Genomic DNA, 72,089 nt, shown 5'->3' on the forward strand with positions numbered 1-72,089 from the left:
AACAGGCAGGGGCTCAGGCCGATGGTGGCACTGGCCACGTGGAGCACAGACTCATTGACAGAGGTGTCTGAGCAGGACAGTTTCAGGAGCAGTGGGATGTCACAGAGAAAGTGGCTGATCTGGTTGGGTCCACACAGAGTGAGTGTGGCTGTCAGTGCCGTGTGAGTCACAGAATTCACCAAGCCACACAGCCAGGACCCGGCCACCAAGCTGACACAGAACTTCACACTCATGAGAATGGGATACTGAAGAGGGCGGCAAATGGCCACATAGCGGTCATAAGCCATGGCAGCCAACAGGACACCCTCTGTGCCAGCACATGTCACAAAGAAGAAGATCTGGGAGAGGCAGCCCTCATAGGAGATGGTCTTCTTCTCCCTGAAGAAGTTTACCAGCATGACTGGAATGGTGGTGGACGTGTAGCAGATGTCCAGGAAGCTCAAGTTGCTGAGAAAATAGTACATTGGAGTGTGGAGAGCAGGGCTGACCCTGGCGGCCATCATTATGAGTGCGTTCCCCAGGAGAGTTGTCAGGTAAATAGCCAGGAAGACCAGGAAGAAGATGCCCTGTAGTCTGGGGTGGTTAGAAAATCCCAGGAAGATGAATTCTGTGACCTGCGTTCGATTGCTCATTTCAAATGGAGTCATTGCTACCAACAGAGAGTAAAGGACTCAGTGTAAATATGTATTCAAGACACTGTCAAATAGGTTTTTAAAGTGCCAGAGCCATCTCCAATAAGGACGCATAGCAGAGTCTGGATGGTGGTTGCCTGTGGGCCTAGTCTTAAAGTGACTGTTATAATAAGCTATTTCTAACCCCAGAGTTTCCCACAAACTTGCATGGCTGGTGAGGGATGGGAATAAATGGAAACATACTTACAGTCAACACTAATCCCTCTGTGGTTTCATTGTTGTCAGCTCATTGTCTCCAGGTCTAATACCATCCCTCTGTTAGTATTCTTTTTTTGTAAGCATCTAGTTTTTCTCTAAAAGATATGTTTTCATTCCAAAAAACTAAAGGAAATTGCGTGATTTCAGTCGACCAGAAAGTGTTCTCCTCAGTGCCTTGCACTGTAGTAGGGTCTTTTTTTCTACTTACACATAGTGTGTGTGTGTGTGTGTGTGTGTGTGTGTGTGTGTGTGTGTGTGTGTGTGTGTGTACTTACAGTGCATGTACATAGAAGCCACGGGTCAATCATAAGTGTAGTTTCTTTGGAACGACTAACCTTGCTTTTTGAGGCAGGGTCTTTCACTGGGATCTTGGGTTGGCCCATTAGGCTAGGCTGGCTGTTCCATGAGCTCTAAGGAGTTTCCTGAGTCTCTTTACCCCTAACTGGGAATACATGTGCCTGCCAACAGTATCCGACTTTTTATTTGTGTGTGGGGATTGAACTCAGGCTCTCACACTTGCATAGCGAACACTATACTTCTGAGTTACTTACCCAACCTTCATTTAATGTCTTGATTACAACTTGAAACTGTAAAACACTAACAGCACAGCTTTTCAAAGTGGAGAAGATGAGATCAAAGTATCTCTAATCACAGATTATATGATTTTATGTATAGAAAGTCCCTAGCAATTCACCAGAGGATTGCAAAAACCACACAGTTACAGCCTACACATTTTCACTGACAACCTAGGAAGTATATTTAAGAAATCAATTCCTGCTAAGCCCAATAATCATTTATAACCACCTTCCAAAGAAAATAAGTGTCTGTAGCCCAAGAGAGCAAACAGAAACCTGCCCAACCCCCTGAGAGGAACTGCGGTATCTTTCTCTTAAGGTTTCTTCAGGCTGATTTTGGGCAAATAATACCTTTGAAGGGGCCCAAGGTCTTAGATAGAGAGAAAACTAGGTTGGACTTAGAGACATCTCTCTTTTCCTTTATCTTTCCTTCATAGGTAAGGAGATAGGAGCTGAAAAGAAAAAAGGGAATATAGAAATATTGAGGGAGGATAGAACAAAATGTAGATTATTGAATCTACTCCTCAACTCAAGGCCTTAATTGTTCCTCACAAATAAGGTTATTTTTAATTCATTGGTATAGAATTTTGTATATTGATGCTAATCATGGTCATGTCAAAAACTAGTTTAATTTTATCACAAGAAAATAATTCCTAGGTCTAGCAGATAGATATGATTCTATAAATAGATAAGGTAAAATAGTTAAATAAGGTCTTCAAAAGCCTCAGAGACCTATAGAATATGGCATTTAAAGATGTTTTCATTATTCTAAAGATTATTTGACAACAAGACAAGTTATCTCCTGGCAACACCCAGCCTACCTCAAAGAAGATGATCAACATCAAAGAACCTCCTTATGCAGATGGCTTCAAATGTGGCAAACCAGTCACTGGACAAAATGTCCTCGTCTCTGCCACAGACAGAACTCTGCCTAAGAATGGGCAAGCTTAGGTGCAGGCAGAGGTTGATGGCCAAACTCTGCCAAGACAGAGTAAACAAGTCCTCAATAGTTCCTGCCTTGAAACTATGTCTGTCAGAGGTATTGGGCTACAAGGCTGGAGATGATGCTCCATTGATAGAGGGAACAGAGAGTGGACCCAGCAGCCTCCTGCCACCCTGAGTGCTGCCAGGGACAAGAAGGTCATCATTATGAAGGTTTTGGGAACAGTAAAATGGTTCCACATAAGGACTAGATACGATTTCATCAACAGGAATGACACCAAGGAAGACATAGTTGTACACCAGACTGCCGTAAAGAATAACCCAGCAAGCACCTGCACAGTGTAGGAGATGGACAGACTGTGGAGTCTGATGTTGTTGAAGGAGAAAAGGGTGCAGAGGCAGCAAATGTTACAGAGCCTGGTGGAGTTCCAGCTCCCGGCAGTAAATAGGCTCCCGAGGCTGAGCAGGGCGGGGCTGACGAAATGCGGCTCACCAATTCTACCATCATCCTGTTTGGTCATCCAACAAGAAGAAATGAGCCTGAAATTCCAGCAATAAAAAGAAATGAACCATCCCAGTGGATGGTCCCACACCCAGCAGTATATGCTCATCACAAATTGGGCTTTGTAGGTTGTTCAGAAAGGAGGACGTGAAGTTGGGAGGGGTGAGGAAGGTAGGGGATGCATCTGGGATGAGTTAGGGGATGTGTAGGTGAAAAATACATTGCATAAAAGCTTCAACAAATTAATAAAATGTTATATTAAAAAGACAACAAAATGATAAGCCATAGAATGGACCTGACAACTAATTATTATCCATTATGTATATAGAGGATGGCTACATCTTCCAATATGTCCAATGTTTGGGTGGTTAGTATTAAGCCAGTTTCCATTGTCTGTTCAACTTACATAGTGCGCAATAACCTATTGTGTGTTATTTAAATTTTTTTTTTGTTTCCAAATAGGCAAATTTATTCTGTGATGATAAGTGAACGTACCATCTTCTCTTTGGATGGCATGGTTTGAAAGGCACACTGGAAGGGTTTCTGAAATGATTGGAAAGTTCTGTGTCTTGGTTTGCATAGCAATTCCATGGATTCAGACCCTTGCAAAACATTGCTGGCTTGTGCACTTAGGGCCTTTGCATACTGTCAAGTATGGCAATACAAACCTCTAATCCTCACACTTGGGCAGAGCCAGGGAGATCATGGGTGTGAAGCCACTTTGTGATTCACAGGGAGAGAGTTCTCTTTCCTCCCTCTGTGTCCCTCTCTCCACTTTCTCTCAGAAAAGACTGTACAGAGTCAGGGAAAAATCTCTACCAGCTAAACTTCAGGCCGAGTTAATATCTAGAATATATAAAGGACTGAAAAAAAAAAAACCCCAAAGACCAAAAATGAGAACAAAAGCAAACTTCCAATCAACTAGCCAACAAACTGAACAGACAATTCCCAAAAGGAGAAATACAAACGGCCCATAAATATTTTTAAAGCAGTCAACGTCTTTAGCCATCATTCAAATGTAAGTTTCCATCTAACCCTGTCTGTCAGTAAGGAAAACACAAGCACGCTGAGGAAGAGATGACGGACTGTTGACACACTTCATTTACCAACCTCAAAGACGTAACATATTCTTAGAATAAACCTAGCCAAGGAGGTGAAAGACCTCTTCAGTGAAAACTTTAAGTCTCTGAAGAAAGAACTTGAGAAGTCACTAAAAATGAAAAGGAACCCCATGCTTGTGGACTGGTAGAATGATTGTGAAAATGACCATTACACCACAAGCAATTTACAGATTGTGCTGGCTGGTTTTATGTTAACTCAGCACGAGCTATGGTCATCCAGAGGAAGGAACCTCAACTGAGAAAATGACTTCATAAGCTCTGGCTGTGGATGAGCTTGTATGGCATTTTCGTAATTAGTGATTGATGTGGGAGGGCCTAGCTCATTGTGGGTGGTGCCACTCCCGGGGCCAGTGATCTTGGATTCCTTAAGAAAATAAGTAGGCTGAGGAAAGCATTAGCAGCCAGCCAGTCAGCAGCACTCCTCCATGGCCTCGCATCAGCTCCTGCTTCCAGGTTCCTGCCCTGATCGAGTCCTGTCTGTCTTAAATGATGGACTGTAATATGGATGTGTAAAAGAAAGAAACTCTTTTCTCTCCACGTTGCTTTTGGTCATGGTGTTTCATCACGATAGAAACCCAACTAAGACAAGACAATTCCAATAAAAATCTCTACAATGTTCTTCACAGAAAAAAAAAAAAATAACCCACAATTTAAAACTCATATGGGAACCACCAAAGGCCCCAGATAGCCAAAGCAACCTGAGCAAAAGAACAATTGCTGGAAAGATTCGTAATCCAAATTTCAAGATTTATTACAGAGCTATAGTAATGAAAATGGAACGGTTTTGGCACAAAAACAGATATGTAGCCCAGTACATTCTAAATACTTACACCCACAGATAAGTGTAGCTCTCACTCATCATCAGATTAACTCCATTTTTTTGCAACAGATGGTAATTATTACAGAAAACTGCAAATGGTCAAAATGCAGCAAACAAGCAACTCATGGTGGGGTGCCCATCCCCAAGTGACACATCTACCACACATCCCCTACCACCTAAGACTCAGGGAACCATGAGGAAAAGGGGCACAAAGAAATGGAGGAGTAGGACACCTGCTTTGAGGGGAACTGCGCTCACAAAATCTCAACAACATGTTCTTCTAAACAAGACCTGGGCCATGATAACAGCAGATGATATGCCTGCACTGATGAAAGAATTCTCACCAGGCCCCACTCCTAGATGAAGAGCTACAGACATTTGTGGACTGCTGAGAGAATCAGTCTTCTCCATGGACGAACTTCCGACTGGCTATCCAACGCCAAGTGGTCAGCTGTAAAAGCATAAATATAAACAACGACACTAAAAGATGCAGGGTGGAGGTGACACACACCTTCAGTCCAGTACCTAGAAGTAAGAGGCAAGTGGATCTCTGAGTTTGAGGCCAGCCTGGTCTACAGAGTGAGTTCCAGAACAGCCAGGAGTCCACAGAGAAACCCTGCCTCAAACAACAGCACCCCCAAAAAAAAAAAAACAAAAAAAAAACCCAAAAGCCAAAAACCAAGCTAAACCAAACCAACAAAACACTAAATGGATGTATGTGCACATACACACAGACACATAGACACACATACATTCTCTCTCTCCCTCTCTCTCTCTCTCTCTCTCTCTCTCTCTCTCTCTCCTTTTTCTCTTCTCTCTCTCCTCTCTCTCTCTCTCTCTCTCTCTCTCTCCTCTCTCTCTCTCTCTCTCCTCTCTCTCCTCTCTCTCTCTTTCTCTCCTCTCTTCTCTCTCTCCTCTCTCTCTTTTCTCTCTCCTCTCTCTCTCTTTCTCTCCTCTCTCTCTCTCTCTCTCACACACACACACATACACACACACACACAACACATGCATGTACACACACACACACCCCAATAACAGAAAAAAGAAATAAGGCTAAGGGGGAAAAAGACCCAAAGAGCTACACGTTGGTAAGGATGTAGGGAAAAAAGAATACTTCCTCATTGTTAGTGGGCATGTAAATTAGGTGCAGCTACTGTGGAAGTCAATGTGGAGGCTTCTCAAAAAACTGACAATAAAGCTACCATATAACCTAGCTATACCACTGCCAGGCATGTACCCAAAGGATTCTATACTCTATGGAGCAGCACACAGATACTTGGATGTCGTGCCCATTGCCACACCAGTCACAACAGCTGGGAAATGGAACCAGCTTAGATGTCTACCAGTGGTTGAATAGGTAATGGAAATTTGCTGCTGGTACACCATAAAATCTTATTCAGCCATAAAGAAAACGAAAACCTTCAAGAAAGTAGATAGAACTGGAAATGCATCAAGCAAGGGGACTCCAGCTCAGAAAGAAAAATGCTGTGCATGTTCACTCCTATGGGCATCCTACCTTCTAACTGTTAACCATGTGTGTCTATATGGGAGCACTTGACAGTGGAGGCCAGGGAACTGGGGAGGGAGTGGGACAGACAATCGCACATGTGAGACATGGAAGGGGGCAGGGAAATCCCAGCCACAGAAGGGTGCGAGCCAGAAAGGAATGCAGAGAGTTGGGGGAAGAAGTGTGTGTCGAGAGAATCAGCTGAAAGGAAGAATGTACAAATGGCAAGAAAAAGAAAACAAACGAACGAACAAAAGTGCTGCATGTATGTCAGTGGTGGAACAAGCCTGAGCCCCAAGCTTAATTCTTGACCCCAGGAACTTCTGAAAGTAGATGTTTCCAGTTTTCCTTAATATGAACTATAGTTCTTTTCATGGGAAAAGAAAAGCAAGAGGCATTTTTTCATGCAGTTGCAATTTCAGGTTGATCAGATGCAAACCTAACGAATTACGAAGACCTCCCAAATTGTTTTCCATTTTCCCCATCTCTCCACTTCCTCCCCACAGTGATAGCTCAGGAGTTTACTTCCCTTCCCCCATACTACTACGACTGGATTCGAATCACTCCCAGCCCACTGTCTTGTCTTTTCATGCGTGTACAAACAAACCTCACTTTCCTTAGGGCGATTAATTTGGAGGCATAAACCTTGTCAGTAATTCCAGGAGCCCTGGAGTAAATCAGACACCACACACTCTTAGGGCAGGCGTGTAACATGGATACTTTTACTGGGGGCATTTTTGAGAAGACGGCAGGTTGGCAACCCAGAAAATGTTAGTGGCAGAAAGCACGAGTAAAATAGGCAGCATGAGTTTGTCTAGTCAAAGGTGAGAGAATCTTCTGTCTTTGGGTTTATAGGGGAAAGGTTCCAGAGATCTCTGAGATGCTAGAGAGCTTCTCTGTGAGCTACTATAAGAGCTTTGCTGCAGCCCCATCCCTGGCTGGTCCCCAGAGAGCTCTGCTCATTGCAGTGAGCCTGTGGTCACCCTGACTGGTCACTGTCAAATTCCATGGCTAATTCTAACAAGCCAGATAAGTTTTTCTTCAAATGTAATCTCCTTTGCTACCCTGGAGGAGTGAACCAGTGAACAAGGCAGGGATGAAAGGATGTGCCAGAGACATTCTTTGAAAAACAAAGAATTCTTATAAAAACAAATACTTGAGTAACCCAGCAGAGGCCTATGGAAACATTCTTTCTCATATCAAAGTACATCAGGAAATGGAGATGCAAGGCTGCCTAAAAGCCAGGCTTGGTATGAGAACAGGTAAGGATGGCTGTGCAATGTCAGTTATGATCCGTGGATATGCTGGGTGAGGGCAATCTGTGGGGACATGGCTTTGGTTTCTTAAAATCTTCAACTTTGGGAAACTGACAGAAAAACAAGTATAGTCATGCGCAGAATTGTCAATGGGACATAAAACTGTAAACCCACCCCAGAGTACCTTGTAGTCCATGTGTGCTAGCGTAGAACGCCTTTCTTTAACCAAGAAATGTAGTTTGAGAACTACAACATGGAATGGTCTGTGGTTGGAGCTGTTTGGCTTTAGTCTTTGGGAAGAATCTCCGAAGCCATAGTTTGCAGAGGAGGAACCCAAGCTGGAAACTCTTTAAAGTCCATGGGTGATGTGGACATAGTGAGAGCACTGATTTGGTCTGGATATGCTGGGCCGTTGGCATTATCGTTTATTAAAATGAGAAGCTAAAGGAGTGCATCGGGTTTAGGGAGAGGAGAGAGTGGAGAGGTGGGTAATATTGGATATTAGAGACCTATGGGGGGTCCACGTGGGTATCCCAATAGACAGTGGAATACCCCCCACACACACACACTCAGGAGACACACTAATCCTTTTCAGATACAAATCCAAGAGTCGCTGTCTTAAAGAGAACTATTAAAGCCATGGATTTACAAAACAGAGCAAGAAAAGAAAGACTTTTGTAATTTCCTTGGTTGTAGGGATTATGGTTGTACAAGGCATAGCAGAAAGAGGCTTAGAGGTACCACACACTCCCTGTATGCCCACTAGCTATAAGCATCACCTCAGCATATATCAGCAAGCGTTCAGGACAGAGACCTCGCATCCTCTTAGAAAAGCTTTATCTGTACTGTTTAGTGCGTGTGTACTCTTCTCTGTTTTCTCTGTCAGCTGCATAGGTAGATACAAATTTCTTTGAGTGGTGACATGCATTTTCTTAACTGATAATACTAAACTCTCTACTCCCTTTTTGTAGGTACACATCAAGGGGGTATTGAGAGAAAGGAACAAAGACCTTTGTGGAAGGTAGACCCATAAAGAGTGAGCAATACATAATTTGTGCATAACTAAATTCTTAAAGGGAATGCTTTTAATACTCAGAAATTAAACAACAAAACAACAACAACAACAGCAAACACAGCCCCCGAGACTGCACGTGCTGCTTGTTTTGAATGTCTTCAATGTGTCTTGAAGGCAATCTTTGAGAAACATACCTGCAAAGCATTTAATGTTCATGCTTATACACACATACAGTAGATTCAGAAGCACAATGATAGTGTTTCGGTTTTTGTTTTTGTTTGTCTTTAATCTGATTGGCTACTCCAAACTTGTGTGGATCAGGGGAAAACGTGAGATGTGATAGCCAATGGATTTTCCATGTTCCTCATGCTCATGTTGTTTGTGTATGGCAATAACAGTGAGTTATTGGGACTGGAGAGATGGCTCAGCGGTTAAGAGCACTGTCTGATCCTCCAGAGGTCCTGAGTTCAATTCCCAGCAACCAGATGGTGGCTCATAACCTTCTACACTTAGATCTGATGCCCTCTTCTTGCCTGCAGGTGTACATGCAGATAGAGCACTCATCTACATAAAATAAATAAATAAATCTTAAAAAAACAAACCGGAGAGTTACCATCATCAGAAGTCACTATGAACAAGCTTCCCATATGCACCCCATATGCACTCAGTTTGTACTGAGCACCTCTTAAAAACCACATTCCATTGCACACAGGCAGATCTCCATCTTAATTCTCCTTTATGGTGATGATCTTTCTCTCCCTAGTAAGTGAGGATAGATTTCATGGTAGATAGAGAATGAATTTTTAGGGCCCAGTCCACACACACATTAGGACAACTTGACAGAAACTGTTTTGAATTTAGTTTAAAAGAAGTAGGTTTTCCTTTAAATATTAAAATAGGTTTATTAAAAACATCCTATTAAATTCACAAAATGAACTCAACAAATGAATGAGGAAAAACCTAGTTTAGCATACTTTAGTTCAACTAGAATCTTCCAAACTGGGCAACGAATAGAGACACATAGTAGATAAAAGCAGCTGGCACTCAAGAAATGTCTTGTCAGCCAATCCTAGGTGTCTATGTCCTTGAAGAAAACAGCCTGGGCATTAAGCAACCCAGGGTAAATGGCTTGGTGATTAAATCCTTTAAGCACAAGGAAATGGCATATTCATTCATATCTGATTCCAGTCATGCAAAGCAATAAGTTTATATCTTAAATTTAATTTTTGTGGCACCAGAAAAATTGCTCTTCTACTTAACAGTATTCAGGAGAGGTTTTCTAAAAGAAATCTAGAAGATTTTAGGTGTTCGTGGCCAAGCTGATTTAGTTGTCTTTGTGTGTAAACTACTGCCTCTTTGACACAGGTTACTGCAAATTTGAGTATTCCCATCTGGTGAGCTAGATGGAGGTCCCTACCTGTCTCAGTCAGCCCATGGTTTGATTTTAAATTTGCCTTCTTGTTTTTGCAGCTTTGGCCTCTTAACAAAAGTTATGATTTCCAGTGGAAGTCACCACAAATTGGTGCACTGTTTCTCTGTCCTCCTGTGCTTGTTCCTCGTCTCCCATTTGGACCCTACTGAACATGTCCTGTTCACTGGGCAGTCTTTGTGCTTGCCCTCATCAGTTGTCATGCATGCAAGCACGGAGATAACGCTCTGCCTTCTGTTTGCTGTGTGTCTTCCCATGACTTATACTAATATGCTTGTGCAGTTGACCCAGAAGGACACTTACATAAACTGTCTCAGTTCTTTCCCTTCACAGTCTTCTCCAAAAGTCCCCTGGCTGTCAACAACAATGCTAGAGTGGCAGAGTAGGTTCTGTGTATTGGGTACTAATGCTGTCCCAGGTGCTATGCTTAACGCCTACTTCATCTTAAAGTCACACAATGACAACGACGACGACGACTACTATACCACCACCACCACCACCACCACCACCACCACTACTGGAATTTTATAATGTAATTTTGAAGGTCACAATATGCTAGTATGCTAGTAATGCTGCTAAGAACATTTTATAGAATAAGAAAATAGGAGAGAGGGAGAGAGGAAAGGAGAACAAGAGGAGATGGAAATGGGAGAATAAAAATAAGGAAACCTATAACTTTTCAAATTTTCTGAGAACGCAATCAAATCATTCTCCCCCTTTAAAAAAAAAAAGCAAACACAAATAAACTTATCATCATATCAGTCAATCTCCATTTCTTAGAATTGTAATTATAAACAATAACTCAGTGCTTAGCAGGTGTACTTTCTACCAGTGGTCCCTATCTTTAGGCAGCCCGGGCACCTCAGTCATGATAAAACTGCCGGTTTTTAACTAGCGTATTTAGTCCCAGGATTGAGAAAGCAGTGACACTGTGGAAATTTATACTTCTATACCAGTTCACAGCCGAGATAGAACAGAGGCAATATTCAAATTCACACTGTGGGGATGAAGAGATGGCTTGATGCTTAAGAGCTCTTACTGCTCTTGCAGAGGGCCAGAGTTCCCATCGCCCATTGGAATGGCTCATAACCATGTGTAAATCCAGCTCGAGGAGATCAGACACCCACTTCTGGCCTCTGTGGGCATCCATACATATGTGGCATATACTCACAAAACTATACACATACGCATAAATAAAATAAATCTTAAAATAACAACAACAAAGTTTTTTAGTTCCTTCACACGATGCATATGTCAGAGTACAGGAAACATGGTTTCCAATGAATGACCTCTTTGATCATTGCAGAGATCCACTTGTATCCTTGACCCTACCATCACTGCGTCATATATTCCGGTGCCACTTGATCTCCATGCCCACTGAAGCTGCCCAGGATGCAAAGTTTAAATCACAAAGCCTATTCATTAACAATCCAGGTTGATGTTAAGACTCCCTGCCTCCCCAATCAAACAGTGGAAGGAGAGACTTCATCCCCAAAAATGTCCTCTGATCTCCACATGTACACTGTGATGTGTGTGTGTGTGTGTGTGTGCCAGACCACTTGGCCTGTGAGATCACACTGCCAACTCTCTATGAGCAAAGACCCCCCACAGTGAACATGTGACAATGGCAGCTTTTCCCAATCCCAAACATTTTTCCCCTCTTTCTCAGTCACCCAATCATCCCAGAGGATAAGAGACTGAGAAAATGAAAATAATACAATCTATAAAATTTCTTCCCCAAAGTAATTGAAGGCAGGAAAATAATTTGCAAATTTCAGAGCTTTATCAAGCAAGCAACCTGATCACAGCATGTCTCCCAAGGATCAGTGTGCTGTAAAATCAGGATGAGAGCCCTTGGCTGAGTGAGTAAAAAGGTTTCTGATTACAAGTGTTATGCAAACTCAATTACATTTTATTTAAACAAAATTTTGTCTGTTTCTGCTGTCAATCCTAATGAATTAAAGGAGAAATGTGACCCTATGCTTTTCCCCAGAAAATTATTGCTACCATTGTGCCTGTCAAATTCAAAGTAGGACTAGTATTTTGTATTATACATTGTTTACTGTAAGCATATTTTCTGCCCATATCATCTCACTTAAGGAATTCAGGCATCTCTTAGGATCGTAAGTGAACCACTAATGTCATTTCAATTCTGGCTTTATTATTGCAACTTTAGTAACTGATGCACATAAAAATGATATTAAGACTATACTATTACATAAATGTCATGAAAAGAATGATAAGATTATGCACCATGTTTCATAATTGCTTTTACCGGGCTAATAGCTTAAGCTGGGCAGAGTTTTTCTCATTTCCGATAGTTCATAAATAAACTGCTTACCACTGACACCTGTTGAAAGCCTCGTGTCTCTGGCTTTGGTGTGAGTGAGGTGCAGTGCCCTATACAGCATTGGGCTTTAGTAGAATTGGCTTTTGACCTTCATGCATCATGCTGACCTGCCATCCCAAGATCGGCCTCTTACACACTCATTGCTTCCCAGAGGAGTCAAATCCTGTGATTTTCCCACATTTCATTTTTCTAGGACGTCAAGTTATAAAGGTTCATGGACTGACCTTTGGGGAGTAGCCTAGCTAATCTCTCTCTTAGCAGCTGTCTGGAATGCCTTAGCACACAAATACAAAATGAAGGCAATAGCTGAAACACAAGCTGCAGAAATGAAAAACAATTAACTCTCTTGTGCATTCATTAAGGTCATGGAAATCATCTTTTCCCAAAATGCAATGAGAACAGCTCATTGGGATCTCTTTTGGGATATTTGTTAGTGAATTTCAGTCCTAAATGTATTGTTAAGAATTGTGGTGGCCGTTTTTATTCAACGAGGACATGGCAATCAGACCTATGGCAAAGACAGTGGCAAATATAACATCTGAAGTTCAGGGGTGGTAGTTCATAAGGAAAATAATCAAGAACAGTTCATTTGTTTCTTTTGGTGGTTGAATCTCAATACTGGCTGTAATCTGGACAGCCTCTGCAGTACCAGGGGCAAGTCTGGAGTCATAGTTCAGCCTCTCGAGATGGTCATTTTCTGGCGTCGCTGGGTCAGGAACTCACTCTCCAGGGGATCGCCTCTGCCACCTTTGCTTTGATGGAAGTGTAAAACAGCAAGCAAGCATGCACATCCAGGAGGAGTCCTCCTGGGGCTCTCCTCATAAAGGGGTCCTGTGCTTCATTAGCAGTGTCAGCACTCCGGCTCACACTCTTACACAGCTGGCCAATGTGAAACGGTATTGCTGAAAAGCTGAGTACGAACTTCATAGAACAGAGTAACAACCTCAAGCACATAATTGGATTACAAGAAGTACTAGCCCTGCAGGAACTTGACTTTCTACCAAGCAGCTTCATTATACACAAAGGAAAAAAAAAAAAAAAAAAAAGAATACAAGAGGTTTAGTCTTATTCAACCCTTTGATAGAAAATACTTCATATTTTTATAATAAAATTTTACCTTTAGAAAAAAAAAAAGAATTGTGGTGGCTAAATCCTGAAACTGTCTGCCTTCCCCAGTGGCTATGCAAACATATAGACTTATTTGATTAGACTCTCCAATGTACAAATGATTAGTAGCCACAGCAAAGAGCTATGGATCTAGACTTTACTCTATGCACCCTGCCAGTTGGGTGTGGATATGACCCAGAGTTCTAGCAGCCTAGCAGCCTTCTTAGCTTTTAGTCAATCTTAGCCAGGCTGTTTTTTTCTGGGTGTGGGCTTCCTCTCCTTCATAACAACACTCTTATGCCTAATTCCCTGTCATTTCCTTGTTCATAGAATAGTGATCACACCATTTGTTCCTGTAAAGTTTAAAGGAAAGAAATCACAATCATGAGATGACTCTATAGGGCACAGATGGAGAGAGTTTGAAAATATTGCAGTGTTTTGTTGCATTATTTTTTATTAAAATATTAGACAGTGTTTAATTATCTGCAAAAGTTAATCTTCACTGTCAACATGACTGGATTCGGAGTGACCTAGGACACACACCTCTGAGCTTGTCTGTGGGAAGGTTTTCAGAGAGGCTTGACAGAGGGATGAGCCACCTTAATGTGGGCAGCACCGCCTCCCCAAGGATGGCTGTTGTGTAGCACCATTCCTAACAATAGACAAGCATGAGAGACCACTCAAGTCCAACTTGGAAAAGCAGTGAATTTTTTAGATGGTGGCAGGGGGATTATTTCCAGAAGTATGGGTGAGGAGTTAGTTACAGGAACAGAAATAACTCAAAAGCAGCTGTATCACCAAAAGTCTACCCAGTGTGAGTGTGTAACAGCTCACAAAAGCTGGAAAGCTGGAGAGCACTGTGTACCATGCAGGCAGGTCAGCAAGTCAAAAAGTGTGCTGATTAGGGGGAGTTTGTGAACTTGACACAAGTTAGAGTCATCTGGTAAGAGTGAACCCCAGTTAAGAAAATGCCCATATCAGGTTGCCTGTAGACATGTCTGAGGGGCATTTTCTTGATTAACAGTTAATTGGGATGGCCCAGCCCACAGGGACGGTGCCAACTCTGGGTCCTAAGTTGTATAGGGATTCAAACTAAGCAAGCCATGAGGAACCAGCTGGTAAACAGAGTGCCTGTACGGCCTCTTTTTCGGTTCTTGTTCTCCAGGTTCCTGCCTTGACTTTCCTTCATGGTAGACTTTGATTGGAAAGCCAAATAAACCCTTTCCTCCCAAAGCTGCTTTTGATCATGGTGCCTTATCACAGCAACACAAAGCCAATGGGGACAGAGAGCATCTTCCAGGCACCTCATGTGAGCTCAGTCTCTTCCAAGCAGCTTTGCCAATTTCTGCTTCTTCCAGGAAATTCTGGTCTGAGCCTGTCTGAAACTCTCATCAGTCTCCATAGCTTACATATGCTAGGAGAAGGCGGGGTCTAGTGAATCTGGTCTGTTTCAGGGACATCCTGAAGCTCCTGAATTGGTTGTTTTCTGAGCTAAAGGACCTTCCTCCAGGATGGACTGTTTCTCCTCCTTTAGGAACACCCTGTTTTTTAATGAGCTTCTCTCCAAGACAGAAGTTTATTTCAGAGAAAATTGTTACACACCAACTGGGGTAGATCCCAGACTGAATACAAAAGGAAAAAGGAGGGAGGCCACTGAGAACCAACACTGATTTCTCTCTGCTTCTAAATTGTTGCAGAGAGACCAGCTGTCTCATGCTTCTGTGGTTATGACTTATGGCTATCCTCTCGAAACTGAACCAAAATAAACCTGTGCTTCCCTAAGTTGCTTGTTCAGGAATCTTGTCACAAATGGTAAGTAAAGCTCATGTAGTCTCTAATGTGGGGTTTTCCACATATGGAAGAGAAGTAGGAAAATGCTCCTCATTAAACATCTTGATAAATGCAAATGAAAAATCAGTTACCATTTCCTGCCAGAATGATAATGAATTATCTGCTAGAATAGTAACCTTTAACACACACACACACACACACACACAGAGAGAGACAGAGAGAGAGAGAGAGAGAGAGAGAGAGAGAGAGAGAGAGAGAGAGAGAGAGAGAGAGAAGCTATGAATGAGGGTCATGGGACTTTGGAAACTTCACTCACTGTTGACAGTAATGTAAAACTGTGTAGCCATTGGGGCTGGAGAGATGGCTCAGCTACTGAGAACACTTGCTACACAATCAGGAGGACCAGAGTTTGGGTCGCATCACCCACAAAACAAGCAAGGCCCCATGAACACCTATAATCTGAAATTCTAGAAGCTGGGTCTCTGGTGGGGCTCTAAAGCTTAATGGATTCTAGACTAACCAAGACGTGAGCTCTAGGTCTGGGAAGGCGATTTCTTCAGAGGAACAAGTTCTTCTGACTTCTCCACACATGTACAAGTACACACACACACACACACACACACACACACACACACACACACACACACACACACACGAATAAGCTCATATACACCCACGTGCAAAGGAAGGAAGGGAGAAAAGAATTAGGAAAATGATTGGGTAGGTGTTTTTGAAATATTGAGTATAGGGCTATTACATGACTGCACTTCCTTTCCCATGCACAGGAGCAATGACATGCAACATCACTAAAACCTTGAACAGGAATAATACAAACAATGTTATTTATAATAGGAATCAAGCGGGAGCAATTAAAATGTCTGTTAACTGACAAATGGAACAATGTTATTTATATAGCTGTACAATAGAATATGGTTTGGCATAAAAAGGAATGACGCTCTGATGCACATTACAACATGGGTGGACTCTGAACACATTGTGCCAGAGGGAAAAGGCCAGACAGTTATCTATTATATATATTTATATTTACATTTACATTAAATGCCCAGAAATAGGTAACTCACAGAGATATAAAGTAATTAGCAGTTTCCCAGAGTTGAAGGTTTTTTAGGATAAGCCTTCGGGGTCCAGTGTTGAAAACACTCGAAAGTACCAGCTCATAGGAGTTCCCAGTGTACATGAGATGAGTTGTGGAACGTAATTATTTGCCTTGGTGAGGTGGGGCAGAGCTTATGTGAAGAGCAGATAAAGGGAGAAATCACATCGAACTGCATCTGGAATGTTCATCTTTCCCTACAGTCAACAATATTCTTGGAAAAAATGTGTGATCTAGTTGCTTATCTCACCAGAGAATCCGTGTTTTCTAGTAACATCCTCAGGGCACCCTTGACCTCCTTGTTTCTCAGGCTGTGATGATGGGGTTCAACATGGGGGTCACAACACAGAAGAGCACAGACACCGGGATGTCCACGTCCAGGGAGTAGCCTTCACTGGGTCTGTCGTAGTTGAAGTTGGCTGTTCCAAAGAAAACCACCACCACAGTGAGGTGTGAGGCGCAGGTGGAGAAGGCCTTTCTCCTGCCCTGAGCAGAGGGGATCCTAAAGATGGCAGAGATGATGAGCACGTAGGAACCTGCAGTGAACAGGCAGGGGCTCAGGCCGATGGTGGCACTGGCCACGTGGAGCACAGTCTCGTTGACAGAGGTGTCTGAGCAGGACGGCTTCAGGAGCTGTGGGATGTCACAGAGAAAATGTTTCATCTGGTTAGGTCCACACAGAGTGAGTGTGGCTGTCAGTGCTGGGTGAGTCACAGAATTCACCAAGCCACACAGCCAGGACCCGGCCACCAAGCTGGCACAGACCTTCACACTCATGAGAATGGGATACTGAAGAGGGCGGCAAATGGCCACATAGTAGTCATAAGCCAAGGAAGTCAACAGGTATTGGCTGTATCTGTTGTGGGCAAAAAGATGTGAGAAGCAAGGTCTCCTTAAGATATGGTCTTTTAGCTCATGTCTAAGAAATTCACGTTAAGGATGAGACAACACATTGGAACGTGGAGGGAAAGACATACTATAGTCACATTTCCCAGAAAATTTGTCAGGTAAATGAATGAAGATCACTAAAACCAGGAAAATGGCTCCTATACTCTAAGATGAGGGAAAATCCTAAAATCTCAATTTAGTCACTGTTACTTTAATTTTCCTTTGTTTGAATCTTGCCTGTTAAAATTGATAATTTGGAAATAAAATCTAAAAGAATAAGATATGGGGACAAACATAGAGAGCCAGCTGATTCTTCATTTCTTGGACTAGGTAACACTCTTAGGTACTCTAGCTTGACTCTGAGAACAGGGTCATTCCTGTATCCCTAGTTCTGTGCTTATTCTTGTATGTACTATCACTGTCTATTAGCTTTTTTTGTTTTTGTTTTTGTTTTATTTTGTTTTGTTTTTTGGCTCTTGTATAATAATCTAAATTCTACTAGGCAAAGAATGTATATCAATTTATGCAATCTTTCCAAACCAGTTAAAATAAAGGAAGGAAAATTAACTCAATGACTAGTGGAAGACCAAGTGAGCAGAAGGTCGAATGATATTCCTTCTGCCTCACTGTTTTTATCTGGGCCACTGCCAGAGAGTGGTACCCATGGTCAGGATGGGGTTTCCTACATCTATCAAGATGATAAAGGTGGTTCTAATTTGCATCGACTTGACATTAAAACAACAATTAAAAATGAGCCACTTTAAAACTCAAGTACATTTCACTCCAATCTTCTTCCAAGAGAACACTCACAATACCAACTTCTGCCTTATGGACCATGAGGTCACTCCATGACCTCCATTTCCTGTGAACACACTATAAGATCATAGAAGGGCATTTGCAGATGTCATCACCAGAGAAGCTTCTTCTGGCCGCTGATGGGAGCAGATGCAGAGACCCACATTCAAATATTAGGTGGAGCTTGAGGAACCCTGCAGAAGAGGGGAAGGAATGAACCAGAGGGGTTGAAGACACCAGGAAAACACAACGCACAGAGTCAACTAAGCAGGGCTCATAGGGCCTTACAGAGCAGTAATCACAGAGCCTACATGGGTCTGATCTAGATCCTCTGCACACACAATATGGAATTTTAGTTTGGGATGTTTGTGGGACTCCTAAGAGTAGGAGAAGGGGGGGTATCTATGACTGTTTCGCTTGCTCTTGGGACCCTTCTCGTCCTCCTGAGTTGCCTTGTGCAGCCTTGATATGAAGGTTTGTGTGTCTGGTCTTATTGCCTCTTGTTATGCCATGTTTGTGCATATATGCAAGTTGATATCCCTGGGAAGTCTGCTCTTTTCTGAAGGAAAATAGAAGAGGAGTGGATCTCGGGGAGAGGGGAACTGGGAGGAGTGGAGGGAGAGGAGGCTGTAGCCTGGATGTATTGTGTAAGAGAAGAATAAAAAGCAAAGATTATTGATCATATGACTTTAACATGCAGAGGCCTGGAGAGATGCCTCCGTGGTTAAGAGTGTCCACTGCTCTTGAAGAGGGTTCAGGTTCAGTTCCCAGTTCTCAATGTGAGTTGCTATCAACCACCTACAGGCCTGGCTTTCCACTCTGATCTGACATCTCTTTGTTCTCCAAGGACACCTGTACTCCCAGGACACATGTGTACATATTTCCACACAGACATACATACATCTACATAGCTTAAGTAATAAAAATAAACCTTAAAACATAAAATACCAAGATTGTTTCAGATTATTTTAGTATAGTTGAATTAGTTACTTTTCTGTTTCTATGAAAACATATCTTGGTCAGAAGCAATTTACAGAAGGAATACTATTCTGGCTTATGGCTCCAGAGAGATAGAAGTCCACCAAGGCACAGAGGCATGGTGGCCAAAGCAAGAATCTACAAGATCATCTCCTCAACTTCAAGCAAGAAGCAGAGAGCAAACTGGGAGGGGCACAAAGCTTTAAAGTCTCTAAGACCTCCTCCTGTGACATACTTCCTACAACAAGACAATGCCTCTTCATTAAGGATGTGGCTGCCTTTGCCTTATGACAGTGGCAAATTGAATCTTGCCAGCTTAAAGACACTTGAAAATAGGATCTTCCTCAAAGAGTTTTTAAATATCCTCCTGCTCTTCTTTCCTCTCCTCTGTTTTCTTTTCCTTTCTTCCCAGCTTTCCTTCTCAGAGAATAAAGAGAATATATATAAAAAGCCAGACTTATACTATTCAATTTCCTATCTAGTAGCTCCTTAAAAGGAGAAAGACAAACTGGGATCTGGGACCTTCATGTGAATCAATGGTTTGCAGCCAGATCTGCCCCTCCCAGCATGCACATGTGTGTGTGTGTGTGTGTGTGTGTGTGCATATGCACGTATGCACGCACCTGTGCATTATACTAGAAAGCATGTGTGGAGATCAGAGGAAAGGTTGTAGGAGTCAGTTTTTTCCTTCAACTCCAGGTCTGGTGATGAGACTCAGGCTATATGGCTTGGTGGTAAAGGCCTTTACCCACTGAACCAGCTGGCTGGCCAATACTGCCTACATTTGATCCAAGTCCAGCTGAATTCCAGCCACACCAGTTCACTTATTACTACATATTGTGTGATTGTTTGATACCACACTGGAAAGCCTGAGAAGTTCAATAAGGGATCAAAAAGCTGACAAACGCCTAAAGTATTTATTTTCTCATCCTTTCAGAGAAAAATTCCCCAAGTCTGCTTAAGGAATTTTGGGGGAGGGCTGTGGCTTTGACAGTACAGTTTAAACCAATTTCAGTTTCAAAATCATCATTTTGACAAGTAGAACAATATGATAGGCAGATTTGGGACCAGGGGTCCCGCTCAAACTAAGGCACCAGCCAAGGACAATACAGGAGGTAAACTTTAAACCCCTTCCCAGATCTAACCAATGGTCAGAATATTCTCCACAGTTGAGTGGAGAGTGTGATACGACTTTCTCACGTACTCTGGTGCCTCACATTTGACCATGTCCCCTGGAGGGGGAGACCTGGTGGCACTCAGAGGAAGGACAGCAAGTAGCCAAGAAGAGACTTGATACCCTATGAGAATATATAGGGGGACGTAATCCCCCTCAGGAACAGTCATAGGGGAGGGGAATAATGGGAAAATGCGGGGGGGAGGAATGGGAGGATACAAGGGATGGGATAAACATTGAGATGTAACAAGAATAAATTAATAAAAAAAACAAAACAAAATCATCATTTTGCCATGTGTTAACCTCGACCTTGAGAGATTTACTTAGCTCTTAAAGTTTGAGTTTTGTCATGTTCAAGATGGAATAATGTGAGAATTACAGAGTTTTTGTGGATTTAGTTAAGAAGTGAATAATAAAGCAATGAAATGCAGGGAAGTGTTCAATTGGGTGTGCTGGTGTTTTCTATTTTGTGGGTTCTTTTTTCTTCCACCCTTTTGCATCCCTTTTCTTCCTTTAAACACCCTAACACTAGATAAGAGGGGGAAAAGATAAAGTGAAAAGGAGGAGTGACTTTATCACAGGCTACTTCCTACTGATTAAGGGCGTTGGGTTCCTTTGGGCAAGTTTGGTCTTTGACATCAGGATATCCAATTTCTTCTTCTTCTTCTTCTTCTTCTTCTTCTTCTTCTTCTTCTTCTTCTTCTTCTTCTTCTTCTTCTTCTTCTCCTTCTCCTTCTCCTTCTCCTTCTCCTTCTCCTTCTCCTTCTCCTTCTCCTCCTCCTCCTCCCCCCTCCTTCTTCTTATTTCTTCTTTGCACATGACTACTTAACAAACCATGACCCACAGCAACCAACCAACAACCCACCAACCACTTGGAGTCTTAGCGTTTATACACCCACTAAAAAGTCTCCAGAATTCCAAATGTCACACAATCACAGAAACTATCTGCAGCTGTCAAAATCATGCCTCTGATATATGTACATATCAGATATACATATCTGATATATATCTATATCTACACACACACACATACACACACACACACATACACACACACACATACATACACACACACACACATATCCTTTCAGAGTATGTTCTAGGATGTTTATCAGTTGGCAAAGACCATGCCCCTGCAAGAGGTAGTTCCTTTTCTAGTGGACAAATATCACCTGTTTTCTCACAAGTCTGTTTTCCGAGGAAAAACACCACACACCCTTACACAAGTCTGTTTCACATCCCACACTTGGGATCAAAACAAAAAAAACCATGTTTACACCCACTATACAGCCCCATATCCCACACCTGGAATTAAAAAATGCATTCCCATACTATTTCCTGTGTTTTGTTTTTTTTTAAGGAAACCAAAACTCTACTACAGTTGAGGAACACATTCTGTCTTAGTTAGGGTTTCTATGGCGGCAACAAAACAACGTAACCAAAAGCAAGCTAGGGAGGAAAGGGTTTATTCAGCTTACACCTCCACATCACAGTTCATCATCAAAAGAAGTCGGGACAGGAACTCAAACAGGGCAGGAACCTGAAGTCAGGAGCTGATGCCAAGGCCATGGTGGGATGCTGCTTACTGGCTTGCTCCTCGTGGTTTGCTCAGCCTGCTTTCTTATAGAAACCGGGACCGCCAGCCCAGGGATGGATCCTCCTCCATTGATCACTAATTAAGAAAAAGCCTTACAGCTGGATCTTAAGGAGACATTTACTCAGTTGAGGTTCCCTCCTTTCAAACAACTCTACCTTGAGTTAAGTTGACATAAGACTAGCCAGCACACACATTTTTTGTACATTTCCCACATGCTCCCACTCCAAGCTCCTTCTTGAGATTTCCTTTCTCCAGCTTGGCTCACTACTACTTCAGTCATTCTTACCAGCTCCACTTAGAAGCAACCAGTACATAATTAAATCCACACAATTTTCTTTTTTGTAAAACAGGTACTCATGATTAAGCCTTACATTCTGCCTTTCACAGGTTATGGTTACATATTTTGAACATGTTACATGATTCCAGTAAGATAAAAAGTAGATTTCATCACTGACACCTTTTAATAATATGATTTCCCCTGTAAAAGAATATAAATACGACTCTCCAAGTCACATTATAAAGTGTTGAATAAAATTAGAGCTAATGCCTCTAAATTTCCTTTTCATAGCATTCTCACTCAGTTGGAAGCCCAAGGCTGACGTTCGCTGGCTTATTTCTCTCTTCCCCTGCCTATATCCAAATCTTCAGCAAATGCTGTTGATTCACTCTCTCAAATATACTTCAATTTATGTTTACTTCTATTCCTATGACCAAACATAAATAGAATTTAAAGGCTAGATCCTTCTCATTCTTCAAGTCTTAGCTTGAACATAATTTTGTTTTGAGATTCTCAAGTTGTTTTAAGTTGCATGAGGTCACATTCACACAACTATACAACATGCTTTAAGAATGTCCCCCACTCCCTGGCACCCTCCCCTTCCCACTCTCACTCCTCTTAGACTTTTCACTCCTACCTTCATGCCATGCACACATATATAATTTTATGGCTTTATAAAGTTTAAGGACAGTGAGAGAATGAATGCTATATTTGTTTTCCTGATATCCACTTAAACCACTTAATATGATTATTTCCAGTTGAGTCCATTTTCCTGTAAAGGGCAAAGCTTCACTCTTTTTCCCAGTTGAAGAATTCCACTGTGATTATGAGATGCACTTTGTGTGTGTGTGTGTGTGTGTGTGTGCTCATGCATGTATACATTCTCATGTGCCTGGGGAGACCAGAGGTAAATATTGAGTATCACTCTTCAGATGCCACCCACCTTATTTTTGGGCACAATCTTTCACTCTTCTAGAGTTCACCAAGTAGAATAGGCTGGACCTGGCCAGCCGGCCAGAGAGTCCCAGAGCCTTGCCTGCCTCCACCTCTCCAGCACCGGGCTTATAAGCACACACCACCACCCTCAACTCCTTTACAGAGAATCTGGGGCTCTGACTTGGGTCCTAAAACTTGTATTCAAATATGTTACTGAGTGGGCCATCTCCCCAATTTCAAGCCACATTTTTTTTATGACTGGTTTCTTAAAGCAGATATTCTGAAGGGCACTAAGGTAAGCACTAATGCACAGTCTGTCTCCGCTTTATGTTGACTCTGAGAGGTATAGGATATAAGATGGGATCTCAAAGTAGCTTTGATTTGCATTTCCTTGGTGGCTAAGGATGCTCAATATTTCCTTAAGTATTTCCCAGACATCTGATATTCCTCTACTGAGAATTCTCTGTTTAGATATGTACCCCATTTTGTAATTGGATTATTTGGTTTTTTAATATCTAGTTTCCTTAGTTCTTTACATATTTTGGATATTAATCCTCTATTGGGTGTAGAGTTGGTGAAAAAATCTTTTTCCATTCTGTAGACTTTGTCTCAATGACAGTATCCTTTGCCTTACAGACCTTTTCATTTTCATGAGGTCCCGTATATTGTTGATTTTTGTGCCTGTGCTATCAGTGTTCTGTTAAGACAGTCTCCTGTGACAATGTGTTCAAGGATATTCTCCATTTCTCTTTTATCAGGTCCAGTAAATCTGGTTTTATGTTGTGGTTTTTGATCCACTTGGACTTGGGTTTTGTGAAGGCTGATGTGGATCTGTTTGCATTCTTCTCCTCCATGTCAACATCCAATTTGACCAGATGATTTCTTGAAGATGCTTCCTTCCCTGCCACCAGTGTATATTTCTGACTTCTTTAGCAAAAGCTGGTGTCCAGATGAGTGAGGATTTATGTCTGGGTCTTCAATTTTATTTCAGTGATCAATGTGTCTATGTTCTGCCAATAGCCTGTGGTTTTTCCTATTATAGTTGTGTAGTGCAGCTTGAGATCAGAGATGGTGAAACTTCCAGCAGGTCTTTTACTGCTCAGAATTGTTTAAGCTGTCCTGGTTTTTTTTTTTTTTTGTGTTTCCATATGAAGCTGTGAACTGCTTTATTAATGTATGAAAGATGTTGTGTTGGGATTTTGATGAGGTTTTGTTTGCATCTGTAGATTACTTTTGGTAGGATGGCCATTTTTAGTCTGTCCATATCCATTTTTACAGATCCATGAGCATGGGAGATCTTTCCAACTTCTGACATCTTCAATTTCTTTTTTTAAAGACTTGAAGTTTTTGTCATGCAAGTCTTTTACTTGTTTGGTTAAAGTTATCCCAACATAGTTTATATTATTTGAGGCTATTGTGAAATGTTGTTTCCCTGGTTTCTTTTTCAGTCCATTTGTTATTTGTATATAAGAGGACAGCTGATTCTTTTTTTTTTTTTTTTTTTTTAAGTTAATCTTGTATCCAGACATTTCACTTAAAGTTTTTAGTATCCTCAGAAGTTCTCTGGTGGAATTTTTAGAGTTACTTATGTATATTATCACATAATCTACAAAGAACAATACTTTGACTTATCTTTAAATTTTCATAGCCTCTTTATTTTCTTCAATTTTCTTATTGCTCTATCTAGAACTTCAAGTGCTGTATTGAAGAGTGGCAAGTTTTGTCTTATTCTTGATTTTAGTAGAATTGCTTTGAGTTTCTCTCCATTTAATTTGATCTTGACTATAGGCTTTCTGTAAATTGCCTTTATTATATTTAGGTATGTCCCTTATATCCCCAATCTCTCCAGGATTTTATCATGAAGGGATGTTGGATTTTGTCAGGGCTTTTCTGCATCTAATGAGATGATCATGTGGTGTTTTTCTTTCAGTTTATTTATATGGTGTATTGCATTTAATGATTTTCATATGTTGAATCATCCCTGTATCCCTGGCCTGAAGCCTACTTATCATGGTGGATGATCTTTTTGATATGATCTTGGATTCGGTTTGTGACTATTTTGTTAAATGTTTCTGTATCTATGTTCATAAAGGAAACCGTAACTCTCTTTCTTTGTTGAGCCTTTATGTGCTTTGGTAAAATAAATTTGGTAGTGTACTTTCTGTTGTTACTTTGTGGAATAATTTGAGGAGTATTGAAATTCACTTTTTTTTTTTTTGAAAGTTTGGTAGAATTCTGTGCTAAAACTGTCTGGCCCTGCACTTTTTTTGATATGAAACTTTTAATGACTGCTTTGATTTCACTAGGCATTATAGTGAAATCTGTTTAAACTGGTTCTTTGATTTTGATTTAACTTTGGTAAGTGGAATCTTTTGAGAAAATTATCTTTTTGATTTACCAGTTTGGTGGACTACAGGTTTTAAAAATATGTCCTTTGATTCTCTCGAGTTTCTTGTTGTCTGTTGTTATATCCCCCCTATTCATTTCTGATTTTGTTAATTCAGATATTCTTTCTCAGCCTTTTTGTTAGTTTGGATGTTTAGTTAGTTTGTTTGTCTTGTTGATTTTCTCAAAGAACCAACTCTTTGTTTCATTGATTTTTTTATTGTTCTCTTTATTTCTATTTTATTGATTTCAGTTCTCAGATTATTATTTGCTGTCTATTCCTCTTGGATATGCTTACTTCTTTTTGTTCTAAATCTTTCAGGTGTGCTATGAAGTAGTTAGTATGAGATATCTATTTTCTGATGTAGGCACTTAGTGCTATGAACTTTCTTCTTAGTATTACTTTCATTGTGTCACACACGTTTGAGTATGCAGTGTATTCATTTTCATTGAATTCTAGAAAGTCTTTGATTTCTTTCTTATTTCTGTCTTCACTGATTTCTCATTCAGTAGAGAGTTGTTCAGTTTCAATGAGTTTGTAGGTTTTCTGTTGTTCCTTTTTTCGTTGATATCCAGCTGGTCTGATAGGACATAGAGAATTATTTCATTTTTCTTGTATCTATTGACACTTACTCTGTGCCCAAGTATGTAGTCAGTTTTGGAGGATGTTACATGAGGTACTGAAAAGAAAGTACATCTTCTTTTGTGTTTGGGTGAAATGTTCTGTAAATATCTACTAGTTCCATTTTATTCATAACATCTCTTAACTCTAATATTACTCTGTTTAGTTTTTGTCTGGATGACCTGTCCATTATTGAGAGTGGGGTATTGAAGTCTCCCACTATCAGTGTGTGAGGGTCAATATGTGATTTAAGCTATAGTCGTGTTTCTATTACAAATTTGGGGTTCCATGTGTTTGGGTCATAGATGTTAAGAATTGAAATGTTATGGGGGTATGGTGGTGCCCATCTTTAATCTCAGCACTCAGGAGGCAGAGGCAGCCAGAGAAAGCCAGATCCCTGTAAGTTTGAGGCCAGCCTGGTCTACAAAGGGAGTCCAGGACAGCCAGGAATATACAGAGAAACCCTGTCTCAGAAAAAAAAGAATAATTGAAATATTATCTTGGTGGAGTTTTCCTTTGATAAATATCATTTTTATTTGATAAGTGTCATTTCCCATCTCTTTTGACTAGTTTTGCCTTGAAGTGTATTTGTTTAGGTATTAAAATGGCTATACCAGGGGACATCTACATTAGGCTAATATCCACTTATAAGTGAGCATTTACCATGCATGTGTTACTGAGTCTGTGTTACATCACTCAGGATGATCTTTTCTAGTTCCATCCATTTGCCTAAATTTTTTGTAATTTCCTTGTTTTTGATAGCTGAGTAGTATTTCATTGTGTAAACATACCACAATTTCTCTATCCATTCTTCAGTTGAAGAACATGTAGGTTGTTTACAGATTCTTGCTATTATGAATAAAGCTGCTATGAACACAGTTGAATGAGCAAACATCCCTGTTGTATGGTGGAACATCTTTTGGTATATGTCCAGGCAAATCTCCACTCAGCAGAGGATCAAAACACATGCTACAACCCACAGCCAAACTCTGGGCAGAGCCCTGAGAGTCATATGGAAGAGTCGGCGGGGGGTGGGGGGGTTAGAAGGACCCAGAGGGGACAGAAGCTCCATAAGGAGACCATCAAATCCAGCAAATCTGGACCCAGGGACCCTGCACAAACTGATGCACCAATCATGGACAGTGCATATAGAGAATCTGGACCCCCTGTTCAGATGTAGCTGATGGACAGCTCATTCTCCAAAGAAATCCCCTAGTAAGGGGAGCAGAGACTACCTCTGACATGGACTGTAGTGGATGGACACATGTTTTTGTTTTTATCTCAAGTGTGGGATGGGGAACAGACTTGTGAGATAACATGTGATGTTTATCCACTAGAAGATGAACCACCTCATGTGGGGGCTTGCTTTTTGCCAGTTGAAACACATCCTAGAACAGACTATGAGAGGTATTGGTATTGTTTGACTGTTCATCGCTCCACTTTGGGATGCTCCTAGAGAGAACTACTCCAGAGAACACTTTGAGGCTCTGGGCTTCAGCTGCTATTCTAGGTTCCAGCAGCAACTCTGGTTGAATTGCTGGTCTGCTGAAATCCTGCCAACTATGCCAGGGAAATCACTCCCAGGAACTGAGTACAAAAAGGTCTACTTCTCATGTTCCCATTAACCTCTCTTCTCTCCTATCTAAGGTAGGTGGGTTGGAATGGCGGTATAAGCATTAAAGAACCTCAAATAAAGTAGGTTTGGAAAAGGCTGAAGCCTACAGGTGGTACCCAACGTGGTCTGGGAGTAATGGGCAACTTAACTTCTAATGCTGTGGAAGATACACAGATGCTGTTTCAGGTGTCAGGAAAATCGCAGATGCTATTGCAAAGCTCTTTCCTGCTTTATACCCAGAGGGAAGTTTTTATTTTTTTCTTTGTCTTTTTACTGTATTACATCTTTTAAAAAGATTGGAAGAAAGACCAATAAGATCCGAAAACTGGAAGTACCAGTAAATTCTATCATTCTTGAAAGGATTGCTGAGTTGGCATTTGGAAAGGAAAAAGTGCCATTAGTAAAGGGAAAACGCCTGGTAACAGAGAGCCAGTGTTTCTCACAATTGCCACCCTGCCCTTCTCCATGTACCAGGTGTCCAGAGCACCAGTGTGCTGAAGGGGGCAGAGAAAAATGGGACATCAGAGAGACTGTAAAGATTAAAGAGGAACAGGAAAGCAGACGGGCCAAAAGGGCTTTGGAGACAAGTGCTCTGATAGAGGAATTCTCTAGGGCTACACAGACACCATTAGCTTTTCCAGTCTTTGGGCAACATATCCCTGCTAATGATGGTGGTGAGGTTTTATAGTGAGATGGCATGGCATCCAGTAGATATGCCAGATTTAAAGCATTTTAAAGAGGCTATTGTATGGTATGCAATGCATTCATCTTTTGTTAAACAAACGTTAAGCAACTAGTCTATGCAGCATAGACTTATTCCCCAAGATTGGAAGGGATTAGTGTCAGCTGTGTTAGAAGCTGCTCAACAGTTACAGTGGTTATCGTGGTGGATAAATGAAGCCATGAGAATAGAACAACAAAATATAATAAGGGGGATAAACATTGTTAAAGATCAATTGCTTGGTGATGGGTGTCTTGCTGACTTAAGAAAACAAACCTGATCAGAATATATAGTAATTGAACAATGTCGTGTTACAGCCTTAAGAGTTGGGACATAGTTGAGGAGCCTGGTAAATCAACTACTTCACTTATTATCATATTTCAAGGCCTTGGAGAAGCTTTCACAGAATTTTTACAGAGACTGGGTTCAGCTCTAGATAGAGGTATACCAGATCATGAGACCAGACAGATATTAAAACTGATCATGTCATATAAGAATGCAAATACTGAATGTAAGAGAGCAATGAGACATTAAAAGCACAAGGAGCCCAACTAGATGAGTGGATAAGCAGGCAGTTAATATTAGCTCTCAGGAGCATCAAAACAATATAATGGGACAAACTATAGCTATGTGGTAAGTTTGGCCATTTACAAAGAAACTGTAAGGTTAAAAGTTCTAGACCTCAAAGTAACAGGCACACTAACTTTGAGTAAACGGTACTCATAGAAGGGTACAAGGAGCTTCTGGCCATGATGGTAATGATGTGCCAAGACTTCCAAGGTATTGTAGCTGCTGTGAAAGGGGAAAACATTGGTCTAGGGATTCTCAATCCAAGAGAGACATACAAGGTAATCTTTGCCATTGGGAAATGAAAGGAGAGGCCTCTTAGCTTGAGACCCTGGGTAAGCCAGGAGGTAACAAACTTGCAGGAAAATGATGCCTAGGTATTGATGAGTTAATGCATGCTACTGAAGGCAGCACATCTTTAGATCTAACCTCAGATAAATCTCTGACACTATCCCCACAGGTTGAATGTTACAAAATAACCACCGGTGTTTATGATCCTTTACCTTCAGGGACAGTAGAAATAATCTTGGGGGAGAAGTGGATTAATTTATCAAGGCTTTATTGTGCATCCTGGTATTGTAGATGGGGATTGTAAGAAAGAAATTAAAATCATGGCATATGTAAAGAAGGAGATGCAAAGTAATGTAGAGGATAGAATTGCTCAGCTGTTACTGCTTCCTTACATCAAGGGCAAAGCTGCTCCAGTAGAACGAACAGGTGCTTTTGGGAGTACTGGAAGTTGTGTATTCTGGCAAACAATGGTTAATGATCAGATACCTAAATTAATGGTACAAATGAATGGTGTTGAAATAGAAGTTTGGTGGATACAGGAGCAGATGTCATGATCCTTTTTCAAAAGTATTGGAAGCCAGATTGGCCACTCCAGAAGGTTTATACACAATTTACAGGAATTGGTGAATTATCTCAAATAAGACAAAGTGTACAGTAGATTAAGTGTGTGGGACCAGAAGGGCAAACAGGGAAGTTGAGACCCTATGTGGCTGACATACCTATAAATTTATGGGGAAGGGATCTTTTACAACAACAGTGGGGCACTCAAGTTAATACTCCTGCAATCACAGAAACAGACAATGATAAAATTAGGGGTGAAATGGTAGATGCTTCTGGGGAAGGCATTTATATATGTAATCAAGAACGATCACAAGCTGTGCCCATTGCCAAAACACAGAACTTCACAAGTATTGAATTTCCAAGTTTATAAAAGGGGCCACTGCTGACATACCAATAGCCTTGCCCCTAAAATGGATATCAAATAGACCTGTGTGGCAAGAGCAGTGGCCCATAAGAAAAGAAAAACTGCAGGTACTTCAACAACTGGTACAAGAGCAGCTGGAGCTTCACCAGAAGAGTCTACCAGCCCATGGAATTCCCTTATGTTTGTTGTAAAAAAAAAAAAAGAAAGAAAGAAAGAAAGAAAAAGAAAAAGAAAAAAGAAAAAAGAAAAAAAGAAAGAAATTGGGAAAATGGAGGATGGGAAGAGATTTTTTTTTTTTTTTTACAATTTTTACAGACTTTATTTTCCTTCCATTTCTCCCTTTGCTCAGGTGTCTGCAGAGCAGCTCAGGACCACTCAGTAGTGGCTCCAACCCACTCAGTGGCCTGCGCTGTGGGAGCTGCTGACCAGTCCTCAGTGGTTGGCTGGGAGCTCCAGTCCTCAGTAGGGATCTGCTGGATGGGTACAGAGGGCACCTGCACACCCTCAGACCAGTCTGCCACCTCTGGCTGCGCAGCGGTGAACTCAGGAGCTGGTGCAGTCCATTCACCCTGGAATTCCTCCTTGGTCACAGCCTTCTCAGCAGCAGCCTGCTCCTCCTTCTCAATCTCCTCTGGGTCTCTGTAGAAGTAAAGATCAGGCATCACCTCCCATGGGTGCTCACGGGAGATAGTGCCACGCATGCGGAGTACTTCCCGGGCCAGCATCCACCACATCAGACCCACTGAGTGAGCTCCCTTGTTGTTGCACGGGATGGCAGTGTCAACATAGCGCAGAGGAGAATCCGTGTTGCACAGAGCGATGGTGGGCAGGTTGACATAAGAGGCCTCTGTGAGGGGCTGGTGGTCAGCCCTAGGGTCAGTCACTACTAGAAGCCGTGGCTCCCTGAAGGCTGCTTGGATCTGGTTGGTGAAGGTCCCAGGTGTGAAGCGGCCAGCAATGGGCATGGCTCCAGTGGCTGCAGCAAACTTCAGCACAGCTCGCTGGCCAGTGTTCCTGGAGGAGATGACGCTGACGTCAGCAGGGTTCTCTATGGCAACAATAGCCCGAGCCGCAAGCAGCAGCTTCTCCCAGGTCCTCTTCAGATTTATGATGTAGATACCATCACTCTTCCTTTTGTAGATGTACTGCTCCATCTGAAAGTCAAGGTTGGTGCCACCTAAGTGGGTTCCCGCGGCAAGGAATTTGAGGACATCCTCCTTCTTCATCTGCAGGACATCAAGGGCTCCGGACATTGTGTAAGCTTCCCTTTTAAGTTACGACGGGAATCAAGAACAACGCCGTATGGACCCGTCCCTGGGCAGCGTGGAAAAAGCGATGGTAAGAGATTTAAGAACAGTGAATAGAATAATTTAACTAGTGGGTCCTTTACAGCCTGGAATTCCTTTATCTTCTTTGTTACCTAAGTCATGGCCTATAATAGTAATTGACTTTAAAAACTGTTCTTTCACAATACTTTTGCATGAGCAGGATAGGGAAAGATTTGCTTTCTCAGCACCTACTCTGAACAGTAGTGGGTCAATGAAGAGCTACCATTGGAAGGTCCTTTCACAGGGAATGTTGAATAGTCCGACTTTATGTCGATACTTTGTGTGACAACCATTAGAAATAATTCATAGACAATTTCTTCAATCTATCATTTATCATTACATGGATGCTATTTTTTGGCTGATTCTTATGCAGATACTTTAGAGAAAATGTTTAAGGAAACACAAATAATTCTGCCATGCTGGGGGTTACAGATTGCTCCAGAAAAAATACAAATAGGAGATTCAATAACCTTTTTAGGCTATACAATAACTCTACAAAAAATTCAATCACAAAAGGTACAATCTGTAGTGACCAACTGCAAACTCTTAATGATTTTCAAAAAATGATTGGAGATATTAACTGGCTGAGGCCTATAATTAGATTAGCTACTTATGAGTTAAGTAACTTGTTTCAAACATTACAAAGGGGTTCAGATTTAAACAATCCAAGGTGTCTAATAGCTGAAGCAGAAAAAGTTAATTCTGGTAGAACAGACTATAAGATGCATATGTGGATGGAACTGATCCTAAGCTTGATTGTATTTTGGTTATTTTTGCCTTCAACTCATTCTCTTACTGAGATCATTAGCAAAGGGAAGATAAAACCATGGAATGGGTTTTCTTAACATATAAACCAAGTAAAAATTTGAAGACATACTTAGAAAAATTTCTGAATTAATTATAAAAGGTAGAATAAGACTTTGTCATCTGTCAGAAACAGACCTGGCAGAAATTGCTGAGATTATGTCATTATGGGTAATCAATGAAGATTGGCAAAGAGCTTGTAGTAACTACTTGGGAGAAATTAATAACAAATACTAAAAAAGCAAATGTGTACACTTTATAAAAAGAACTAATTAGATCCTTCTTCATATTGTAAGGAGAACACCAATTCCAGAGGCACCAACCTTCTATACTGATACAAACAGGATGGGAATGGCAGGTTATAAGTAAGATAAAATAACTAAGGTGATTAAAATCCATTATAGCTTAGTTCAGAAATAAGAATTGTGTGCAATCTTTATGATGCTGTTAGATTTTCCTGAATCTCTTAATATAATTACTGACTCTCAATATGTAGAAAGAGTTGTTTTGCATATAGAAACTGCTTAATTTACTCCTAATAATTCAGAATTGACTTTGTTATTTATGGACTTGCAACAGGCCATCAGAAGTAGAAACTATCCCTTTTATATTACTCATATTTGATCTTATACCGGATTTCCAGGTCCATTGGCACAAGGAAATTAGGAAATTGAACAATTACTAGTAGGAAATGTGTTAGAAGCCACAAATTTTCATAAAAAGCATCATGTTAACAGTAAAGGTTTAAAGAAAAATTCTCTATTACTTGGCAACAAGCCAAAGACAGAAATCAAAAGTATTCTACAATGGACTCTGTGCCTGTGATTTGATCTCTTCCCCTTGGCAAGGCAGCCTTGCAAGGCCACAGAGGAAGAAGATACAGGTATCCTAATGAGACTTTATAGGCTTGGGTCAGGTTGTAGGGGAGGAGACACCCCGGCCCCTGCATCAGAGGACTAGGGGGAGAAGAATGGGGGGGGACAGGAAAATACGAGTGAGGAGGTAACAATTAGCATGTAATGTGAATAAATTATAAAAAATTAAAATAAAAACATAGCTACATCACCTTACTTCTTAAGGTCCATTCATTTGGAATGTCTTTTCAATTCTTTTACACTGAGATGATGTTGTGGTGTGTTTCTTATACGTAGTGGAAGGATAGATCCTGGTTTTGCATCTATTCTGCAGTCTGTGTTTTTTTTTTTAATTGAGGAATTGAGACCACTAATATTGAGAAATATTGATGGCAAATCCTTCCTTTTATTTTGTGTTTTTATTGGTGGTGGTGGTGGTGGTGGTGGTGGTATGTGTCTGTGTGTCCCTTTTGTTTTTATTGGTGTGAGATTATTTATTATTTATGTTTTCATAGGTGGAGTTAACCACCTTGGGTTGAAGTTTTCCTTCTAGTACCTTCTATAGGGTTAGATTTGTAGCTATTGTTTGCATTTGACTTTATCACGGAATATTTCTTTTTTTTTTTAATCTATGGAAATCAAACCCTGATCCTCTGGAAGAGAAATCTATGCTCTTAACCACTGACCCAAGTCTTTATCTCCATAAAGTCGCTCTTTGATTAGCACTGATGTGGGAAGCAAATGTCTTCATATCCTGTGGCCATCTGAAGAGATCTACCCACATACCCCTTCTCCAGATACCTTCCTCACCAGTGTTTCAATCACATCCTTTCCAAGTCCCTAACTATCTAACCAAATCACAAATCAGTACCAACTTTCACATCTGCCTTGTTTCTTTCCAAGTAAAATATACAACTATGTGTGCTATCTAAAATTTTGCCCACTGTGAAGCATCCCCTTCACCAGTGACATTCAGAGTTGCCCTAGACAGGGACTGTAACACTGCAGCTGCCCATTTCTGAATGGTGCTGGCTGCATTACTACAGAACCATTTGAAATTCAGGCTCTAATCTTCTCAGTCAACCAACTGGAGAAGATGGGTGTGAGCAATAATGGATTGCTGTTCTGTATATCCAATATGTATAGCTTTCTTGTCAAATATCGCCCATCTCATGATGAGCAGCTGGTGGTCCACTGTCAGCAGTTCCATTTCCATGAGCCAATAGCAGGCCAAGAGCTGTCTTTCACAGGGACAAGAGTTGTTTGCACATGATGACAGGGCCACATCCCACCCAAAATTCCAAAGGCCTGTTCTGTGATTCCCCTATAGAGGAGACCTGACAAAGACACCAAACAGCATCCTTATCACCAAACTGACACTTTAGTGCCATTCAGAGTAACGGATCACATAGTTCAAGTGTCAGAGTAGCCTGGACCTATTGCAGAGCCTTCTCCTGTTCTGAGCTCTACTCAAAACCAGCACTATTTCAAGTCACTTAATATCACACCCAGGCAAGTAATGCACTGCTTCCAAGATCCAACTAGGCCCACTAGACTTTGTGCTTCTTTCTTGGTGGTAGGAAGACCTGGATCAAAAACCTATCCTTCACCCTGAAAGATATATCTCTGCATGTATCGCAACACTGAAGTAGAAATTTTGCTGGTTTAGGAAGCCCTTGAATTTTTGTTGAGTTTATTTGCCATCCTCTGATGCATATGTACTTTACCAATAAGTCCAGAGTGTTGCTGCCTCCTGCTCATTTGGTCCAAGCAGCACAATGCCATGAGTAGAGTGGACTGATGTAATATCATGTGGAGGAAAGGTTTTATAGGTTTCTTCATTTAGTTTAGATTAGTTTTTTTTTTCCTGGCATACAATTCCATGTCACAGTCCATCACTGAGGAAAGTCTGGGTGGGAATCAGGAGGCAGCAGCTCACGCAAAGGTTACGGGGGAGTGCTGCTTCCTGGCTTGCTCTTTTTGCTCTTTTTTACACCTTCTCATCTGAATCATTAATGAAGAAAATGCCTCACAGGCTTGCCTACAGGCCAATCTTGTGGGTGCAGTTTCTCAACTGAGGTTCCCGCTTCTCAGATGACTCTATCCCATGTCAAGTTTACAAAAATCTAACCCACACAGTTACTTCATCAATGGACACTAGAAGCAAACAGCCAGCATCACTTTGTGCCTTATTTTTTTGACAAATGTAAAAATGTTTTATATGAAGAGTCACTAATTCCTTGCTCCTTACAAGAGCTAAACTAGGAACACCAAATACACTCTTCTTCTGTAGTTCCTTTTTTTAAACACCATATACACACACACACACACATACATACATACATACATACATACATACATACATACATGCATACATACACCAAATACTGAAAGTCAGTTCCACACAGTGAGCTGTTTATCCTAGAAACAAGCCTCCCAGAAGCCAGTCCCTAAATAGAAAGGGCTACGAGCAGGACAAGAACACGCTACCCTCCTTGCCACCCAGGAGTTCAGAGACAGCCTAAGTGCTGTCATGTCTCACAGGTCACACTGTAACCAGGGTCATTCTTACCATCTCTCATGTACGTCAGGTGACATGTTAGCTAGGCTCACTGTTGTACATAAATCTCCATCTAACTGGTTATGCAAGAATGAACTCTGACCTTTCCAATCAACCACAGCAGCCTGCCTGGCAGAGTCCTTCATCCTTACCTAGTAATACCACGGGGCCTTTACCTGTCTACCATGTCATATACTTCACTCCAAGATTGGTACTGAACGGTGGGGAGATTTCTGGAGGATTTCTGTTCATTAGTCCATAAGCAAAGGCTGAAGAAGATGGGTTCTGATGCCAGTGATGGATGGAATGGCCTTGGCAGCGGCGGCGGCAGCAGGATAGATGCACCCACCAGCAGGAAGAAAAGGTAGGCAAGCAAGCGTTCTTTTTGGACATCTTTATACCTGGAAGGTTTTGCCCATTCTAAGAGTCTTCTCTCCTGGCTAAGTCCTTCCTGGAAATGTTCTGAGGCCTGCCCAAAGGCATTGCTTAACTGACTCCAGGTGTAATCAAAGTGACAATCAAGATTAAGCATTTCTGTCCATTAATATTCAAAGTTCTTACTAATGTACTACTTTCTGTCATTTTGTTGATTTTCCAGTGTTTGGCTCTTCCTATTCCTTCACTAATTTTCTAGCATGTTCTTTCCTGTAGCTTTGTAAATGAGTTTATTTTCCTCTTCAATCTGAAGAGCATCTTCTATAGAGTTGGCTTAGTGGTCACGGATTGCTTCAGTTCATTTTTAACTATAAAAAGTTCTTTCTCCTTCTGCTATGACAAGAGGAATCTGCTCTGGCAGTTACTGTCTTTCAGAAGGTAGACTCCATCACCCCACACTTCTTGGCTTCTAGGGTTATGTTGAGAAACTTCTGGAACTCTGGTGGTTTTGCCTTTATATACTATTTGATCTTTTTCTCTTACTGCTTTCGGTACTTCCCTTTGTTCTTTGTGTTTCAATTATGCTATACTGGGAGGCGCCCTCATAGCTATGTCTGTTTGGTGTTCTGTATACCTCCCGACCATAGCATGGCTTTGTCTTTCTCTAGTTTGGGGAAGTTTTCTGCTATGATTTTTATTAAATATGCTGCTTATGTCTTTAGCCTGATGTGTATTTTCTCTCTCTTCTATCTCCATGATTTGCAGATTTGGTTTTTAAACAGTGTTCTATGAAACCCACATGCGCTGTTCATAGTTTTTATTATTTTATCTCGATTGCTATCTCAATGTTGTAATTTTTCCATCTTGTCTTCTATCCCCAATATTCTATTTTCCATTTAATTTATTCTAGAGTTGAGCTTTCTACTGTGTTTGTAATGTGACTTACTAAGTTTTCTCCTTCTAAATTTTCAATTCAACTGTTTTTGATATTCCTATCTGTAGTGGATGGACACATGTTTTTGTTTTGATCCCAAGTGTGGGATGGGGAACAGAATTGTGAGAGATCAGGTAAAGTTTATTCACTTGAAGATGAACCACCTCATGTGGAGGCTTGGGATTTGCCAGCTGAAACACATCTTAGCACAGACTCTGAGAGAAAATATAAATATGAGCCCAAAACAGGAGGTGGGGGACTTTTGGGGTCTTGGTATTGTTTGGCTGTTCCTCACTCCACTTCAGGACTCTCCTAGAGAGAACTGCTCCAGAGAACACTTTGAGGCTCCGGGTTTCAGCTGCTGTTCCAGGTTCTAGCAGCAACTTTGGTTGAATTGCTGGTCTGCTGAAGTCCTGCCAATTACACCAGGGGATTCACTCCAGGAACTGAGTCCAAAAGGGCCTATTTCTCCTGTTCCTATTAACTTCTTTTCTCTCCTGTCTAGGGTAGGTGGGTTGGAAGGGAGGTACAAGCACTAAAGAACCCCAAATAAAGTAGGTTGGAAAAGGTCGAAGCCTACACCTTTTGTTTTAGTCAATTCCAGTTACACATCCTATAATGACTTTCTTTTTGCATTTAGCCTTTTATATTCTCTTTTAATTTATTTTGTTTATTTGCTTGTATCTTCTTTGTTTTTATTAAACATTCTTTTTTCTTTTAAGTTTTTGTTTGGGATTTTACCTAATTAACTCTCTCTGGGAGCCATTACTGTGAAATTGGTACTTTGTGTGTGTGTGTGCTGGAGAGGAGTCATTCTTACTTGCTTTTTCATGTTTCTTATATTATTTAATTGATCCTTGCATTTATTATTTCATTATTTGGATTTAATTAGCTATACTAATTCAATTAAAGTAGTTTCAATATTTAAGTTAAGGAGCAAGGTTGTGATGGTTTGTGTGTATAGCCCAGAAGTTAAGCCCTTAGTTCATGAATCCAGCATATCTAGTGTGACCCTTATATTACTTACAAAATGGGCGATTAGATACAGAAGTAAATATGGCTGATGAATAGGCCCACTACACTTATGTCGTATTAAACAGTTAAAAAGCAGTTCTCTCTACTGTCAATAATTATTGTTGAATAAATAATCAAGGCTAGAACAGTTTATAATAATACATTAGTTACTAAAATTGTGAGCATAGGAGATATGGACTAGGTAAGGATGGGGGTTGGTATTAAATCAATTAAGGAAAAAATCAAGATAAGAAAGTTACCTGAGAAGAGAGAGTTGAAAGACTGTTATGGATCAGAGAGTTTATTATTAAATATTATTAGTTGGTTGAGGTCATGGTTAAGAATGAAAAATAAAAAGGATATGAGGAAAAGAGAAAAGGGAAAAGAGGAAGGAATGAGAATTTTGTCTGAATGATCTAGCTATTGATGAGAATATCGACATCACCCAAGATTACTGTCTCTTGACCTATTGATCTCTTCTTTTCCTGTAATTTCCATTTTGTGAATCTAAGTGTACTCATGCTCAGTCCATATCTTTTATTCATTCTTGGTTTATTTTTCCTTTGTTTATCTGTAGTGACCTTCTTTAACTCTTCCAAATAATTTTGGATTGAAGTTTGCATTCCCTGATAAGAGACCAGCTGTTTACTTGTCCGTCGTTTGCACCTGTTTGACATATTGGATCCAACCCCAACATTTTCAGCCTTTGTGTACTTTTGTGTGTCCTTTGCCTCTTACAAGGAGCAAACTGTTGCATATATGTGTGTGTGTGTGCATATATATATGTTTGCATCTTTCAATCAGAGTTCAGCCCATATATTTAGGGTTATTATTGAGAGCTGTTTGCTGGCTCATGTAATTTTTTTGTTCCTTTCCTGCTTTGTAAGAAAACTGTTTGTTGTGTCACTAGACGTATTTGATTCTTCCCTACTTCTCTTTATTCATCTAGTCAATGCATAAAATTTATTTTTATGTTCTCCTGTGTTTGTGACTTTCTTCTTCCTCTGTGTATAGAATTCCCTAAAGTATCTTCTGGCTTACAGGTCATAGACTGTTTTAATTTATAGTTTTCTCCAAAGGTTCTTATTTATTCACCAATTTGAAAATATTTTTCTGGATATAATCCTTTTGGTTTGTAGTTGAATAATTATAAGACTGATAGTGTAGCGCCAGAGAACTCAGATGTGATTTGGATATAAGGTAATTTGTAAGTAAATTGGCTTTTAATTTTGTTTACTTGCTCTATAGTCTCAGCATTGTGACTCCAGTGTGTCTTGGGGAATTTCTTCTTTGCTCATGTCCCTTGGGGTTCTAAGTGCCCCTTGTATTTTTGAGTGCATATTCTCCCGAGTTTAGGAACTCTGCCTTTGTTTCATTAAATAGGTTTAATCAAATAGGTTTCCTGTGCCTTTAGTTTATAAATCAGCTCTTCCCTCTGTTCTATAGATTCTTAGCTTCGGTATGATGATCAGGTCTAATGTTGTAGTTGTGCTTGAATTTTTTTCTTTATCGACCATGGACTCAAACTTTAAGAACTGTGAGCCAAAGTGGCTCCCTTATTTTAAGTTGGTTAAGCTAGATATTTCATCACAGTAATGGAAAACTGATTAGGACTAGAATTTTCAAGTATTGGAAGAATGGTAGCTCTGGATCTGGTTGAAATATTCATCAAAACTAGCCCTTCAGCAAGGAAGAAGAAACTAGGACCTTCTTGGCAAAAGGAGCACTATGAAGCTTTATCATCAAAGATCTACTTTATAAGAACTTCTTCTTTTTATTTATTTCTAAAATTTATGTATGTGTATTGAATACACACACACACACACACACACACACACACACACACACACCAACAAGAGTTGCCCACATAATAATAAGAGGCCATGAATTTGAGAGAGAGATTGGGGCACAGGAGGAGAAAATGATGTGTGTGTGTGTGTGTGTGTGTGTGTGTGTACATATACATATATGTTAATAAATATATAAATACAACCTAATGGCTTATTTAGTGTTGTTTGTATGTATACATTGTAGGGATGACCTCTTGGCCTTGGATAGCCTATCAGGAAGTTTATCCTTGGTGAAGACTGAGACTCCCTCGCTCACCAGTTATTAACTTCCTGTAGCTCTTCATCTAGGTGTAGCACCTTGTGAGATTCCCCATCCACACTGAGATGTCAACTGATGTCACAGAAAGATACCCCTTAAAAGGAGTTCTTCGTGGAACTTTTCTAAAAAGGAAGGAAACTAAAGAGAACTAACCTTAATAGTTCAAGGAGAGACGAAAAATGGAGAGAGTATAGATATGAATAAATATACTTTCTTTGTCCACACAAGCTCTTTAAGCAAAACTGTAGCAATGTGTCAATGTATGTAGTTTTCAATGTATGTAGATCCAACATTTGACATAATTAAACCATTAGTGTGGAGGGTGAAAAGATGTAAAGGAGGCAGTGCTCCTGCATAGCTCTTGAATTGACAAATTGGCAACATATATAGAATTATAGTTTATGTACAAATAATGTAACACCCATATAATCACTAAAATGTACTAAGAGACACACTGAAGCACTGTAAGTAAATCAACATGGAATATCTAATCAATAATAAGGTGGGGAAAACCAAAGAAATAAACAGAGAAAAAATAAGAGATAAAGATAAAATGGCATATTCAATCTCTAACTTGCTATGTTGACATTTAAGTATCTATTGAGAAGCATGGGAGAATGGGGAAATAGAAGGATCCAGAGGGTCCTAGAAACCTACAAGAAGAACATTATGATGGGTAGATCTGGGCCCAAGGGTCCTGCTCAAACGATGGCACCAGCCAAGGAAAATACGTGCAGTAAACTTTGAACCCCTACTCAGATCTAGCCAATGGACAGGACATTCTCCACAATTGAGTGGAGAGTGGGGACTGACTTTCACACGAACTCTGGTGCCCCATATCTGACCATGTCCCCTGGATGGGGAGACCTGGTGGCACTCAGAGGAAGGCTAGCAGGCCACCAAGAAGAAACTTGATACTCTATGAGCATTTACAGGGGGAGGAGGTCCCCCTCAGTCACAGTCATAGGGGAGGGGAGTAGGGGGCATGTGGGAGGGAGGGAGAAATGGGAGGATACATGGGATGGCATAACAATTGAGATGTAATATTAATAAATTAATAAAATATATAAAAACATTTAAGTATATTGAGTTTAAATGGTCTAGGTATTCAAAGTAAAAGACAGAGATAGCAGACTATTTATTTTTAAAAAGAGAACAATAAAAGTGATACAATAACTGTATGTGTCTACAAGGATCTTATATCAAGTACAAAAGAATGCTGAGAGTGAAAAGAAAAAGAAAGAAAAATTTAAACACAAGAGAATAAGAGAAAGTGTATTATTATCAAAAGCAAAACATTGACAAGGACTGTATATCATGACGAGTCAATCTACTCACATCAACTAAGTTTAAACATACCTATTTATATACAATGTATATTGTACATAATGTACATTTATGTATATATGGTGTATATGTTTATGTATATGATGTATGTGTATACGTATGTGTGTACGTATGTGTGTACGTTTGTGTGTACGTATGTGTGTACGCATGTGTGTACGCATGTGTGTACGCATGTGTGTACTCATGTGTGTACGCATGTGTGTACGCTTGTGTGTACGCATGTGTGTACGCATGTGTGTACGCTTGTGTGTACGTTTGTGTGTACGTATGTGTGTACGTATGTGTGTACGTATGTGTGTACGTATGTGTGTACATATGTGTGTACGTATGTGTGTACGTTTGTGTGTACGTATGTGTGTACGTATGTGTGTACGTATGTGTGTACGTATGTGTGTACGTTTGTGTGTACGTATGTGGGTACGTATGTGTGTACGTATGTGTGTACGTATGTGTGTACGTATGTGCATACGTATGTGTATATGTATGTATATCCAGAGCTGAGTAGTAGTAGGAAGCATGCTGAACAAGCCGTGGGAGCAAGACCATAAGCAACATTCCTCCATAGCCTGTTCTTCAGTTGCTGCCCTGGCTCCGCTCCTCTGTGTTGGACTGTGACCTAGAAGTTATAAGCTGACATAAAACCCTTCTTCCTCAAGTTCTGGCCAGTGTTTTATTACATCAACAGAAAAGAATTAATACAAACTTGTCTGTTTAGGTCTTTTTTTGAGACAGGGTCTTTATGTCTGGCTGCCCTGGAACTCTCTATATAGATAATGCTGGCCTCAGACGCGTATAGATCCACTTGTCTCTGCCTCCTGAGTGCTGAGATTAAGGTTGTGTGCCACGAGTCTAGTTTTAATGCAAACTTCTATGCAGACTATAAAAGAATACTTTCCAACTCTAAGATAAACAAACTTCAAAAAAGGATCAAACATTTGAACGCACACTTCAGCAAAGATGTGCAGAGAGCATTTAAGTACATAAAAGTGTGATCAACATATTTGCTATGGTGACCCAAATTAAGACCAAAACAAGCCACCAGTACCCCTCCTCTCGGAGGACTAACATTTTAAAGACTGAACCAAATGTTAGCAAGAATATGGGACAATCAGAGCCTTGTATAGCCATGTGCTAGGACACCATTGCAATGAGAAAGGAATCAAGAAAGAGAGGGAAAAAAGCAGAAAAGCACAACCACCGACTCATGCATCAACATTGGGTGAATTTCCAGGTGCATATGCTGGCAAGAATTTTTAAATGTGTATAATTCCATTTAGAGAAGAGATTTTTAAAGATGACAAAAGCAAATATGTAATAGAAAGATGGAAATCAGATGGCTTCAGCAGTGTACGCCTGTCTAATCATCAGACTGTGCACTTCAAATGTGTGTGGTACCCTGTATATCAACTGCACCTCAGTACAGCCTCTGGACAGACAAAGCACCTTTCTCGTATTTTAAAGCCACCTTGGAAGGCTGGTACAGAGGAAATGAAAATAGCAGAGTGAATGCCGCTTTCTGTGATGACACATAAAGAGTGGAGAGCAATCTTGTCATGGGTGCATTAGTGTCTAGGGCCAGAGAGAATGACTCAATGCAGAAGAATCATCAGAGAATTTAAATATGCTTTATGGAGTGTCATAAGCTTCCACTAAAGTACTGGGCCCAGACAAACTGTATTCATAGTTTAATGCAAAAAGATAGCCCATAGGCTGTGTGACTAGGGCTTCTTACTTACTGTGCATAATTAGAAGTGTACCACAGTCCCTGAAATTATTTGGCCATCCTGGCCCAAAATCTTCCTGACTTGGAAACTCAAGCCTCAGGTTTTTCCTCAGGAAGCCATCACTGCAGCAGAACCCATGGTGCCTAGGTACACAGGATTTTCCAGCTTTTGCTGCAAAGTTTTCTACCACGCATGCCCAGTGTCACCACATGTGTTTAGAAAAGAGGTTAATGATCAGGTCAGAAGTTAGTGCCCCCCCCACCCCGCCAAAAAATGGTGGCAAGTTTCCTGCAGAAACTGGATCCCAAGCCTTCTTCTGTAGCTTGTCAACAGCCAGGTGTGAGGAGGCTGGAGCACGGAACCCTTAGTTCTCATTTATAAGAAAGTCAAGTGGAACGCACCTCACTCCACACTGCTCTGCCACCTCCCCATTCTGAAAAGATGGTTGGCGTCCCATAGGTGTTCAACACAGCCACAAAAGTAGCCTGCTGGGCAAGAGTCCTGGGTTATCTTCAGAGTAAAACCATATCTGAGCAGTTTATAATTTTCAGAAAAGCAGGAAAGCAGCTGGCAGACAGCCATGACTCACCAGCAGAAAGGCCATGTCATCGACACGTCCTTGGCAAGGAGAGCCATCAAAATGACTCCAACTCTAGAAGTGTCTTAGAAAAAGCCTTTGTGCTGAAGATCATTAACAACTGAACTATGCTGGAACTGTTGGCCCTTTGACATGGGTAAGGAGTATGTAGTGTGCTTCTGACAGCAGAGGGCTCGACTGGGGATGTACCGAAGGCCTATGCTTGAGCTGCCCTCACTTAGCATCTTCAGAGTTATTTGACCACAAAACAAGTGCACATGATTAGGTCTCTCAGGCTGGCAGAAACCTCTTTCAGAGAGTGAAGAAGCACTTAAGATACTGTGGTAGACTCCACCTGTGTTCTCAGGCTCTTCTTGCTATGCACCTCAGTCCAGAGCATACAGCTTTCTGTGAAGGGGTCTCACCTATTAGTTGTGGTCCAGAAAATAGTTTCATGGGCCATCAGAGTTAGCCTGCAGTTACTCATCCTATGGACTGCGTTGATTTTTGTAAGAAATAAACAAAATATTGTTATCAGCAAAAATAAAAGGAAGCAGGCTACCCTTATAGATGGAACCTCTTACAGCCACGTGTGAAAGTTCAAATTTCTAGACAGTTGCTCAAAAGATAATAAGCAAAGAACCGGACAGATGAGCATCAGATGAAAAGGTTAGAAGGAAAGAGAGATGACTGAAAGCTACACAGTCAGAAGGGATTGGATGAGGGGATTTTAGATTTAGCATTCGTGACTTGCAGGAACCCACTAGAGATCAAATTAAACATTATTATCCCGGTTTACAAATAAGGAAGCATAGGCTTAGGTTAGTTAGTTAGCAAGTTGACAGAGTTCAACAAGCATCAAATAACAGCCACATTTTCCTATGCTTTTTATTTTCTTTGAGACAGGGTTTCACAATGAAACCTAAATTAGCTTAAAATTCATTTGGGTGGCCTAAAACCTCCTGCAGCCTCTGCCCTCCTAGGGCTGGGAGTACCGTAGCTGTGCATCATCACATTTAGTTGATGCTGTTCTTTTCACTCTATTCATTGACCTCTGGGCTCGGCCAGCAGACTGACTGTGTACTTACTATCCATACTTAACGGGACATGTAGGCAAATAGAATGAAAAGGGGTTAGACAAATTAAAAAATTGAAATATAAGTGTTTCCTTATACAAGCCAAGGTGTGGCAGCTCCTACAGTACATAAGACAGAGGTTAACAGAGGCAGAAGGAAGCTTAGTGTGACAGGCTTCCAGAGTAGGTACAGTGTGGGTGTGACAGGTCTCCTGAGTGGGTATGGTGCAGGTGTGACAGGTCTTCTGAGTGGGTACAGTGTGGGTTTGAGGGGTCTTCTGAGTGAGTACAGTGCAGGTGTGACAGGCTTCCTGAGTGGGTACAGGGCTGGTGTGACAGGCCTTCTGAGTGGATACAGTGCAGGTGTGACAGGCCTCCTGAGTAGGTACAGTGCAGGTGTGACAGGTCTCCTGAGTAGGCACAGTGTGGGTGTGACAGGTCTCCTGAGTGGGTACAGTGCGGGTGTGACAGGCCTCCTGAGTGGGTACAGTGCTGGTGTGATGGGCCTTCTGAGTGGGTACAGTGCTGGTGTGACAGGCCTCCTGAGTGGGTACAGTGCAGGTGTGGCATGCCTCCTGAGTGGGTAGGATGCTGGTGAATCTTTATTGTTAACCTGGCACAAACCTAGACTCCCTTGGAAAGAGGACAACACCTCGCCTGAAGAACTGCCTGATCGTCTGTGGGCGTGCCTATGAGAGACTCCCCGGATTGATGATTGATGTGGGTGAGCCAACCCCACTGTAGGCGTCCCCAGCTGTAGGCAGGTAGGCCTGGGCTATATACGAATGCTATCTAATGATGTGACAGGAAGCCAACCAGTAAGCCACGTTCCTCCTTGGTTTCTGCTTCAGTTCCTTTGTGTGAATTCCTGCCCTAGCTTCCCTCACACAGTGACTGTGATCTGAAAAGTGTAAGGTGTGAGCTAAGACCGTTCCCTCCCTAAGCTGGTTTTGGTCAGCCAGCAGGAGAGGACAGTCCCATCAAGACAGAGCCAAAGAAGGGAGTCTGAGCACAATCACAAGCTGCTACAGTGTCTGCATAGCTGATCCCCTTGTAAAGGGCATAGCGGATGCCTTAAGGGGCTCCGCCATCGAAGCAACCCCCATCAGCAGCGGCCTGGGATCTCCTCCCACCGGAGATTTCCCAGGCCACGGTGCTTTCCATAAAACATCAGGAGCAATACGATTCTTTGCAAACGAATGGATTTTGAAAACATCCCGAAGTACGATGGCTTTGGAATACGCTCACTGAGGAGCGTGAGCGACATAGTTGGGTGATAACACTGTGTGGGCTTCTGTGGCTCTGAGAGCTGAGCTACTGTGTGCCTAGAAAATTGGCTCGCATGGAAACAGGGCAAGAGCCAGACTCCCCGTGAGACCTCCTAATTGGGCTCGTGTTCCCAATTTCCCATCATCCCTTTCCCACAGTGACCCAGTTGCTGGTGGATTGTCGAGAAGGGGGTGGATGTTTCATGATCCCCTTCGATGGAGTGAATAATTGAAAGTGGAGAGTGGTATGTCAGGGCTTCTTTGAAGGATGTAATTAGGTAATATCATGCAAGAAGGGAAGCCATAAAGTTAATAAAATGCAGACGAGAAGGAACTGCAGCTCTGCTCATCTGCGTCATCTCATTTACAGAATTTAAGATGAGACAATGGAGATAAACCAAGAAGTCACACTTGATCGTCACAACTGCCTCGGGAGTCTGACCTTTGGCCATCAATCAAAGTGAACGCCCCCCTACTGGAAGTCTGTCTTTGCCATTCTTGACCTGAAGCAGAGAAAGAAGAAGAAAGACAACGTTCCGAGTGCGTTTGAGGTACATTCCAGTCACATCTGCAGCTCCCAACCAAACTTTTTTTTAACTAGTAAGCTGTTTGAGAATATTTGAACATATGGTCCAGCCACACCTGAATTCTCCTGCCCACAAAGATGTCGAGAAAAAATATTTCTATTGCCCCTTCTGGAGCCATCTCAGTTACAGGGACAGAACAGATTCCAAACCATTGATGACTATGTCACTGATAACTTGTCCAAATGCTTTGGAAAGCATTTGTGTATTTCCTTTGGCTATTGAATTGACTAATTTGGGTTTCAGAAGTTGCCTTCTATCAACACCCACCCCGTGTGTGTGTGTGTGTGTGTGTGTGTGTGTGTGTGTGTGTGTGTGTAAGAGAGGGAGGGGGAGAAGAAAGAAGAAGAAGAGGAGGAGGAGGAGCTTTTTAGATTTCAAAAAGCTAAAAGAAGTGTGCGTTTGTCTGTTCATTTATTAGTGGTCTGTTAACGAGCACTTTGTTGGGTACAGAAATAATAACATTCTCTGCTAGAATTCTGAGGTCAGAGTCAAGTACATATGAGGGAAAGTGAGGACAGACGAATTTCAGCAGAAAAAGGTACAGCCAACTGGGAAAACTGACCAGGGAGGGAGAGATAAGCCACCTAGAGAGATAAGCGCAGGCAACTGTAGTCTACTGGAGGCCTTTTCTTAGTGTCATGGATCGTCTGAAGTCATAGGTTTGGGTCATATTAAGTTTGGATTTATTTATTTATTTATTATTTCACACATGCATACCACAACTTGCATGTGATGATAAAAGAAAGAAAGAAAGAAAGAAAGAGTAACTTTCTGATTGAAGGAGTCAGTTTTCATCTCCCACCATGAGGGTCTCAGGGTCATCAGCCTTTGCTGCAGGTATCTTAACAATCTCGCTGGCTCTGTATTACATTCTGTAATTGCCCACAACCAACAACCGTGTCCTCCTGCAACCACTGAGGTCTTGTATCCTACATGGTCTAATCACCAGCTTCTGTGATATACCAGAAGTTAAGTGAGCTGTGCGATTTCTTGGAAATCAAGCCTCCTCCAGCTCATGAATAAGTGCTCTCTGTAAATGGTGCCAGTCATTGTGGGTTGGTCAGCAAAGGTCCAGGTTTGCCGATCTACATATAAAAATCAAAACTTTCCCCCAAACCTTTTACAACCTGCACCAGAACAGCTAGCCTTCTGGCATGGGCAGATACTGGGGGAAAATACCATGTCACATCGCTCAACATGATGCACAGTAGAAATCAAGATGTTTTCAACTTTTTTGGGTCGCACCATGATAACTGGAAAGGTATTTGCTCGTAGAAACCGTTAACCTGGATATTGACAGACATTTTTGCACACACACAAAACATCATCACCACAGCACAGAAAGCTTTCCCATAGATTAGTAGCATATTCAAGATTAGCAAGGATTGTCAAACCATCGTAAGATGTCTGTGTGGTCAAGGAAATTGAAACAAGGTTCAAAGATTGTCAAAGTGAAATGAGGTAGATGGCATAAGTTATTTTGAAGCAATGGTCTTTGTCTATAAGAATCTATTAAAAAGGTGACACTGGGATCTGGAGAAGATGGCTTAGCAGTTGAGTGTGCCTACTGCTCTTGGTAGAAGACCATAGTTCAGTTCCCAGCACCTACGTCAGTCTGCTCACGATCACTTGTAACTCCAGCTCCAGGGGATCCAACGCCTCCTTATGGCCTCTTCAGGCAATGGCACCCACATGCATATATTATCCCACAGACACACATATAAATATAAATTTAAAATAAAAATAAATATTTTTAAAGGGGTGGCATCAGCCCTTGGTTAAAGGGACAGTTTTGGAGCAGACAAGCTTGCAGGAGTACTTCTTGTTTAAGGTCCGTGTGGCCTTTGCGTAAGCTGCGGTTCTGACAGACTCTTCAGTGATCTTTTTACCACGCATAGGTGTGGAGACATCTGCTTCATATCCTCTGGGTTTTATTTGTTTCATGAGTTTCACACAAGTGGCTCTGGCGTGATTCTGACAGCTGTCTACAGGGAATGTCAAAACACAGTTAGCAGTGTTTTTGCAGTTGGTGCCACTATAAATCCACATTACTTATTGACACTGAAAAAAACCCCACATGTGAGTACAAGTCCTGAGGTGTCCTAAATTCAATTACGAGGGCTAGAGGCTTGGCAGGTGGAAAGATAAGGAGAGTTAATAAGACCTTTGAGGGAGCCAATAGAGAGACTATCACACATTGTTTTATTTTAATTGGTGGATGCTCATCATCCACAGTGATGGATTCCAAAAGATGTTTTCACTCCAGGGTGTCATGCATTGTGACTGCACTCCCTCCCTCCCCTCTTCTCTCCCCTTCTCCACTTACTTGTCCCTCTTTCCCCAAGGTCAGCTTGCTTTCACTTTCATCCCATATACAAATAAATTATTTTATGTATCTATACAACCCACAAATGGGAAAAAAATACAATATTTGTCTTTCTAAATTGCATCTATTTTTTTAATGGTGTATATTTCATTCTTCTTTATGGGTGAATGAAATCTCTTGTGTTTCTCTGTTGTTGTGCTAAAACATTAACCACAGCCTCCTCCCCCGCCCCAACAACAACAACAACAACCTTGGGGGAGAAAAGAGTGTGTTTGGCTTAGAAGTTACAGTCCATCATCAAGGAAAGCCCCTGGCTTGCTCAACCGACTCTTTTTGGAAGCCCAGGCGGACTTGTCCTGAGATGGCCCTGCCCACAGTGGGCGTGTCCTTCCACATTAACCACTAATCAAGAAAATATTTCATGGGCATGCCAGTCCGATGGAGGCTCCTCCTCATTTGCAGTTCTCTATAACCAGGTGACTCTAGTTTGCGTCAGGTTGGCAAAGACTAAGCAGGTGTGTGTGTGTGTGTGTGCGTGTGTGTGCGCGCGCGCGCGCAAGTGTGTGTGCCCACATGCTAATTTTCTGTCTCCATTCATGTATTTATAGATACCTAGAATGATTCTATATGATAGGAAGTTGCTGTGTCACTTATTTACTTGTTTATTGAGACAGGCTCTCATCTTGTAACTCAAGATGGCCACAAAGTCCATATGAAGCCCAGGATGAGCTTGAACTCCTCATCCTCTTGCCTCCATTCCCAGGGGTTCAGGTGATAGGTGAGGACCACCATGGCCCAGTAACAGTATGGAGAATGGTATGATAACAAACATGTATGTGCAAGTGTCTCAGTGGTCTGTTGACCTAAGAGTCCTTTGCGTATATACTCAGAAGTGATATAGTTGGGTCAAATGGTAGTTCTATATTTAATTTTTACAGGAATTTCCATGTGGCTGAGATAATGTTCAATTCCACCAGTTGTAGTGGTTGTAAACATGTTTTTATTTTGATCCCAACTGTGAGATGAACAGACTTGTGTAAAGATATGTGGTGGTTTTCTGCTGAAAACAGACTTGTGAGAGAACAGGTGATGTTTGTCCATTGGAAGAGAAACCACCTCTTGCATGGGCATGGTCTTTGCCAACTGATAAACATCCTAGTACTTACTCTGAGAGAATATATATATATATATCCAAAACAAGAGGCAGAGTTTTTGGTCTTTGCTGTTCATTGCTCCACTTAGAGACACCCTAGAGAGAACCACACCAGCTGATGCTTCCAGGCTCTGGGTTCCAGCTGCTGTTTTGAGGTCCAGCAGCTGTGGTTGCAGTCACTTTCACTGAATTGCTGATTTACTATTTAACTGGTCTTTTGGAATCCTGCTGACTACACCAGTGGAATTGCTTCAGGGAACTGAGTATAAAAAGGTTTATTTCGTTCAAGGCCACCTTGGTCTACAAAGGGAGTCCAGGACAGCTAAGGCTACACAGAGAAACCCTGTCTCAAAAAACAAAAGACAAACAAAATGAAACCAACAACAACAAAAAGGTTTATTCCTTCTGTTCCTATTAACCTCTTTTTTTTTCTCCTATCTAGAGTAGATGGGTTGTAAGGGAGGTATAAGCATTAAAGAACCTCAAATAATGTAGGTTTTAAAAAGTTCAAAGCCTTCAACCAGTAGTGTTCTTTCCCCCTTCATATTTAACAGCATTTTAAAACTCATTTTTTGATAGATATTCTCACTGATGAATCTGAAGACGGAATCTGAAGATTGTTGGAATTCATCTCTCAGTAGCTAAGGATTTTGAACCGTTTTTCATAATGTTTATTGGCAATTTGTGCTTCATCTTTTGAGAACTGTCTGTATCGTATTAGCTACTTATTAATCATGCTGTTTTGTTTTTGTTTGTTTAGGGGATTTGTTTTTTTAATTACTTAGCCATTCTAGGTAATAATTTTGTCTCATGTTCAGCTAGCATAGGCTTCTCTCTCACCCTGTGAGCGGTACTTTCACCTGACTGTCTCCTTTTGCCAGAGAGAAGGTTCTCAGTTTCCTTTTGGTTTCCTTTCCTCAGCCTGAATCTTGAACTCTGTCTGTATGTCTTTCTTTAACAGTGTCAGAGGTCAAGGTCTTTCATTAACATCCGTGATCCATTTTGAACTGTGAGAGATACAGATCTAGTCTGTTGAAACAGTCTCTCATGTAGCTCAAGATGGTCACAAGCTCAACCCAAAGCCAAGGATGAACTTGAACTCCTGATCCTCCTGCCTCTAGTTTCATTGTTTTTTATATATAGACATCCTGTTTTGCAAGCACCATTGGCTATCTTTTTTTTTCTTCCAAAGACTGTTTTTGGCATGGTTATGAAGAATCAGGTGGCTATAGCTGTGTGGTTTTATTTCTGGGTCTATTCTTTTCCAAAGATCAATGTCTTAATTACTCTTCTATTGCTGTGATGACCAAGGTAAATGTACAGAAGAGTATTTGGGGCGTTCCATTCCAGAGGGAAAATAGTCCAACACCATCATGGTCAGGAAGTATGATAGCAGACAGGCAAACACGGCAGTGGGGACAATAGCTGACAGTTCATATTTTGGTCAGAATGTAGGAAGCAGAGAGAATGCCCTGGAAACAGCACATGGCTTTTGAAAACACAAAGCCTGACATACTTGAATGAGAAATAAGGACATGACTGCTCGCTGGTATGGTTGAGAAGAAGGTTTAGTGTAGATCCGAGGGAGAGAACAGCCAGAGGCATCTTAAGGAGTCCATGCTGAACATGGCCAGCTGACTGAGCAACACAATGAGAGAAGAGAGGAGGAGGGAAAGTGAGGAAGGGGACCAACGGACAAAGAGAGTTCCAGGGGTAGAGCCAGCTAGGAGCTAAGAGACCAAGAAGTCATGTAGCCAAAATGACAGAGTTATTTAGGAAGAAAGGCTCTGGGAAGAGGAGCAGAAGCTCAGTCCCTTGGAGAGAGATGTTTAGGTTGTGGGGCGGGATGAAAAGTGCTGAGAGGAGCCACAGGTACAGAGTGGAGTGGAACTTGTGCTCTGTTTCTTTGAGACCTAACAATATTTTTTCCAGTAAGGCCATGCCTCCTAAACCTACCTGTGGTAGTCTGCGTAAAAATGGTCCCCAGAGGCTCATATGTTTGAATATTTAGTCCTCAGCTAACAAAGTGTTTGGAAAGGATTAGGAGGCATGGAGAAGTGTGTCACAGGGGGTAGGGTTTGTGGTTTCAAACCCCCATGCAAGGCCTAGTGATCTTTTGCTCTCTTTCTCCGCCTGCCTTGTGTAAAGCTCTCAGCTCCTACTCCAGTGCCATGCCAGTCTGCTTCCTGCCACGATGATAATGCAAACCCTCAGAAACTGTAAACAAGGCCCCAACTAAACGTTTTCTTTTATAAGGGTTACCTTGGTCAGAGTGTCTCTTCACAGCAATAGAACAGTAACTAATACAGAAGTTGGTACCAGGAACTGGAGTATTGCTGTGGCAGGCCTGATCATGCCATTGTTTGAAGGAATATGGCAGACTTTGAGACTTTGAACTAGAGAAGCAGGTGGACACTTTAAGCAGGATTTACTGGGCCTTCCTAGTAGAATCATGGAAGACACTGAGAGTGAGGGTAATGTGGTCTATGGGGGCCCAGGTAAAGAAAATTTGAAGGGGAAGATTACTGGCTGACCCAAAGACCATTCTTGTGATATTTTTGCAAAGAATATGGCTGCTTTTTTGCCCTTGCCCTTAAAATCTGCCTGAGGCTAAACTGAACAGTTTTGAACTGATGTCATTAGCAGAGGAGACGTCAAGACAGACTAGTATTGATGGTATCAAATGGTTATTGGCGATCCCACAGATCCATGATGAAAAAGAGAAAACTTCAAAGAGAAATACAAAATGCGCAGTTTAAAGAGAAAATGGGCACCAGGAAATGTAATGTTGACGCCAAGTCCTGTGCTCAAGGAGATATAAAGTTTAAAGAAAGGCCTGATTCAAAGCAGGATAACAGAAATGGTACCCTTAGGGCAAGACCTCACCAGCTAAGCTTGGAATTGGACTGACATTTGCCTGGAAACCTTTGCCCAAATTGTACTGTGTTTTACATATGCTGATAATGAACCACCTGGGATTAGATCCCTCAAAGTCTGATCCAGGTGGTTGAAAGCAATCTTAGCTGTGTTTTTTAATTTTCATCTCTTCTTGGGTTCATTTCCCTGCCTGCACACCTGCCGGATCACCCTCAAAAGATTATGGGGACTTTTGAAGTTGGAACTAAATGCATTTTATAACTACAAGCCCATGGGTCCAGGAACTGGAACATGGTGACTTAAATGAAACTGACCCTCATAAACTCATATACATATATTTTCTTTTTTTTTTCTTTTTTCTTTTCTCTTCTTTCTTTCTTTCTTTTTTTGTTTGTTTTTTTGTTTTTGTTTTGTTTTGCTTTGCTTTGCTTTTTTCAAGCTAGGGTTTCTCCATGTAGCCTTGGCTGTGTCCTGGGGACTCTCTTTGTAGACCAAGCTGGCCTTGAACTCACAGAGATCCTCCTACCTCTGGCTCCCTGAGTTCTGGGATTACAGGCATGTGCCACCCACTCGCTGGCTCATACATTTTCATGCATAGTCCTCCATTGATGAACTATTTGGAAAGGATTAAGAGGGATGGCCTTGTTGAAGTGTGGGTAAGAGATATTACCCACACAGTGTCTCTAATGAGGAATCACGCATCCAGATGTCCAAGAGTATGGGGACATCTCACTCAAAACACCTCATTCCTATTTTGTGTCAGTACCATGCTGGTTTTGCTTTGGAGTTGAGTCAGGTGTTATGCTCCTGCCCACATTGCCCTTTACACTTAGGGTTTCTTAGGCTATTTGGAGTCTGTTGTGTTTTATATGAATTTTAGGATTGCTTTCCTATTTCTATGAGGAATGTCATTGGAATTTTCATAAGAAATGCTCTAAATCTGTTGATGTCCTTTTATAAAATATTTATGACATGGATTCTGCCAACCATGGGCATGGGAAGTCACTTTCTAGAGTCTTCTTCAATTTCTTTCTGCAATGCTTCAAAGTTTTCATTGTAGAGGTCTTTCACTTCCTTGATTAAGATTATTCCTAGATCTTTTTAAACTATTGTGAATGGGATTGTTTTCCTGATGACTTTTTCAGTTTATTCCTTCTATTCCTAATTCCTTCATTGTTTTCATCATGAAGGTATATTGGACTTTTCTTCATCTACTGAGATGATCATATAATTTTTGTCCTTGAGTCTATTTGTAGGCTCTATTATATTTACTGATTTGCATATGTTGAGCCACCTTTGCTTTTCCGGAATGAATCCATTTGACTGTAATTAAGAATTTTTTTTGTTTGTTTTTTGAGGCAAGGTCTCACTATATAATTTTGGCCTAGAACTCAGTATGTAAACCAGACTGGCCTCGAACTCAGAATTCTACCTGCCTCTGCCTCCCAAGTGCTAACATTAAAGGTGTGTTACATCAGGCTGTACTGTGAATGATGTTTTTAATGTGTCGTTCATTTCTATTTGCAAGTGTTTTTTGTTTTGAGAGTTGTGCAACCATGTTCATCAGGGAAATTTCGCTATAATTTTATTTTACTTTTTGCTGTGCTCTTATCTAGTATTAAGATAATGCTGGCTTTGTAAAATGAGTTAGCAATGTTCTTTCCTTTTCTTTGTGATAGAATTGTTTGCGATTGTTGGTGTTAGCTCCTTAAATATCTAGTATAATTCATCAGTGAAAATATCTAGACCTGGACTTCTCTTGGTTGGGAGACTTTATTACTGTTTCATTGCAATTACTAGTTATACATATGTGTATGCAGTTTATTTACTCTTGGTTTAATTTTTATAGGTCATATGTGTCTAGAAATATCAGTCCTTTGCTTTAGGATTTTTCAATTTGAAATACAGTTTTCAAAATATGTTTCATTGATCCTCTGAATACCATTGGTATCTGTTGTAATGTCACTCTTTGCATGTCTAACTTTGTTACATTTGTGTCTTCTCTCTCTTTTGGATAATCCAGCTAAAAGTTGTTGGTCTTGTTCATCTCCTAAAAGAACTAACAACTCTCTGTTTCATTGATTCTTTGTATAGTCCTTTTTGTTCCAACATCAATAATTTCTACCCCGATCTTTATTATTTATTTATGCTGTGGGACTTGATTTGGTCTTGTTTTTTCTAAGACCTTAAAGCTCATCATTCTACTGTTTATTTGAGATATTTCTGACTTTAAAAATATTTATTTTTTTTTTGATGCAGGATATTTGATTACACTGTGAACCTCGGGATTTTGTTTACTGGGAAAACCAGTGTTTAGTTTGGTGTGGCACAGTTTTAGCACACACTGTTAATCCAAGAGCTTTTTGTTTGAATATTGTAAACAGGATTAAATAACGTCAACCATAGGTCAAGAGGCAGAGCATGCAGCCAGCTGAGAGGAAAGTGAATTAGGATTATTAAGAAAAAATATACAGAGGAAGAAGAAGTCAGAAGGATGGATAGAAAAATGTGCAGGAAGTAGCAAGGAGAGACATTCAGTTGGAAGGAGGTTGATGAGGAGAGGCATTCCTTTAGCTGAGGAGGAAGGTCAGCTGGGTGCTTTTCCTGCCTCTCTGAGCTAGCAGGCTTTCACCCCAGCATCTGGCTCCCAAGTCTTTATTGGTAACAATTGAGATTTTGTTAAAAACAACAATTTTATGTGTGAGTTAATTTGTGTCTAGATGGATAAACAAATATTTACTGCGTGCGTGTGTGTGTGTGCGCGCGCGTGTGTGCGTGTGTGTCTGTGTGTGTGTGTGCGCGTGCGCAAGCGCATGCGCGCGTGCACTATATGCCTTCAGTGCCAGAAGAGGGTATCAGATGCTCTGGAACCGAGTTACTTGTGTGGACGCTAGTTCAGGTCCTCTAGAAAAGCATCAAGTGCTCTTAACTGGTGAAAGATCCTTCCAGATTCTTAACTGCCCCCTTCCCTGAGACAAAGGCTTTCTCTTTTTAGACCAGGCTGCCTCAAACTCACAGGAATCTGCCTGCCTCTGCTTCCCAAGTGGTGGGATTAAAGGTGTGCACCACCACACAGAGCCTGGCCCTTGATTTTTTTTTAAAACATAAGTATTTATTGATATAAATTTCCTTCTTAGAATTGGTTTAATTGCATTCTACAGGTTCAGTATTTTTTTATTCTATGAAATTTAAAAATTGTTTCTAAATTTAGCTGACAACCCACCCACTACTCCAGAATGTACTATTTAACATCAATGAGTTTGTATAGTTCCTGTAGTTTCTATGGCTACTAACTTCTAGTTTTATTTCATTGTGTTCAGTTAAATACAAGAAATTACTTCAATTTTCTTGGGCTTCTTCTTGAGATTTCTTGTATGTACTAGGGAGTTGTCACTTCAGACAAAGTCTTATAGGCTGTTGAGAAATGTTTGGGTGGAGCCTTTTGTAGATATCTAAAACCCACTTAATACCACTGAAAGCCGATGTTTCTTTGTTTACTTATTTTCATTTATTTACTTATTTCTGTCTGAATGGCCTGTCCACTGATGAAGGCGATGTGTCGAAGTATGCATTTTTATTGTGCTGAGGTCAGTGTGTGCTTTTTTTTTTTATCAAGAATTGCTTGTTCCATGGAATTAGGTCCACAGATGTTCAGTGTGTATATATATTTAGGTCTGTTACATTGTCTTGATAGGTTGTCTTCTTAATCATAAAGAAGTAACCCTCTTTATATCTTGTAACTAATTTTAGGTTGATGTTTACTTTGTCACGCTTTCTAGTCTTCCATGTCATGTGTTGGTTTACTTATTGTATCTAGTTGTTTGTATTTTATTTTTGTCAATATAGGAGTTTACACAAACCCTCTTTGATTTTCTTGAACATTTTAAAATGTTATGTATTTATTCTCCTTACTTTCTTATTTCACCCCTCTCTTCTCCTCCCAGGCCTCCCCACTTTGCACAGCTAATCATACTTTTGACTCTTTGAGCTTCCATCTAATTCACTCTCCCTGGGATCCATTATTAGAGACTGTTAATTTTTGGAAGCTTTGTGTTATCTTGATTTTTTTCTTGTGTCTTATGTTCCTGAATCGTTGCTTGAATGTCTGGGATTACATCATTGTTTGGACTTTTAATTACCTGTATTGGTTCACTGGAGATATTTGCCGTGTCCAAGTGGGATTGTGTTGTGCTTGGGCTGAAGCCTGGTTCCTCCTCTCCGGGCTGGGAGTGTAGCTCAAGACACTAGTCACAGTCGCTGGGACCACTGCGCGACTACACTACTAATTGCAAAAGTCCACTCTGAAAATACAGTGAAAGCCAATCACAAAAGCCTCCCTCTCCACTCTAATTACTTCTGTTGGATAGCGGAGAATGGTGATACAGTGCACGCCATGGCACTGATGAATGGAGGGAAGAACGGGAAAAACGTAGGCTGAGGAGGACCAGCCATTAGTGCTAGAGAAGCAGAAAAAACAGAGGAGAGGAAATTATGTAGAGGGATGATAGCGAGGCATCGAGGAGCCAACACAGTTCCAGGTAAAGTTAGGATGAAACAAGAAAGGCATAAAAATATAACCAGCAACTAACTACAACACTGACATTCAGGAGACTGAGCCAGGGAGACTCTGGTGCCAGGGAGAAGGGACTGTACAGGTCAGAGTGGCCTGCACATTTAAACGTAGACACTGACTAGAGTCTCCATGCAGTTCCTCGCCCAGTCACGATGTGGACTGTCTCTGCCTTAGTTGTCTGAGCAGAGGTGCAGCCTGCCTGTGGTCACTCACTTGAGCATAGGTGCACAGCCCATCTCCTCACCATCTTGCTCTCCCTTCTCTGCCCATTTGGGTTGGTGTCTTCCAATGAGAGCAGAATCTTTATGGTGTTGCAGCGTTTGCCTTGTGACCAGAGCATGGGGTTCATGGACCAGGCAATAAGTACTGTCCCTGAAGGTGACATTCAGTCACCACTGGAACTACAATTCCCTATGTACATTATTATCGATTTCCAAACCTTCACTCCATGCAAAGCATGTCTTAAGACCGTCCTCCTACTCCAAGCTCTCCTGGCTTAGCATGACAGTGTCTGTTGTCTATAGGCAATCTAAGTGTTTTCTGCTTTCTTCCTGCTGCCCTAATTTTTAAAAAATTTCTAGCTGCTTCCTAGCCTGGCTGCTAGACGCCGTGTGTCATCCAGGACTAGACCTTTACTCCTGGTAAGTTTCTGTGACAGTTTCATAGACACTTTGATTTCAGAGATCCCTCATTCTTAAGGTTTGCATTTAACTATGTATATTCAAAAAACAAGAACATAGCAGTGCCCTGTCCAAGTGCTCCGTATAGTCTTCAGCAAGTAGTCTTCAGTGGCACTCACAAGGACCATAGGCCAATGAAAAGAGCTAATTGCCCATATTTGTTAATAATATCAGTGACAGTAACTGACATTTATAGTGCCCATCTGGGCTAGGCTTTATGCCGAGTGTTTTATGCACACTGTTAGTCAGTCCTAATAACACTATTGGAAAACAGTTACTATTATTATCTCTACTATGTAGGTTGTAAAGATTGCAGCTCACCGAGACTGCACACCAACAGGTTGCCTGTCTTCCAGCCCTTGGGTATGAGTCCAGGTCTATCAAGTAAAAAGAAATTGAATAAAGTAGACAAGGTCAAGATCATGGCAGAAATTTTAAACCAAGTTAAGAAAAACACCAAAAACCAACAACTCTGAAAGTGACTCCTTGGCTTTCCCATGATGACCCTGGATCTAGAGTTTGCCTCACCAACACCCCCTAAAGCAGCGTCCTCAACCTGCATTTGGCAACTCCCAAGGACCATTGGGAAAGACAAATATTTATATTACGATACAGTAGCAAAATTACAGTTATGAAGTAGCAAGGAAAATAATTTTATGGTTGGGGTCATCACATGAGGAACTGTATTAAAGGGTCACACAGTGGGAAGTCTGACAACTCCTGCTTTAAAGTGTTCTCTCTAGGTTATGATCAACACAGTTGTAGTTTAACAAATATGTTGGGACTTTCTACACCGTCTTACCATGAAGCTGCCTTATAATTTCCCGAGTGACAGAAATGTCCTTTTGATTCCTACATTAGTTCCCTCTGAGTCAATCTAATGAGATGGCTTGGAGTGGGGTCCCTATTACAGGATGGGAACAGTCATGGGAAAGATGGATGGAAACATTCAATCCCATCTATTGATCCTGGGAGAGGAATTTGGGGCTGCAGATCAAACTCCACAAAAACTCTTGGGAGACGGAACTTGAGCTCTCAAAGAGCATAGCAAGCTTCTGGGAGGGATCCTCATCCAGAAAGGACATAGCAGTGTCACTTCCCTACCCCACTTCTATGCTTTGCCTCCATCCTGCTGTTCCTATGTTGCAACCTCTGGAATAAACACACAAGTAAAATTTTTTTAATCCACTGTACAAATGTTTTCACGTTCTTGAGTGCAACAAAAACCTCATCTCCTTGTTAGAACTGAGAAAGGATTTTAGTAACCCCTAATTTATAACCAGGCAGTAAGAAGTGTGGGAGGGCCAGACCTATGATTGGCATTTGAAGTGGTATCCTCTTGTGGGCTGAATGTATAATTGAGGTGTGATGCTTACTCCAGGTAGATGGTGTCAGAATTGAGTTAAATTGGAGGATGCGTAACAAGCGTCACAGAACTGGTTGGTATGGAACGCTCCAACATGTTTGCTGTCAGAGTGTTTTGTGTGAGAATGCAGGTGTGTGTGTGTGTGTGTGTGTGTGTGTGTGTGTGTGTGTCTGTCTGTCTGTCTGTCTGTCTGTCTGTCTGTCTGTGTGTGTGAGAGAGAGAAAGACAGACAGACAGACAGACAGACAGACAGACAGACAGAGACAGAGAGAAGGAAGAGTGGGAGGGAGGAATGGGAAGATGGATGGATGGAGGGAGGGAGAGAGGAAGGGCAGGAAGGAGGGAGGGAAGGAGGGAGGGAATGGGCTCTTCTCATGAAAACAAGTAGCACATGCTGTTTTGAAGCAAAGTTAGAGGGCCTAGAGTTTATTCTTTAGATCTCTGCACAAAAAATGTTTGAGTAATTTTTCTAAATTAAATTTACATACATACATATATATGTGTGTGTGCAGGTGCACATGCAAATGGAAGCCAGGCAGCTTCAGGCTTCATCCTCAGGAATATTGTCAGTGTCCTTTGAGACAGTCTCTTACTGGCCTGAAATACATGCTAAACTCCTGCAATGGTCTTGTCTCTACCTCCCTGACACTGGCTTTAAAAGCATGTGCCCCCACATCTATCATCTTTATATGGGTCCTAGTGTTTGCAGGACAAACACATAGCAATGCTACAAACCAAGCCTTCCCTCAAGTACCCACTTCTAGATTTTCCCTATATTTGTTTCTCTTCTCTATTTTTTAAAAAAAGATTTAGTTATATTTATTTTATGTGTGTGAGTCTTTGCTTGTGTGTATGTGTATGTAAACCATATTTAAGCCTGATATCCATGGTGGAAAAAGGAATGTGTTAGATCCCTTTGAACCGGAGTTACAGGTGGTTGTGAGATGCTGTGTGGCTGCTGGAAATGAAACCCAGGACCTCTGCAAGAGCAGCAAATAGCAAATGTTGTCAGCTAACCCAACTCCCAGCATAGCCCCATGTTATGGGGATTTGTAACGACAGCAGTGTGCATTCTAAATGTTTAGGCCACAGTTGTTAAATAGTAAAGACTGGTTTTTTTTTTAAACAAAAATAGATGTATGAAAAGAGATGTTATACGTGATGAACTACTGCATTAATTTGACAATAAATTATCTGGAAGTGAGTTTCTCAACTATGACTTTATGTCAAGCCTGCTTCTCAGAACAAATGACTGAGCTGAGCAAGGGGAAACACACAGATGTACAGGCATGTCAATTATCTTTGCCTTTAGCGTGGTTTCCCTTCACTGATGTCGCTGTATGTTTATTGCTACCCATCCAAAGAATCACAGCGAAAGAAACCTGACCACATCTCTGTCTGTCTGTCTGTCTCTCTCTCTCTATTCCTCTCTCTCTCTCTCTCTCTCTCTCTCTCTCTCTCTCTCTCTCTCTCTGTGTGTGTGTGTGTGTGTGTGTGTGAGTGTATAGATGTGTGAGCATCCTCACACAGCAAGCCACAGTTCACATAAATAAGCTTGATGAATGTGGCAGTCATATGATAGTGTAGAAAACACTCAAGCTTAAGAGTCAGAAAAGCACAAGCTTGAAGGCAGCTAGTCTCCACCACAGCTGCATTGATCATGTAAAATAGAAAGCAATCATGTCCGTCCACCAGCCTCTGGTTGATGTCCCTTTGAATGCCTGCTGCACCTACTGTAGTCTCATCTGTTGGGAGAAATGGCTATCACTGTTCCTGGCATTGCCTGAAGAAGGATGTCTAGAGCCTGCAAGGAAGTGGGAATACACAGAAAAGATACGTCACTGTGAAACTTTGGTTTTCTGTGTATTCTCTAAGTAGTATCTTGCAGTTTTCTCCCTCTATCTCTCCCTCTCTCTTTCCCTCCCTCTCTCTCAAAAAAGGAAAAAAGAAAAAACCCCAATCCCCCCCCCAAAAAAACCAAAAAACCAAGCCACTTTTATTTCATATACTGCAAAGAGAGAGAAGTGATGCTAATCACAGAAGTACCTCCTTCCGGCTCTCATAGCAATATACAGATACTATATATGTGTATGACATAATGAGTTCTATATGGATTGGTTTTGATATTTTCAAACAGAGCAAAGAATGGCTCTGAACACCAAGCACCAAGCACCCAGAGAGAGTCAAAACCCAGATCATCCCTTGGGTTCTGAGCCCACTGGGGGCAGAAGGCAAAATGCCAAATTCATTAAAGCCTGTATACTGCTTGTCACAATGAGAAAATAGACTCTTACTCTTGCAATGACCACCAGAACCTCAAAAATCAAAACCCCAGACCCACGTTGGCCTTTGAGACCACTGGAGCTGCAGCTCTGCCTCTGTCCCGCAGCCTCTGGCTAAGAGGCCTGGTCCTTCAGTGTGCTTGCTAGTCCTACTGGAACAGAGGCCTAGCTCTTCAATGGTCTCTGGTCTCACAGAGCCAAAGAAGTTAACACATGGTCCCACCAAGACAGAAGGCCTAGTCCTAGGATGCTCTCAGATTCTGTGGGAGCCTAGAAATTCCAATGCCATATTTCAAAGATTATATCAACATTGTCTGGACTTTCTGTTTGATTGTTAACTATGCTGTTCCCTGAGGTTTGATTGTTGTCTTTTAATGTACCTCAATCTCACCTCCCTGTTTAGCTGAGTAAAAGGCCTTCACCCAGGCAGGGCAGAAGGAAGGAATGGAGCAAAGGTTCTAGGGCTTGGGGAGAGAAGAATGGTGGGTGCAGGACAGGTAATGGAGGAGGAAGAGGGAAGAGGATCACCATGGGATAGGAAACAGCCACATGGGCCCAGAGGAGGAACTCTGAAGTTCCACATGGAAAGAAGTGGCCCAGATGAACAACATTAGCAAGTGTTTGGGGGCTATGGATGTGAGGTAGACCAGATAGAAATTTTTAGAACAGATAGCATGGGATAGAGGATGAGAAATAATGGAAGGTAGTTTAAGGGGTTAATATCTGCTATGCCCCAGGTAAAATGGGACTATTTTAAAATATATCAGGTGTCTGTGTCTTTATCGATTGTAAAAGTGGGATAATATCACTGAAATAACTATAAGCCTAATAATAAACATTTATTAGGCCATTCCATTAAATTAACAGCAACAAAAGATCTAGACAGAGCACTATAAGAATTCACATGGAACGGCCATGGGTATCTGAAGCTATTCTAAGGGGTAACAACAAAGCTAGAGGTAGCATAATATCATCATTAAACTCCAAAGCCACTGTGATGAAGGCAGCACAGTAGTGGGGAAAGAAAACAGATGGGTAGCCCAATGGAACAGATTAAAGACCCAGAAATAAACCAACAAAGCTATAGCCACTTACTTTTCGACAAAGTAGGCAAAAAACATGCAGTAGAAAAATATTGCAAATTTTGTGGGGGTAAACTGGAATATCTACCTGAAGAAGAGTGAAGTTAGGTTCATATCCTTCACCTTGTACAAAAATCAGTTCAAAATGGATGAAGGACCTTCACTGAAACAATTCAAGAGAAACACAGGAGACACACCTTTTATGACATTGGAGTTGACAAGAACTTTCTGAACCCAACACCAATAGCACAGGGACCAGCCCCAAGTATCAACAGATGGGACTTCATAAAATTAAAAAGTTTCCACAAGGTAGAGCAAATGGCCTACAGGATGGGAGAGTACAGCACCAGCTGTACTTCAGACATGTGGCTAATATCCAGAATTTACAAAGAACACCACAAATTAAATAGCAGTGAAATAAAACTGCCAATCAGCAAACGGGCTAACAAAATGAACAGTTTACAGAAGAAAATATGCAAATGGCCAATAAATATTTTTAAAGGTAGTCAACGTCCTGTGTCATCAGAGAAGTGCAAATTAAAGCCACTTTAAGATGTTACCTCACCCCAGTCAGAATGGCTGTCATCAAGAAATGTGATAGCAAATGTTAGAGAGGGAAACAGGGAATTGTGGGAAATAGGAATCCTTATTAATTGCTGGTGGGCATGAAAAGTAATCCAGCCATTAGGGAAATCATTTGGGAGGCTCCTCAAAAAAAAAAAGTGAAGGAATTAACCTGCCACATGACCCTGCTATTCCACCCCTGGGCATATACCCATAGAATTCCATACCCTATCATGGAGGCATTTACACATTCATGTTTATTGTGGTATTCACTACAAGTATTGGAACCAGCCTAAATGTCTAGCAACACATGAATGAGTAATTGAAAATATGGAACACATATAAAATGGAATATTATTCATCTCTAGACAAAGATGAAATCATAAAATTTGCAGGAAAATGTATAGACTTGGTATGGATAATATCTACCAAGGTCACCCAAACTCAGACAGAAAAAATACACTCTTGTTTTTTCTCCCTCATATCTGAATCCCAGGCTATGATGTATATGCATTTATATGTAAACAACTCTCAGTAAGTGTCTTAGGTAGGGTTTCTATTGCTGCACCAAAACATGAAGCTGGAGGGGAAAGGGTTTATTTATCTTACACTTCCATATTGCTGTTCATCATCAAAGGAAGTCAGGACAGGAATTCAAATAGGGCAGGGACCTGGAGGCAGAAGCTGATGCAGAGGCCATGGAGGGGTGCTGCCCACTGGCTTGCTCCTCACGGCTTGCTCAGCCTGCTTTCTAATAGAACCCAGGACAACCAGCCCAGGGATGGCCACACCCACAATGGGCTGGGCCTTCCCCCATCAATCACTACTTTAAGAAAATGCCTTACAGCCCGGTGTTATGGAAATGTTTTCTCAATTGAGGGTCCCTCTTTTCAGATAACTCTAGCTTGCATGATGTTGACATAAAACTAGCCAGCACAGTGGGGGAATGCCGCATCATTTTGAAATGATAATATTCGGTGATGAAGAAGGATAACATGATTCATGAAAGATGACATAAAAGCTAATTGTTTTCGTAGTATTAACTGAGCTACATTTTATCTTCGTGTGGATAAGTACACACACACAATGATGATGAACGCGTCAACCCTCAAGGGAAGCTCAATGGCTTCCGAATGGCTTTCTCACCGCACAGAAGAGTGTGAGTTCAGAGCAAGTGCGGTTTGACCAGGACCACAATCCCATCAGTGTGATGTGTGTTCATTACAGTAACGTCATTTTACTTGTTATAAAATAGATGCAGTGCATATGACATGCCCAATATACACAACATGTACAAGATCTTCTAGCTGGGTGCATGTAACCCTTTTATTGCCACAAAACAAAACAACAACAACAACAAAAACCAGAAAGATCAAACATTCAAGGCCACATACCATTTGTTTGGGGCACTAGATTCCCCAGAAATAGTAAACACCCTAAAACATAACTGAGAAAAAGAAACATTTTTTCAAGGGCATGAAAATACTCTATAACCTCCAACACCAAAGAGAAGATGCTAAGGGCTGACGAGATGGGTGAACACACTGACAGATGCGAGTGACAGCCGACAGCCTGACAACACACTGAGGGCCATTTCCTTTAAGAGCACAATTATTTTGAAAAGTAAAATGATTGGAGCAGCTCAGCAAAGGGACAAACTTCCTCACATACTGCAAAGGCAAGTCTTTGCCATTGATACATTATTAAATCATATTTAACTGTTTAGGTCATCAAGGCAGTGAAATATCTAAACCAGCCACAGAAAATAGTAAGAATGCAAAATTTGTAGACTATTGATAGAAGTGTCTGCACCACCGATAAGCTTGACCAGTGACTCTCACATGGTTTCAAATGAGCCTCTTTTCCTCCTAAATATGAGAAGGAGTCTCATCACACTTGGCCTTGGGCATGCTGCACAGTATGCACATGAAACCACTGAGTGTTTCTCTGCATTATCTCCTCTTCTATCCATCGAATGAAGAGTTGGTTGGTTTTTAACAGAGTTCACCATCATCATTGGCATGTCTAGGGCACACAAATTACAGAGGTGAGCTCACTCATTGCCTGGCCTCTCCCAGAAAAATGCTTTAGGGCTGAGATATCTAATCCAGCAATTTGAATTTAGTGGTGGGGAAACTGAAGTTCTCAAGGTACGGGACTGATGGACCACAGCCCAAAACAGAATCTGCGTAAGCTAGGAACCCTGGTTCCCAGTCCCGATGCTCATGCTCCTGTCAAATGGGGGACAAATAATGACATACCGTGGCAACCTGAAGGTATCTACAAAAGAATCCCCAAATCCATGAGTAAAGTAAAAAACCACTACTTAGGCTTTCAAAGAAACCTGCTAGTCAAATAAGCATGCCAAACAACCACGGTCACTTAAATAGTCCACAAACGCCTAAATACTTCATACTGACAGACTACTTTGTAAGAAAAGTCAGTGAGAGGGACAAAGAATGCATTTAGTGTCCGCTAACCAATAGTTCAGAGATTGTTTCTTTGACCATACTCCCAAGCCCAAATTCTAAGGCAACGAAAACAAACCAGGCTCCCACCATGGAGGCCTTCAGTGGCCTGTGTTATGGTTTAGAATCCAGGCTGCGGTCTCTTCATTAGAAGAATTCACTACTTCTCGCAGCCCCACTTTGTATTAGCAGAAGCTTAGAACCAGGGTCTCTGCCTGGAGCTCTGCTGCCATGCAGCTGGGACAAAGGACTGATGCTCTGTTTAATGTGCTCATATTTCGGCCTTTCTCCACCAAAGGGGCCTCTGAGAATTCTGGTATCTCATTGGAATGAGGGCTTTGGTTAGCAGAGGTTTTCAGCAGAGGTTTCCTGCCAGATGGGTGATCCTTCCCTTTACATCTGGTCCTGCGCTTCCTGGTGTCCTTCTGGCAATCAGCAGTCTGTAGCGTCTAGCTAACAGCCAGCTGTGGCTAGCAACTGTCATTCCAGCCACCTCAAGCTCTGCCTTGTGTCTGTTTCCACACTGCATTTGTTTACTAGCCAATGGTCTGTGGATTCACACAGACAGCCTTATAGAACAACTGTGGGGTGGTAAAACATATACAACACAAAATTTGATGCTATAGTTGCCTGATGTGTACATGGTGGCATTAGATACATTCATAAATGTGGAGAGCAGATGAGACCTTGGGTGAGTATGTAAAAAGTGGTTGAAATCCCGAGTGAATGTGTATTGTTTGACACGGGTGCAACCATATAAAGGACATGGAAGAAGGTCTCTCTCTCTCTCTCTCTCTCTCTCTCTCTCTCTCTCTCTCTCTCTCTCTCTCTCTCTCTCTCTCTCTCCCTGCTTATTCTTGCTCTGGCTGGCAAGCCCATTTCTCCACTGGCATTATAGCTTACTTCTCTAGGATTCCAGCTGAGACATCCAGCCACGTATTAAATTACTGGATTCTTGGACATCCCATTGGTAGATAGCTATTATCAGACTAGTTGGACCACAGCCTCCAAGCCATGCAAATAACTCTCCTTTATATATATGTACTGTATATAATGGATGTAGTATATATGACTATATATATGATAATATATATAGTTACTCTACAAGTCCTGTTCCTCCAGAGAACCCTGACTTAAATAGAGTGACAAAACCTCCGCCTTAGGTCAAGCTCAGAGGAAATAAGCACAGCCCTCCTCTGCGCTGAGTGTAAAAGCTGGCAATGTGAAGATTTAGCCCCTGCAGCTTCCTCCTCCCAGATGAATGCAAACTGAGACTCCTGGCCCACAGAGACCCCCTACTGAGGGTAGCTAACTCCTCCTCCAGTGCTGTACGGAATAAAAGCCCTGACATCTCAGGCTGTACACTAATGAAGTAAGCACAGCCAACCTGACCCCTGCTTTTCTGTGTGTGTGTCTGTGCGTCTGTTCTTTCTTCATTCTCTTGTCTCTCCAGGCAGGGTTTCAGGACCAAGTTGGGCAGGACCCAGGCCACAGAGTTGTGCAAACATTGCTGACACAATTGGTTATTACTGGAACTTTCCATCTTCACAAAGAGAAGCTATACTACGGTACATATGGGAGATGGATGGCTCAGTAATCAAGAAGTTTGCTACGTGAACTTGAGGACCTGAGTTCAGAGTCTCAGAGCACACAGAAAAGCAGTGTGGTGTCATGTGTTTGCAATCCAAGAGCTCCTACAGTGAGCAGGAGTAAAGGCAGAGATTAGAGGGTCCCGGAATCTCCCAGGAGACCCTGCCTCAAAGAAGGTGAAAGGTGAGAGGCCTCTGACCTCTCTGAGTGCCACACATGCACTGTGGTATGTGAGTATACACATACATGGGCACACACATTCTCACAAGAGTCATCATGGCCTTGCCTTTTGTAGCTTCCTCAGATGAGTGGGATCCTTAGATGTCTATGTTATTACATATAGCACTGTGATTTTTGAGATGTACTCTGGCCGTGGTATCTTAAATTTTCGTTTCTTTTAAAATGTTGGACAGTGTTCATTGTATGTGTTTTCTGCCTTTGTTTATCCATGAATTTGTTCACAGATGCAGGTTCTTACAGGTTATTCCCACCCTTTGCTTGTGGAGGACAACATTACTGTGTGAACACTGGTGCCTGAACCTCTGCTCTCATAACTTCCAGAAATGGATTTACTAGCTGTTGTGTTGTTTTAAATATAAAAATTTGAATTATTTCATTTTACCAATAAAAACTCAGGAGCCAAATGCTGGGGTGAAAGCCTGCTAGCTCAGGGAGGCAGAGAAAGCACCCAGCTGACCTTTCTACTCAGCTCAAGTCCAGAAGGACAAAGCCAAAAGCCCTTTCTGCTCTCCAAGGTGCCCTAAATACCCCTCAACTCAGTGTCCCTCCTATCTGTTTAATCCCTCTCAGCTGGTTGCTTGTTCCATCTTTTGACCTACAGTTAACTTTATTTAATCCTGTGTACAGAAAGGTCTTGGATTAAAGGTGTATGCTAGGGCTGAGATACATCCACAAGTACTTGTTTACAGTAAACAGAAAGCTCTTGGGTTAAAGATGTGCGTTAGAGCTGAGCCATTCCACTACTAGAAACAGGTTTTTACAGTTGACAGTCTCAGGGGTCACAATGGCATCAAATATCCTGCAACAGTGTTATGTTTAACTTTCCAAGGACTTGACCAATCATTTCTCACACAGAGGCATTTAACAGTCTCACAGGTGTCAAGCTTCTCCACATCCCTGCAAATATTTGTTAGCTTTGTCTTCTTTTAAAACGTTTTTTAGGCTTATTTTATGTGTAGTGATGTCTTTCCTGCATGTCAGAGTGTGGATCACAGGTGTGCCCGGGGTCTACAGAGGCCAGAAGAGGCTGTTGGATCCTCTGGAACTGAAGTTATGGAGGGCTGTGAACCACCATGTGGGTGCTGGGAACTGAACCCAGGTACTCTACAAAAACAGTTAGTATTTTTTTTACATATAAATTTATATTATTACACATATATACAATAAACTATCTATAGCCAGAAGAACCACAAAACAATCAGGAATTATGTAAATATTACATTCATAGTGTTTTGGTTATTTGTATTTGACAGCCTTGAAGAAAACATCTTTCCTATCTTAGTGCATCTAAAATTCTGAATATAAATTAATATCTATCATATTTCATCTTTATCAACTTAAAACATCTATCTAGACCTAAAAACATCTAAACCCCTAAACAACTAAGCTTAATTGTAAAACTAAACTATATGGCCTTCAACCTCATCAGAGACTTGAGAAGGAATAAAATTAATTACCTGAGTATACAGGAAGTGCAGGTTAGCAGTTTCCAAAAAGAGAAAATAACAGAGACAGTTTGCTGCCTGAACAGTCACCCAAAATTCTCTATAACATTGGAGCATCATCTTCAGCCTTCTGGCTCAGAATATCTGACAAACATATTTGTGAGGCAGGAACTATTGAGGACTTGCTTACCCTGTCTTGGCAGAGTTTTCCTATCAACTCTGCCTTCATCCAAACTTGTCCATTTTTAGGCAGAATTCTGTCTGTGGCCAAAACAAGGACATTTAGCCCTGTAGTTGGTTTGCTGCATTTGAAGCCATCTCCATAAGGAGGTTCATTGATGCTCATCATCTTCTTTGAGGTGGGTTGGGTGTTGCCAGGAATTAACCTGTCTTATTGTCAAAGAATCTTTAAAATAATAAAAGCATCTTTAAATACCATATTCTGTAGGTCTCTAAGGTTTTTGAAGACCTTATCTATTTTACCTTATCTATCTACAGAATCATATCTATTGGTTAAATCTAGGATGTATATTCTTGTGATTAAAAATAGACTAGTAATTGACATGTCCATGATATGATCAACTAACAATTAACTTGGATCACTTAGTTACCCTAAGCAGCCTGCAATAGCACTTTCAAAGTATTGGAAGTAAACTTTGTATTATAATTGAGTTGTTTGGGTATAATACCTATAATGTGTGTGAAGAATATTCAAATTTGAATTCCCTACCACTGTATCGAAATTAAACTTATTTTGCATCAATATACAAAGTTCTATACCAGTGGATTAGAAATAAACTTGTGAGTAACAAGGCATTAAGTTGAGTAGTTTCAATAATCTACTTTTTGTCCTATCACTCCTATATATTTCTATATCCTCCTTCTTTATTTTCAACCCCTATCTCCAAACCTAAGAAAGAAAGATAAAGGAAAAGAGAGACATCCCTGAGTCCAATCATGTTTTCTCTCTGAATAAGACCAACAGTAGCTTCACTGGGAGTTGGTTATAAGCTTTTTTGGTCTTATTCAGAGAGAGAGAAGAGTTAGTATCTTAACCACCAAGTCAACTCTCCAGTTTTGAGTTTTTGATAATCACAATATTAATGATGAGCCATAAACAGCAGATTTTATTTCTGGCCCTCTCTCAGGTTTGCATTGCTCAGTATGTCTGTCCTTACTCTAGAGCCACTGCATCATTTTTTTAATTGAAAAAAATTTTATGTAATATCTTCTGATCATGATTTCACCTCTCCCAACCTCTCCCAGATCCAAGCCACCTCCCTACCCACCCAACTCCAGGCCACCCCCATGAAAAACAAATAACAAAAGACTAACAAAAAAATACAGGAAACGTAAAATAAGAAACAAAAATATACAAGCAAAAGACCAATAAGAAAAAAAAAGCCTAAACAAGGCAATATGAGGCCAAAAGTCTATAGAAATACCATTGAGTTCATTTAATGTTGGCCATCTACTGCTGGGCATGGGGTCGGCCCTGGAGTATGGCTAATATACTCAGTGACATTCCATTGAAAAAAAAACCTGATTTTTCCTTTGCCAGTGGGTATCAGTTATAGATAGCTTCTTGATTAGGGGTTGGTATATACGGCCCTGTCTCAGTGCTGGGACCCCATGAGGCTTGAACCTGTGCAAGCTCTGTGCATGCTGACACAGTCTCTGTATGTTCATATGTGCATTGGCCCTGCTGTGTCTAGAATGCCTTGTTTCCTTGGTGTCTTCCAGCCACTCTAGATAGCTCTTGTGATCTCTCAGCCTCTTTTTTTTCCACACAGTTCTCTAAACCCAGAGGGGAGGGGTTTGATGAAGACACCCATTTAGAAATGAGTATCCAGAAAATCTCCCAATCTCTGCAAATTTTCCCATTGTGGGTCTCTGTGTTGATTTCCATCTACTACAAGAGAATACTTCTCTGATAATGCTTGGATGGGGCACTGATCTACAAGTATAGCAGAATGTTGTTAGGAGTCATTTTATTGGTATGCTCCTTAAGGCGAACAATATTATTTGCTTTTCCCTTAGGCCCATGGCCTATGGTATCTCAAGTTCTTGACCACCTGAGCAGTGTCAGGCATGGTTTCCATCCGTGAGTGGTTGTCTGTTCCCAACCAGTTTTTGTGCCACTATTTCACCAGCATGTCCTGCAGGCAGATTACCATTGTAGGTCATGGGTCTGTAGCTGAGTTGATGATTACCTATCTCCTCTGGTAACACACAGAGTACCTTCCAGTACCACCATGAATGCTAGTCAGTACTAGGCATGACATCTACTTTTCCATATTCAATGACATAAGTAAATGTTACCTTTGTAAGTAGGGCCTTACCATCTGTTCGTAGAGAGCAACCAATATCTTTGGCAATGACATGAGATGTTAGGGATTTTCATGGGCTCTTTTGGCCAATGACTCAACTACATGTAACCCGTTCTTAGTCCTGTTGTGGAAGGTTTCACTTGGTGGCATAAGATGTCTAGTTGGGACATTGTTTCCCCCATTATTTGATGAGTCCATTTATACTTCTTTCACATACATATCACTTTTCTATTGCTGTGAGGAAACACCATGACCAAGGCAACTATTATAAAAGAAAGCATTTAATCCAGGGTTTCCTTACAACTTTGGAGGGTTAGTCCACTCTCTTCATAGCAGGAAGCAGGTGGTCATGGTTCTGGAGCAATAT

At 41.3% G+C, this 72,089-nt stretch overlaps 3 protein-coding genes across 3 annotated transcripts in view; all 3 read right to left on the bottom strand.

Moving 5' to 3' along the window:
• Positions 1–647, bottom strand: part of LOC127206127 (olfactory receptor 5V1-like) — a 960-nt gene extending 313 nt beyond the window's left edge. Inside the window, exon 1 of the mRNA XM_051165413.1 lies at positions 1–647. This exon is cut by the window's left edge and continues 313 nt beyond it. Coding sequence (XP_051021370.1) covers positions 1–647 — 647 coding nt within the window.
• A 16,013-nt stretch (positions 648–16,660) lies between these two features.
• On the bottom strand, positions 16,661–19,711 carry LOC127206128 (olfactory receptor-like protein COR9). Its single transcript, XM_051165415.1, is given in 3 exon segments — positions 16,661–16,734; positions 16,737–17,275; positions 19,704–19,711. Coding segments are annotated over 3 exon segments (621 nt in total).
• Positions 19,712–30,509: 10,798 nt separating this feature from the next.
• Positions 30,510–31,514, bottom strand: LOC127206667 (40S ribosomal protein SA-like). Its single transcript, XM_051166014.1, has one exon. The coding sequence runs from the start codon at positions 31,441–31,443 to the stop codon at positions 30,556–30,558; it is 888 nt and encodes a 295-aa protein (XP_051021971.1). The 5' UTR covers positions 31,444–31,514; the 3' UTR covers positions 30,510–30,555.
• Positions 31,515–72,089: the final 40,575 nt, after the last annotated feature.

The sequence above is a fragment of the Acomys russatus genome, chromosome 23 (assembly GCF_903995435.1).
Source record: "Acomys russatus chromosome 23, mAcoRus1.1, whole genome shotgun sequence".
In the NCBI taxonomy this organism is placed as follows: Eukaryota; Metazoa; Chordata; class Mammalia; order Rodentia; family Muridae; genus Acomys; species Acomys russatus.

Bases quoted from the DNA above. Each gene is read 5' to 3' on its own strand.
- LOC127206667 (XM_051166014.1), bottom strand. From the start codon at position 31,443: ATGTCCGGAGCCCTTGATGTCCTGCAGATGAAGAAGGAGGATGTCCTC.